Source organism: Mustelus asterias, chromosome 32 (assembly GCF_964213995.1).
Source record: "Mustelus asterias chromosome 32, sMusAst1.hap1.1, whole genome shotgun sequence".
NCBI classification, from domain to species: domain Eukaryota; kingdom Metazoa; phylum Chordata; class Chondrichthyes; order Carcharhiniformes; family Triakidae; genus Mustelus; species Mustelus asterias.
The window spans coordinates 143,456-208,034 of record NC_135832.1 but is presented as its reverse complement, the minus strand read 5'-3'; the positions used below and the strand labels follow the sequence as shown (position 1 = coordinate 208,034).

At 48.8% G+C, this 64,579-nt stretch overlaps 1 pseudogene across 1 annotated transcript; it reads left to right on the top strand.

Annotated features, from left to right (window-relative positions):
• The first annotated feature begins 6,527 nt into the window (after positions 1-6,527).
• LOC144481771 (perforin-1 pseudogene) lies at positions 6,528-38,295 on the top strand (annotated as a pseudogene). The gene is made up of 2 exons (XR_013495769.1): positions 6,528-6,574; positions 36,521-38,295. The product of XR_013495769.1 is annotated as a perforin-1 pseudogene (transcript).
• Positions 38,296-64,579: the final 26,284 nt, after the last annotated feature.

Here is a 64,579-nt window from a genome sequence, read left to right as displayed (position 1 = left end):
TGAGAGACACCAGTCAGTGTACAGATATCTCCCTGAGAGAGAGAGAGGGGACTGAGAGACACCAGTCAGTGTACAGATATCTCCCTGAGAGAGAGAGAGGAGACTGAGAGACACCAGTCAGTGTACAGATATCTCCCTGAGAGAGAGAGAGAGAGGACTGAGAGACACCAGTCAGTGTACAGATATCTCCCTGAGAGAGAGAGGGGGGACTGAGAGACACCAGTCAGTGTACAGATATCTCCCTGAGAGAGAGAGAGGGGACTGAGAGACACCAGTCAGTGTACAGATATCTCCCTGAGAGAGAGAGAGGGGACTGAGAGACACCAGTCAGTGTACAGATATCTCCCTGAGAGAGAGAGAGGGGACTGAGAGACACCAGTCAGTGTACAGATATCTCCCTGAGAGAGAGGGGACTGAGAGACACCAGTCAGTGTACAGATATCTCCCTGAGAGAGAGAGAGAGGGGACTGAGAGTCACCAGTCAGTGTACAGATATCTCCCTGAGAGAGAGAGAGGGGACTGAGAGACACCAGTCAGTGTACAGATATCTCCCTGAGAGAGAGAGAGAGAGGACTGAGAGACACCAGTCAGTGCACAGATATCTCCCTGAGAGAGAGAGAGGGGACTGAGAGACACCAGTCAGTGTACAGATATCTCCCTGAGAGAGAGAGAGAGAGAGAGGGGACTGAGAGACACCAGTCAGTGTACAGATATCTCCCTGAGAGAGAGAGAGGGGACTGAGAGACACCAGCCAGTGTACAGATATCTCCCTGAGAGAGAGAGAGGGGACTGAGAGACACCAGTCAGTGTACAGATATCTCCCTGAGATAGAGAGAGGGGACTGAGAGACACCAGTCAGTGTACAGATATCTCCCTGAGAGAGAGAGAGAGAGGGGACTGAGAGACACCAGTCAGTGTACAGATATCTCCCTGAGAGAGAGAGAGAGGACTGAGAGACACCAGTCAGTGTACAGATATCTCCCTGAGAGAGAGAGGGGACTGAGAGACACCAGTCAGTGTACAGATATCTCCCTCAGAGAGAGAGAGGGGACTGAGAGACACCAGTCAGTGTACAGATATCTCCCTGAGAGAGAGAGAGGACTGAGAGACACCAGTCAGTGTACAGATATCTCCCTGAGAGAGAGAGAGGGGACTGAGAGACACCAGTCAGTGCACAGATATCTCCCTGAGAGAGAGAGAGGGGACTGAGAGACACCAGTCAGTGTACAGATATCTCCCTGAGAGAGAGAGAGGGGACTGAGAGACACCAGTCAGTGTACAGATATCTCCCTGAGAGAGAGAGAGAGAGGGGACTGAGAGACACCAGTCAGTGTACAGATATCTCCCTGAGAGAGAGAGAGAGAGAGAGGACTGAGAGACACCAGTCAGTGTACAGATATCTCCCTGAGAGAGAGAGAGAGAGAGAGAGAGGACTGAGAGACACCAGTCAGTGTACAGATATCTCCCTGAGAGAGAGAGAGAGAGGGGACTGAGAGACACCAGTCAGTGTACAGATATCTCCCTGAGAGAGAGAGGGGACTGAGAGACACCAGTCAGTGTACAGATATCTCCCTGAGAGAGAGAGAGGGGACTGAGAGACACCAGTCAGTGCACAGATATCTCCCTGAGAGAGAGAGAGGGGACTGAGAGACACCAGTCAGTGTACAGATATCTCCCTGAGAGAGAGAGAGGGGACTGAGAGACACCAGTCAGTGTACAGATATCTCCCTGAGAGAGAGAGAGAGAGGGGACTGAGAGACACCAGTCAGTGTACAGATATCTCCCTGAGAGAGAGAGAGAGAGAGAGGACTGAGAGACACCAGTCAGTGTACAGATATCTCCCTGAGAGAGAGAGAGAGAGAGAGAGAGGACTGAGAGACACCAGTCAGTGTACAGATATCTCCCTGAGAGAGAGAGAGAGAGGGGACTGAGAGACACCAGTCAGTGTACAGATATCTCCCTGAGAGAGAGAGGGGACTGAGAGACACCAGTCAGTGTACAGATATCTCCCTGAGAGAGAGAGAGAGAGAGAGGACTGAGAGACACCAGTCAGTGTACAGATATCTCCCTGAGAGAGAGAGAGGGGACTGAGAGACACCAGTCAGTGTACAGATATCTCCCTGAGAGAGAGAGAGGAGACTGAGAGACACCAGTCAGTGTACAGATATCTCCCTGAGAGAGAGAGAGAGAGGACTGAGAGACACCAGTCAGTGTACAGATATCTCCCTGAGAGAGAGAGGGGGGACTGAGAGACACCAGTCAGTGTACAGATATCTCCCTGAGAGAGAGAGAGGGGACTGAGAGACACCAGTCAGTGTACAGATATCTCCCTGAGAGAGAGAGAGGGGACTGAGAGACACCAGTCAGTGTACAGATATCTCCCTGAGAGAGAGAGAGGGGACTGAGAGACACCAGTCAGTGTACAGATATCTCCCTGAGAGAGAGGGGACTGAGAGACACCAGTCAGTGTACAGATATCTCCCTGAGAGAGAGAGAGAGGGGACTGAGAGACACCAGTCAGTGTACAGATATCTCCCTGAGAGAGAGAGAGGGGACTGAGAGACACCACTCAGTGTACAGATATCTCCCTGAGAGAGAGAGAGAGAGGACTGAGAGACACCAGTCAGTGTGCAGATATCTCCCTGAGAGAGAGAGAGAGAGGGGACTGAGAGACACCAGTCAGTGTACAGATATCTCCCTGAGAGAGAGAGAGAGAGGACTGAGAGACACCAGTCAGTGTACAGATATCTCCCTGAGAGAGAGAGAGAGAGGGGACTGAGAGACACCAGTCAGTGTACAGATATCTCCCTGAGAGAGAGAGAGGGGACTGAGAGACACCAGCCAGTGTACAGATATCTCCCTGAGAGAGAGAGAGGGGACTGAGAGACACCAGTCAGTGTACAGATATCTCCCTGAGAGAGAGAGAGGGGACTGAGAGACACCAGTCAGTGTACAGATAGCTCCCTGAGAGAGAGAGAGAGAGGGGACTGAGAGACACCAGTCAGTGTACAGATATCTCCCTGAGAGAGAGAGAGAGGACTGAGAGACACCAGTCAGTGTACAGATATCTCCCTGAGAGAGAGAGAGAGGGGACTGAGAGACACCAGTCAGTGTACAGATATCTCCCTGAGAGAGAGAGAGGGGACTGAGAGACACCAGTCAGTGTACAGATATCTCCCTGAGAGAGAGAGAGGACTGAGAGACACCAGTCAGTGTACAGATATCTCCCTGAGAGAGAGAGAGGGGACTGAGAGACACCAGTCAGTGCACAGATATCTCCCTGAGAGAGAGAGAGGGGACTGAGAGACACCAGTCAGTGTACAGATATCTCCCTGAGAGAGAGAGAGGGGACTGAGAGACACCAGTCAGTGTACAGATATCTCCCTGAGAGAGAGAGAGGGGACTGAGAGACACCAGTCAGTGTACAGATATCTCCCTGAGAGAGAGAGAGAGGGGACTGAGAGACACCAGTCAGTGTACAGATATCTCCCTGAGAGAGAGAGAGGGGACTGAGAGACACCACTCAGTGTACAGATATCTCCCTGAGAGAGAGAGAGAGAGGACTGAGAGACACCAGTCAGTGTGCAGATATCTCCCTGAGAGAGAGAGAGAGAGGGGACTGAGAGACACCAGTCAGTGTACAGATATCTCCCTGAGAGAGAGAGAGAGAGGACTGAGAGACACCAGTCAGTGTACAGATATCTCCCTGAGAGAGAGAGAGAGAGGGGACTGAGAGACACCAGTCAGTGTACAGATATCTCCCTGAGAGAGAGAGAGGGGACTGAGAGACACCAGCCAGTGTACAGATATCTCCCTGAGAGAGAGAGAGGGGACTGAGAGACACCAGTCAGTGTACAGATATCTCCCTGAGAGAGAGAGAGGGGACTGAGAGACACCAGTCAGTGTACAGATAGCTCCCTGAGAGAGAGAGAGAGAGGGGACTGAGAGACACCAGTCAGTGTACAGATATCTCCCTGAGAGAGAGAGAGAGGACTGAGAGACACCAGTCAGTGTACAGATATCTCCCTGAGAGAGAGAGAGAGGGGACTGAGAGACACCAGTCAGTGTACAGATATCTCCCTGAGAGAGAGAGAGGGGACTGAGAGACACCAGTCAGTGTACAGATATCTCCCTGAGAGAGAGAGAGGACTGAGAGACACCAGTCAGTGTACAGATATCTCCCTGAGAGAGAGAGAGGGGACTGAGAGACACCAGTCAGTGCACAGATATCTCCCTGAGAGAGAGAGAGGGGACTGAGAGACACCAGTCAGTGTACAGATATCTCCCTGAGAGAGAGAGAGGGGACTGAGAGACACCAGTCAGTGTACAGATATCTCCCTGAGAGAGAGAGAGGGGACTGAGAGACACCAGTCAGTGTACAGATATCTCCCTGAGAGAGAGAGAGAGAGAGGACTGAGAGACACCAGTCAGTGTACAGATATCTCCCTGAGAGAGAGAGAGGGGACTGAGAGACACCAGTCAGTGCACAGATATCTCCCTGAGAGAGAGAGAGGGGACTGATAGACACCAGTCAGTGTACAGATATCTCCCTGAGAGAGAGAGAGAGAGGGGACTGAGAGACACCAGTCAGTGTACAGATATCTCCCTGAGAGAGAGAGAGGGGACTGAGAGACACCAGTCAGTGTACAGATATCTCCCTGAGAGAGAGAGAGAGGGGACTGAGAGACACCAGTCAGTGTACAGATCTCTCCCTGAGAGAGAGAGAGAGGGGACTGAGAGACACCAGTCAGTGTACAGATATCTCCCTGAGAGAGAGAGAGAGGGGACTGAGAGACACCAGTCAGTGTACAGATATCTCCCTGAGAGAGAGAGAGAGAGAGAGGGGACTGAGAGACACCAGTCAGTGTACAGATATCTCCCTGAGAGAGAGAGAGGGGACTGAGAGACACCAGTCAGTGTACAGATATCTCCCTGAGAGAGAGAGAGGGGACTGAGAGACACCAGTCAGTGTACAGATATCTCCCTGAGAGAGAGAGAGGGGACTGAGAGACACCAGTCAGTGTACAGATATCTCCGTGAGAGAGAGAGAGAGAGGACTGAGAGACACCAGTCAGTGTACAGATATCTCCCTGAGAGAGCGAGAGAGGACTGAGAGACACCAGTCAGTGTACAGATATCTCCCTGAGAGAGAGAGGGGACTGAGAGCCACCAGTCAGTGTACAGATATCTCCCTGAGAGAGAGAGAGGGGACTGAGAGACACCAGTCAGTGTACAGATATCTCCCTGAGAGAGAGAGAGAGGGGACTGAGAGACACCAGTCAGTGTACAGATATCTCCCTGAGAGAGAGAGAGAGAGGACTGAGAGACACCAGTCAGTGTACAGATATCTACCTGAGAGAGAGAGAGGGGGGACTGAGAGACACCAGTCAGTGTACAGATATCTCCCTGAGAGAGAGAGAGAGGACTGAGAGACACCAGTCAGTGTACAGATATCTCCCTGAGAGAGAGTGAGGGGACTGAGAGACACCAGTCAGTGTACAGATATCTCCCTGAGAGAGAGAGGGGACTGAGAGACACCAGTCAGTGTACAGATATCTCCCTGAGAGAGAGAGAGGGGGGACTGAGAGACACCAGTCAGTGTACAGATATCTCCCTGAGAGAGAGAGGGGACTGAGAGACACCAGTCAGTGTACAGATATCTCCCTGAGAGAGAGAGAAGGGATTGAGAGACACCAGTCAGTGTACAGATATCTCCCTGAGAGAGAGAGAGAGGGGACTGAGAGACACCAGTCAGTGTACAGATATCTCCCTGAGAGAGAGAGAGGACTGAGAGACACCAGTCAGTGTACAGATATCTCCCTGAGAGAGAGAGAGGGGACTGAGAGACACCAGTCAGTGTACAGATATCTCCCTGAGAGAGAGAGAAGGATTGAGAGACACCAGTCAGTGTACAGATATCTCCCTGAGAGAGAGAGAGAGGGGACTGAGAGACACCAGTCAGTGTACAGATATCTCCCTGAGAGAGAGAGAGAGGGGAGTGGTTTGGGGTCCATTGGGATTGTGTTCAGCGGGAGTGAATGGGAAGGGGATTGGGATTGTGTACAGTGCGTGCGAACGGGAAGGGGTTTGGGATTGTGTACAGTGGGAGTGAACAGGATGGGGTTTGTGTCTATTGGGATTGTGTCCAGTGGGAGTGAACGGGAAGGGGTTTCCTTGTTTAAATCCATGTGTCCAAGATTGTCCCAATCTCCAGGTCTCTCTACGCCCTCTTGCTGTGCAGAGAAAGATTCCAATGTATCACGTGGTGGTTTATTCACCCTTTGTGACAGGGGAATGGCCATCAAACATCCCTCAGTGTGAATCACACAAACAGTTTATCTCACAACTCTACACAACACTGATGGATAATTTTCGCCGCACAATTGGCTATTTTGGTTCCCACATCAAAAACGTGGCTGGCAATTCGAAAGGGCGGTCACTGCTGCATCCTGGGATACTCAGTGGTTATAACTCGCTCTCTATGAAATACATCCTTCGCAACACAAACTTTTAGCTTCTGAACATCGGAGACTGAGACGGCGGGGAGTCGGGGAGAGCTGAACTTTCCGTGGAGGTGAGTCGCGAGATATCTCCCGGTCCAAACAGCAAAAACATGGGAAGAACTGAGAGAGAGGTTTCACTCGAAGCAATTCTTACATCAACATTCCCCACGTTAGCAAACCCTCAAAACCAGAGTCAGAACAGAGAGATCAAAATAAATGATGAGTGACAGAACAGAATAACAGATACCTGGGAGTGAGTTACAGACTGGAATCTAATCGAGGGGTTCGGGGTGGTTTATATATAGAATAACAGATACCCGGGAGTGAGTTACAGACTGGAATCTAATCGAGGTGTTCGGGGTGGTTTATATATAGAATAACAGATACCCGGGAGTGAGTTACAGACTGGAATCTAATCGAGGGGTTCGGGGTGGTTTATATATAGAATAACAGATACCCGGGAGTGAGTTACAGACTGGAATCTAATCGAGGGGTTCGGGATGGTTTATATATAGAATAACAGATACCCGGGAGTGAGTTACAGACTGGAATCTAATCGAGGGGTTCGGGGTGGTTTATATATAGAATAACAGATACCCGGGAGTGAGTTACAGACTGGAATCTAATCGAGGGGTACGGGGTGGTTTATATATAGAATAACAGATACCCGGGAGAGAGGTACAGACTGGAATCTAATCGAGGGGTTCGGGGTGGTTTATATACAGAATAACAGATACCCGGGAATGAGTTACAGACTGGAATCTAATCGAGGGGTTCGGGGTGGTTTATATATAGAATAACAGATACCCGGGAGTGAGTTACAGACTGGAATCTAATTGAGGTGTTCGGGGTGGTTTATATATAGAATAACAGATACCCGGGAGTGAGTTACAGACTGGAATCTAATCGAGGGGTTCGGGGTGGTTTATATATAGAATAACAGATACCCGGGAGTGAGTTACAGACTGGAATCTAATCGAGGGGTTCGGGGTGGTTTATATATAGAATAACAGATACCCGGGGTGAGTTACAGACTGGAATCTAATCGAGGGGTTCGGGGTGGTTTATATATAGAATAACAGATACCCGGGAGTGAGTTACAGACCGGAATCTAATCGAGGGGTTCGGGGTGGTTTATATATAGAATAACAGATACCCGGGAGTGAGTTACAGACTGGAATCTAATTGAGGTGTTCGGGGTGGTTTATATACAGAATAACAGATACCCGGGAGTGAGTTACAGACTGGAATCTAATCGAGGGGTTCGGGGTGGTTTATATATAGAATAACAGATACCCGGGAGTGAGTTACAGACTGGAATCTAATCGAGGGGTTCGGGGTGGTTTATATATAGAATAACAGATACCCGGGAGTGAGTTACAGACTGGAATCTAATTGAGGTGTTCGGGGTGGTTTATATACAGAATAACAGATACCCGGGAGTGAGTTACAGACTGGAATCGAATCGAGGGGTTCAGGGTGGTTTATATATAGAATAACAGATACCCGGGAGTGAGTTACAGACTGGAATCTAATCGAGGGGTTCGGGGTGGTTTATATATAAAATAACAGATACCCGGGAGTGAGTTACAGACTGGAATCTAATCGAGGGGTTCGGGGTGGTTTATATATAGAATAACAGATACCCGGGAGTGAGTTACAGACTGGAATCTAATTGAGGTGTTCGGGGTGGATTATATACAGAATAACAGATACCCGGGAGTGAGTTACAGACTGGAATCGAATCGAGGGGTTCGGGGTGGTTTATATATAGAATAACAGATACCCGGGAGTGAGTTACAGACTGGAATCTAATCGAGGGGTTCAGGGTGGTTTATATATAGAATAACAGATACCCGGGAGTGAGTTACAGACTGGAATCTAATCGAGGGGTTCGGGGTGGTTTATATATAGAATAACTGATACACGGGAGTGAGTTACAGACTGGAATCTAATCGAGGGATTCGGGGTGGTTTATATATAGAATAACAGATACCCGGGAGTGAGTTACAGACTGGAATCTAATCGAGCGGTTCGGGGTGGTTTATATATAGAATAACAGATACCCGGGAGTGAGTTACAGACTGGAATCTAATCGAGGGGTTCAGGGTGGTTTATATATAGAATAACAGATACCCGGGAGTGAGTGACAGACTGGAATCTAATCGAGGGGTTCGGGGTGGTTTATATATAGAATAACAGATACCCGGGAGTGAGTTACAAACTGGAATCTAATCGAGGGGTTCGGGGTGGTTTATATATAGAATAACAGATACCCGGGAGTGAGTTACAGACTGGAATCTAATCGAGGGGTTCGGGGTGGTTTATATATAGAATAACAGATACCCGGGAGTGAGTTACAGACTGGAATCTAATCGAGGGGTTCGGGGTGGTTTATATATAGAATAACAGATACCCGGGAGTGAGTTACAGACTGGAATCTAATCGAGGGGTTCGGGGTGGTTTATATATAGAATAACAGATACCCGGGAGTGAGTTACAGACTGGAATCTAATCGAGGGGTTCGGGGTGGTTTATATATAGAATAACAGATACCCGGGAGTGAGTTGCAGACTGGAATCGATTCGACGGGTTCGGGGTGGTTTATATACAGAATAACAGATCCCCGGGAGTGAGTTACAGACTGGAATCTAATCGAGGGGTTCGTGGTGGTTTATATAGAGAATAACAGATACCCGGGAGTGAGTTACAGACTGGAATCTAATCGAGGGGTTCGGGGTGGTTTATATATAGAATAACAGATACCCGGGAGTGAGTTACAGACTGGAATCTAATCGAGGGGTCCGGGGTGGTTTATATATAGAATAACAGATCCCCGGGAGTGAGTTACAGACTGGAATCTAATCGACATATTCGGGGTGGTTTATATACAGAATAACAGATCCCCGGGAGTGAATAACAGACTGGAATCTAATCGAGCGGTCCGGGGTGGTTTATATATAGAATAACAGATCCCCGGGAGTGAGTTACAGACTGGAATCTAATCGAGGGGTTCGGGGTGGTTTATATACAGAATAACAGATCCCCGGGAGTGAGTTACAGACTGGAATCTAATCGAGGGGTCCGGGGTGGTTTATATATAGAATAACAGATACCCGGGAGTGAGTTACAGACTGGAATCTAATCGAGGGGTTCGGGGTGGTTTATATACAGAATAACAGGTACCTGGGAGTGGGTTACAGAATGGGTTCCAATCGAGGGGGTCGGAGTCGTTGATATATAGAATAACAGATACCCGGGAGTGCGTTACAGACTGCAATCTAATCGAGGGAGTTACGGTGGTTTGTATATAGAATAACAGATACCCGGGAGTGAGTTACAGACTGGAATCTAATCGAGGGGTTCAGGTAGGTTTATCTGCAGAACAACAGCGACCCGGGAGTGAGTTACAGACTGGAATCTAATCGAGGGAGTTAGGGTGGTTTATATATAGAATAACAGATACCCGGGGGTGAGTTACATTGAACATAGAACATAGAACATAGAACAGTACAGCACAGAACAGGCCCTTCGGCCCACGATGTTGTGCCGAGCTTTATCTGAAACCAAGATCAAGCTATCCCACTGCCTATCTTCCTGGTGTGCTCCATGTGCCGATCCAGTAACCGCTTAAAATTCCTAAAGTGTTTGACTCCACTATCATTGCAGGCAGTCCATTCCACACCCCAACCACTCCCTGCGGAAAGAACCTACCTCTGATATCCTTCCTAGATCTCCCACCACGAACCCTATCGTTACAGACTGGAATCTAATCGAGGGTTTCGGTGTGGTTTATATATAGACTAACAGATACACAGGAGTGAGTACCAGACTGGAATCTAATCGAGGGGTTTGGGGTGGTTTATATAAAGAATAACAGATACCCGGGAGTGAGTTACGGACTGGAATTCAATCGAGTTGTTCGGGGTGGTTTATATAAAGAATAACAGACACTCGGGAGTGAGTTACAGACTGGAATTCAATCGAGTTGTTCAGGGTGGTTTATATATAGAATATCAGATGCCCAGCTGTGAGTTCCAGACTGGAATCTAACTGAGGGATTCGGGGTGGTTTATGTATAGAATAACAGATACCCGGGGGTGAGTTACAGACTGGAATCTAATCGAGGGGTTCGCGATGGTTTATACAGAGAATAACAGATACCCGGGGGTGAGTTACAGACTGGGAACGAATCGAGTGGCTCGGTTGGTTTATATGCAGAGTAACAGATAGGCGGGAGTGAGTTACAGGCTGGAATCTAATCGAGGGGTTCGGGATTGTTTATATATAGAATAACACATAACCGGGAGTGAGTTGCAGACTGGAATCAAAGCGAGGGGTTCGGAGTGGTTTATATATAGAATAACAGATACCGGGAGTGAGTTACAGACTGGAATCTAATCGAGGGGTTTGGGGTGGTTTATATAGAACATAGAACAGTACAGCACAGAACAGGCCCTTCGGTCCTCGATGTTGTGCCGAGCTTTATCTGAAACCAAGATCAAGCTATCCCACTCCCTATCTTCCTGGTGTGCTCCATGTGCCTATCCAATAACCGCTTAAATGTTCCTAAAGTGTCTGACTCCACTATCACTGCAGGCAGTCCATTCCACACCCCAACCACTCTCTGCGTAAAGAATCTACCTCTGATATGCTTCCTATATCTCCCAGCATGAACCCTATAGTTATGCCCCCTTGTAATAGCTCCATCCACCAAAGGAAATAGTCTTTGAACGTTCACTCTATCTATCCCCTTCATCATTTTATAAACCTCTAATAAGTCTCCCCTCAGCCTCCTCCAATCCAGAGAGAACAGCCCCAGCTCCCTCAACCTTTCCTCATAAGACCTACCCTCCAAACCAGGCAGCATCCTGGTAAATCTCCTCTGCACTCCTTCCAGCGCTTCCACATCCTTCTTATAGTGAGGTGACCAGAACTGCACACAATATTCCAAATGTGGTCTCACCAAGGTCCTGTCCAGTTGCAGCATAACCCCACGGCTCTTAAACTCCAACCCCCTGTTAATAAAAGCTGACACACTATAGGCCTTCTTCACAGTTCTATCCACTTGAGTGGCAACCTTTAGAGATCTGTGCATATGGACCCCAAGATCTCTCTGTTCCTCCACAGTCTTCAGAACCTTACCTTTGACCCTGTAATCCACATTTAAATTAGTCCTACCAAAATGAATCACCTCACATTTATCAGGGTGAAACTCCATTTGCCATTTTTCAGCCCAGCTTTGCATCCTATCTATGTCTCTTTGAAGCCTACAACAGCCCTCCACCTCATCCACAACTCCACCAATCTTGGTTTCATCAGCAAATTTACTGATCCACCCTTCAGCCCCCTCCTCTAGGTCATTAATAAAAATCACAAAGAGCAGAGGACCAAGCACTGATCCCTGTGGCACTCCGCTAGCAACCTGCCTCCAGTCCGAACATTTTCCATCCACCACCACCCTCTGTCATCGATCAGATAGCCAGTTACCTATCCAATCGGCCAGCTTTCCCACACCTCCTCACTTTCATCATAATATATTATATATAGAATGACAGATACCCGGAGTGAGTTACAGACTGGAATCTAATCGAGGGGTTCGGGGTGGTTTAGATACAGAATAACAGATACGCAAGAGTGAGTTACAGACTGGAATCTAATCGAGGGGTTCGTGGTGGTTTATATATAGAATAACAGATACCCGGGAGTGAGTTACAGACTGGAATCTAATCGAGGGGTTCGGGGTGGTTTATATATAGAATAACAGATACCTGGGAGTGAGTTACAGACTGGAATCTAATCGAAGGGTCCGGGGTGGTTTATATATAGAATAACAGATCCCCGGGAGTGAGTTACAGACTGGAATCGAATCGACAGGTTCGGGGTGGTTTATATACAGAATAACAGATCCCCGGGAGTGAGTTACAGACTGGAATCTAATCGAGGGGTTCGGTGTGGTTTATATATAGAATAACAGATATCCGGGGGTGAGTTACAGACTGGAATCTAATCGAGGAGTTTGGGGTGGTTTATATATAGAATAACAGATATCCGGGGGTGAGTTACAGACTGGAATCTAATCGAGGTGTTCGGTGTGGTTTATATATAGAATAACAGATACCCGGGAGTGAGTTACAGACTGGAATCTAATCGAGGGGTTCGGGGTGGTTTATACATAGAATAACAGATACCCGGGAGTGAGTTACAGACTGGAATCTAATCGAGGGGTTCGGGGTGGTTTATATACAGAATAACAGGTACCTGGGAGTGGGTTACAGAATGGGTTCCAATCGAGGGGGTCGGAGTCGTTGATATATAGAATAACAGATACCTGGGAGTGCGTTACAGACTGCAATCTAATCGAGGGAGTTACGGTGGTTTGTATATAGAATAACAGATACCCGGGAGTGAGTTACAGACTGGAATCTAATCGAGGGGTTCAGGTTGGTTTATCTGCAGAACAACAGCGACCCGGGAGTGAGTTACAGACTGGAATCTAATCGAGGGAGTTAGGGTGGTTTATATATAGAATAACAGATACCCGGGGGTGAGTTACATTGAACATAGAACATAGAACATAGAACAGTATAGCACAGAACAGGCCCTTCGGCCCACGTTGTTGTGCCGAGCTTTATCTGAAATCAAGATCAAGCTATCCCACTCCCTATCTTCCTCGTATGCTCCATGTGCCTATCCAGTAACCGCTTAAAATTCCTAAAGTGTTTGACTCCACTATCACTGCAGGCAGTCCATTCCACACCCCAACGACTCCCTGCGGAAAGAACCTACCTCTGATATCCTTCCTAGATCTCCCACCACGAATCCTATCGTTACAGACTGGAATCTAATCGAGGATTTCGGTGTGGTTTATATATAGACTAACAGATACACAGGAGTGAGTACCAGACTGGAATCTAATCGAGGGGTTCGGGGTGGTTTATATAAAGAATAACAGACACCCAGGAGTGAGTTACAGACTGGAATCTAATCGAGGGGTTCGGGGTGGTTTATATATAGAATAACAGACACCCGGGAGTGAGTTACAGACTGGAATCTAATCGAGGGGTTCAGGGTGGTTTATATATAGAATAACAGAAACCTGGGAGTGAGTTACAGACTGGAATTCAATCGAGTTGTTCGGGGTGGTTTATATATAGAATATCAGATGCCCAGCTGTGAGTTCCAGACTGGAATCTAATCGAGGGGTTCGGGGTGGTTTATGTATAGAATAACAGATACCCGGGGGTGAGTTACAGACTGGAATCTAATCGAGGGGTTCGCGATGGTTTATACAGAGAATAACAGATACCCGGGGGTGAGTTACAGACTGGGAACGAATCGAGTAGCTCGGTTGGTTTATATGCAGAGTAACAGATAGGCGGGAGTGAGTTACAGGCTGGAATCTAATCGAGGGGTTCGGCATTGTTTATATATAGAATAACAGATACCCGGGAGTGAGTTTCAGACTGGAATCTATTCAAGGGGTTCGGGGTGGTTTATATATAGAATAACACATAACCGGGAGTGAGTTGCAGACTGGAATCTAAGCGAGGGGTTCGGAGTGGTTTATATATAGAATAACAGATACCCGGGAGTGAGTTACAGACTGGAATCTAATCGAGGTGTTCGGAGTTGTTTATATATAGAATAACAGATACCCGGGAGTGAGTTACAGACTGGAATCTAATCGAGGGGTTTGGGGTGGTTTATATAGAACATAGAACAGTACAGCACAGAACAGGCCCTTCGGTCCTCGATGTTGTGCCGAGCTTTATCTGAAACCAAGATCAAGCTATCCCACTCCCTATCTTCCTGGTGTGCTCCATGTGCCTATCCAATAACCGCTTAAATGTTCCTAAAGTGTCTGACTCCACTATCACTGCAGGCAGTCCATTCCACACCCCAACCACTCTCTGCGTAAAGAACCTACCTCTGATATCCTTCCTATATCTCCCAGCATGAACCCAAGAGTTATGCCCCCTTGTAATAGCTCCATCCACCACAGGAAATAGTCTTTGAACGTTCACTCTATCTATCCCCTTCATCATTTTATAAACCTCTAATAAGTCTCCCCTCAGCCTCCTCCGCTCCAGAGAGAACAGCCCCAGCTCCCTCAACCTTTCCTCATAAGAACTACCCTCCAAACCAGGCAGCATCCTGGTAAATCTCCTCTGCACTCTTTCCAGCGCTTCCACATCCTTCTTATTGTGAGGTGACCAGAACTGCACACAATATTCCAAATGTGGTCTCACCAAGGTCCTGTCCAGTTGCAGCATAACCCCACGGCTCTTAAACTCCAACCCCCTGTTAATAAAAGCTGACACACTATAGGCCTTCTTCACAGCTCTATCCACTTGAGTGGCAACCTTTAGAGCTCTGTGGATATGGACCCCAAGATCTCTCTGTTCCTCCACAGTCTTCAGAACCTTACCTTTGGCCCTGTAATCCACATTTAAATTAGTCCTACCAAAATGAATCACCTCACATTTATCAGGGTGAAACTCCATTTGCCATTTTTCAGCCCAGCTTTGCATCCTATCTATGTCTCTTTGAAGCCTACAACAGCCCTCCACCTCATCCACAACTCCACCAATCTTGGTTTCATCAGCAAATTTACTGATCCACCCTTCAGCCCCCTCTTCTCGGTCATTAATAAAAATCACAAAGAGCAGAGGACCAAGCACTGATCCCTGTGGCACTCCGCTAGCAACCTGCCTCCAGTCCGAACATTTTCCATCCACCACCACCCTCTGTCATCGATCAGATAGCCAGTTACCTATCTAATCGGCCAGCTTTCCCGCACCTCCTCACTTTCATCATAATATATTATATATAGAATAACAGACACCCGGGAGTGAGTTACAGACTGGAATCTAATCGAGGGGTTTGGTGTGGTTTATGTATAGAATAACAGACACCCGGGAGTGAGTTACAGACTGGAATCTAATCGAGGGGTTCGGGGTGGTTTATGTATAATATAACAGATACCCAGGAGTGAGTTACAGACTGGAATCTAATCGAGGTGTTTGTTGTGGTTTATATATAGAATAACAGATACCCGGGAGTTAATTACAGACTGGAATTTAATCGAGTGGTTCGAGGTGGTTTATATATGGAATAACAGATACCCGGGAGTGAGTTACAGACTGGAATCTAATCGAGGGGTTCGGGGTGGTTTATATACAGAATAACAGATACCCGGGAGTGAGTTACAGACTGGAATCTAATCGAGGGGTTCGTGGTGGTTTATATATAGAACAGATACCCGGGAGTGAGTTACAGACTGGAATCTAATCGAGGGGTCCGGGGTGGTTTATATATAGAATAACAGATACCCGGGAGTGAGTTTCAGACTGGAATCTAATCGAGGGGTTCGGGGTGGTTTATATACAGAATAACATATCCCCGGGAGTGAGTTACAGACTGGAATCTAGTCGAGGGGTTCGGTGTGGTTTATATATAGAATAACAGATATCCGGGGGTGAGTTACATACTGGAATCTAATCGAGGAGTTCGGGGTGGTTTATATATAGAATAACAGATATCCGGGGGTGAGTTACATACTGGAATCTAATCGAGGTGTTCGGTGTGGTTTATATATAGAATAACAGAAACCCGGGAGTGAGTTACAGACTGGAATCTAATCGAGGGAGTTCGGGGTGGTTTATAGATAGAATAACAGATACCCGGGGGTGAGTTACATTGAACATAGAACATAGAACAGTACAGCACAGAACAGGCCCTTCGGCCCACGATGTTGTGCCGAGCTTTATCTGAAACCAAGATCAAGCTATCCCACTCCCTACCTTCCTGGTATGCTCCATGTGCCTATCCAGTAACCACTTGAAATTCCTAAAGTGTTTGACTCCACTATCACTGCAGGCAGTCCATTCCACACCCCAACCACTCCCTGCGGAAAGAACCTACCTCTGATATCCTTCCTATATCTCCCACCACGAACCCTATCGTTACAGATTGGAATCTAATAGAGGGGTTCGGTGTGGTTTATATATAGAATAACAGATACCCGGGAGTGAGTTACAGACTGGAATCTAATCGAGGGTTTCGGTGTGGTTTATATATAGAATAACAGATACCCGGGAGTGAGTTACAGACTGGAATCTAATCGAGGGGTTCGGGGTGGTTTATATAAAGAATAACAGATACCCGGGAGTGAGTTACAGACTGGAATCTAATCAAAGGGTCCAGAACTGGAATCTAATCAAAGTGACCAGAACTGCACACAATATTCCAAATGTGGTCTCACCAAGGTCCTGTACAGTTGCAGCATAACCCCACGGCTCTTAAACTCCAACCCCCTGTTAATAAAAGCTAACACACTTTTGACCTTCTTCACAGCTCTATCCACTTGAGTGGCAACCTTTAGAGATCTGTGGATATGGACCCCAAGATCTCTCTGTTCCTCCACAGTCTTCAGAACCCTACCTTTGACCCTGTAATCCACATTTAAATTAGTCCTGCCAAAATGAATCACCGCACATTTATCAGGGTTAAACTCCATTTGCCATTTTTCAGCCTAGCTTTGCATCCTATCTATGTCTCTTTGCAGCCTACAACAGCCCTCCACCTCATCCACTACTCCACCAATCTTGGTGTCATCAGCAAATTTACTGATCCACCCTTCAGCCCCCTCCTCTAAGTCATGAATAAAAATCACAAAGAGCAGAGGACCAAGCACCGATCCCTGCGGCACTCCGCTAGCAACCTGCCTCCAGTCCGATAATTTTTCCATCCACCACAACCCTCTGTCTTCGATCAGATAGCCAGTTACCTATCCAATCGGCCAACTTTCCCGCCATCCTACACCTCCTTACTTTCATCATAATATATTATACATTATATGAATATATTATATATAGAATGACAGATACCCGGGAGTGAGTTACAGACTGGAATCTAATCGAGGGGTTCGTGGTGGTTTATATATAGAATAACAGATACCCGGGAGTGAGTTACAGACTGGAATCTAATCGAGGGGTTCGGGGTGGTTTATATATAGAATAACAGATACCCGGGAGTGAGTTACAGACTGGAATCTAATCGAGGGGTTCAGGGTGGTTTTTATATAGAATAACAGATACCCGGGAGTGAGTTACAGACTGGAATCTAATCGAGGGGTTCGGGGTTGCTTATATATAGAATAACAGATAGCCGGGAGTGAGTTACAGACTGGAATCTAATCGAGGGGTTCGGGGTGGTTTATATATAGAATAACAGATACCCGGGAGTGAGTTACAGACTGGAATCTAATCGAGGGGTTTGGGGAGATTTATGTATCGAATAACTGATACCTGGGAGTGAGTTACAGACTGGAATCTAATCGAGGGGGTCGGGGAGGTTCACATATAGAATAACAGATACCCGGGAGTGAGTTACAGACTGGAATCTAATCGAGGGGTTCGGGGTGGTTTATATATAGAATAACAGATACCCGGGAGTGAGTTACAGACTGGAATCTAATCGAGGGGTTCGGTGTGGTTTATGTATAGAATACCAGATACCCGGGAGTGAGTGACAGACTGGAATCTAATCGAGGGGTTCGGGGTGGTTATATATAGAATAACAGATTCCCGGGTGTGAGTGAACAGACTGGAATCTAATCGAGGTGTTCAGGGTGGTTTATATATAGAATAACAGATACCCGGGAGTGAGTTACAGACTGGAATCTAATCGAGGGGTTCGGGGTGGTTTATATACAGAATAACAGATACCCGGGAGTGAGTTACAGACTGGAATCTAATCGAGGTGTTCGGAGTTGTTTATATATAGAATAACAGATACCCGGGAGTGAGTTACAGACTGGAATCTAATCGAGGGGTTCGGGGTGGTTGATATACAGAATAACAGATACCTGGGAGTGAGTTACTGACTGGAATCTAATCGAGGGGTTCAGGGTGGTTTATGTATAGAATAACAGATACCCGGGAGTGAGTAACAGACTGGAATCTAATCGAGGGGTTCGGGGTGGTGTATACATAGAATAACAGATACCCGGGAGTGAGTTACAGACTGGAATCTAATCGAGGGGTTCGGGGTGGTTGATATACAGAATAACAGATACCTGGGAGTGAGTTACAGACTGGAATCTAATCGAGGGGTTCAGGGTGGTTTATGTATAGAATAACAGATACCCGGGAGTGAGTTACAGACTGGAATCTAATCGAGGGGTTCGGGGTGGTTTATATATAGAATAACAGATACCCAGGAGTGAGTTACAGACTGGAATCTAATCGAGGGGTTCGGGGTGGTTTATATATAGAATAACAGATACCCGGGAGTGAGTTACAGACTGGAATCTAATCGAGGGGTTCGGGGTGGTTTATATATAGAATAACAGATACCCGGGAGTGAGTTACAGACTGGAATCTAATCGGGCGGTTCGGGGTGGTTTATATATAGAATAACAGATACCCGGGAGTGAGTGACAGCCTGGAATCTAATCGAGAGGTTTGGGGTGGTTTATATATAGAATAACAGATACCCGGGAGTGAGTTACAGACTGGAATCTAATCGAGGGGTTCGGGGTGGCTTATATATAGAATAACAGATACCCGGGAGTGAGTTACAGACTGGAATCTAATCGAGGGGTTCGGGGTGGTTTATATATAGAATAACAGATACCCAGGAGTGAGTTACAGACTGGAATCTAATCGAGGGGTTCGGGGTGGTTTATATATAGAATAACAGATACCCGGGAGTGAGTTACAGACTGGAATCTAATCGAGGGGTTCGGGGTGGTTTATATATAGAATAACAGATACCCGGGAGTGAGTTACAGACTGGAATCTAATCGGGCGGTTCGGGGTGGTTTATATATAGAATAACAGATACCCGGGAGTGAGTGACAGCCTGGAATCTAATCGAGAGGTTTGGGGTGGTTTATATATAGAATAACAGATACCCGGGAGTGAGTTACAGACTGGAATCTAATCGAGGGGTTCGGGGTGGCTTATATATAGAATAACAGATACCCGGGAGTGAGTTACAGACTGGAATCTAATCGAGGGGGTCGGGGAGGTTCACATATAGAATAACAGATACCCGGGAGTGAGTTACAGACTGGAATCTAATCGAGGGGTTCGGGGTGGTTTATATATAGAATAACAGATACCCGGGAGTGAGTTACGGACTGGAATCTAATCGAGGTGTTCAGGGTGGTTTATATATAGAATAACAGATACCCGGGAGTGAGTTACAGACTGGAATCTAATCGAGGGGTTCGGGGTGGTTTATATACAGAATAACAGATACCCGGGAGTGAGTTACAGACTGGAATCTAATCGAGGTGTTCGGAGTTGTTTATATATAGAATAACAGATACCCGGGAGTGAGTTACAGACTGGAATCTAATCGAGGGGTTTGGGGTGGTTTATATAGAACATAGAACAGTACAGCACAGAACAGGCCCTTCGGTCCTCGATGTTGTGCCGAGCTTTATCTGAAACCAAGATCAAGCTATCCCACTCCCTATCTTCCTGGTGTGCTCCATGTGCCTATCCAATAACCGCTTAAATGTTCCTAAAGTGTCTGACTCCATTATCACTGCAGGCAGTCCATTCCACACCCCTCCCACTCTCTGCGTAAAGAACCTACCTCTGATATCCGTCCTTTATCTCCCACCTTGAACCCTATAGTTCTGCCCCCTTGTAATAGCTCCATCCACCCGAGGAAATAGTCTTTGAACGTTCACTCTATCTATCCCCTTCATCATTTTATAAACCTCTATTAAGTCTCCTCTCAGACTCCTCCACTCCAGAGAGAACAGCCCTAGCTCCCTCAACCTTTCCTCATAAGAACTACCCTCCAAACCAGGCAGAATCCTGGTAAACCTCCTCTGCACTCTTTCCAGCGCTTCCACATCCTTCTTATAGTGAGGTGACCAGAACTGCACACAATATTCCAAATGTGGTCTCACCAAGGTCCTGTACAGTTGCAGCATAACCCCACGGCTCTTAAACTCCAACCCCCTGTTAATAAAAGCTAACACACTTTTGACCTTCTTCACAGCTCTATCCACTTGAGTGGCAACCTTTAGAGATCTGTGGATATGGACCCCAAGATCTCTCTGTTCCTCCACAGTCTTCAGAACCCTACCTTTGACCCTGTAATCCACATTTAAATTAGTCCTGCCAAAATGAATCACCGCACATTTATCAGGGTTAAACTCCATTTGCCATTTTTCAGCCTAGCTTTGCATCCTATCTATGTCTCTTTGCAGCCTACAACAGCCCTCCACCTCATCCACTACTCCACCAATCTTGGTGTCATCAGCAAATTTACTGATCCACCCTTCAGCCCCCTCCTCTAAGTCATGAATAAAAATCACAAAGAGCAGAGGACCAAGCACCGATCCCTGCGGCACTCCGCTAGCAACCTGCCTCCAGTCCGATAATTTTTCCATCCACCACAACCCTCTGTCTTCGATCAGATAGCCAGTTACCTATCCAATCGGCCAACTTTCCCGCCATCCTACACCTCCTTACTTTCATCATAATATATTATACATTATATGAATATATTATATATAGAATGACAGATACCCGGGAGTGAGTTACAGACTGGAATCTAATCGAGGGGTTCGTGGTGGTTTATATATAGAATAACAGATACCCGGGAGTGAGTTACAGACTGGAATCTAATCGAGGGGTTCGGGGTGGTTTATATATAGAATAACAGATACCCGGGAGTGAGTTACAGACTGGAATCTAATCGAGGGGTTCAGGGTGGTTTTTATATAGAATAACAGATACCCGGGAGTGAGTTACAGACTGGAATCTAATCGAGGGGTTCGGGGTTGCTTATATATAGAATAACAGATAGCCGGGAGTGAGTTACAGACTGGAATCTAATCGAGGGGTTCGGGGTGGTTTATATATAGAATAACAGATACCCGGGAGTGAGTTACAGACTGGAATCTAATCGAGGGGTTTGGGGAGATTTATGTATCGAATAACTGATACCTGGGAGTGAGTTACAGACTGGAATCTAATCGAGGGGGTCGGGGAGGTTCACATATAGAATAACAGATACCCGGGAGTGAGTTACAGACTGGAATCTAATCGAGGGGTTCGGGGTGGTTTATAGATAGAATAACAGATACCCGGGAGTGAGTTACAGACTGGAATCTAATCGAGGGGTTCGGGGTGGTTTATATATAGAATAACAGATACCCGGGAGTGAGTTACAGACTGGAATCTAATCGAGGGGTTCGGTGTGGTTTATGTATAGAATACCAGATACCCGGGAGTGAGTGACAGACTGGAATCTAATCGAGGGGTTCGGGGTGGTTATATATAGAATAACAGATTCCCGGGTGTGAGTGAACAGACTGGAATCTAATCGAGGTGTTCAGGGTGGTTTATATATAGAATAACAGATACCCGGGAGTGAGTTACAGACTGGAATCTAATCGAGGGGTTCGGGGTGGTTTATATACAGAATAACAGATACCCGGGAGTGAGTTACAGACTGGAATCTAATCGAGGTGTTCGGAGTTGTTTATATATAGAATAACAGATACCCGGGAGTGAGTTACAGACTGGAATCTAATCGAGGGGTTCGGGGTGGTTGATATACAGAATAACAGATACCTGGGAGTGAGTTACTGACTGGAATCTAATCGAGGGGTTCAGGGTGGTTTATGTATAGAATAACAGATACCCGGGAGTGAGTAACAGACTGGAATCTAATCGAGGGGTTCGGGGTGGTGTATACATAGAATAACAGATACCCGGGAGTGAGTTACAGACTGGAATCTAATCGAGGGGTTCGGGGTGGTTGATATACAGAATAACAGATACCTGGGAGTGAGTTACAGACTGGAATCTAATCGAGCGGTTCAGGGTGGTTTATGTATAGAATAACAGATACCCGGGAGTGAGTTACAGACTGGAATCTAATCGAGGGGTTCGGGGTGGTTTATATATAGAATAACAGATACCCAGGAGTGAGTTACAGACTGGAATCTAATCGAGGGGTTCGGGGTGGTTTATATATAGAATAACAGATACCCGGGAGTGAGTTACAGACTGGAATCTAATCGAGGGGTTCGGGGTGGTTTATATATAGAATAACAGATACCCGGGAGTGAGTTACAGACTGGAATCTAATCGGGCGGTTCGGGGTGGTTTATATATAGAATAACAGATACCCGGGAGTGAGTGACAGCCTGGAATCTAATCGAGAGGTTTGGGGTGGTTTATATATAGAATAACAGATACCCGGGAGTGAGTTACAGACTGGAATCTAATCGAGGGGTTCGGGGTGGCTTATATATAGAATAACAGATACCCGGGAGTGAGTTACAGACTGGAATCTAATCGAGGGGTTCGGGGTGGTTTATATATAGAATAACAGATACCCAGGAGTGAGTTACAGACTGGAATCTAATCGAGGGGTTCGGGGTGGTTTATATATAGAATAACAGATACCCGGGAGTGAGTTACAGACTGGAATCTAATCGAGGGGTTCGGGGTGGTTTATATATAGAATAACAGATACCCGGGAGTGAGTTACAGACTGGAATCTAATCGGGCGGTTCGGGGTGGTTTATATATAGAATAACAGATACCCGGGAGTGAGTGACAGCCTGGAATCTAATCGAGAGGTTTGGGGTGGTTTATATATAGAATAACAGATACCCGGGAGTGAGTTACAGACTGGAATCTAATCGAGGGGTTCGGGGTGGCTTATATATAGAATAACAGATACCCGGGAGTGAGTTACAGACTGGAATCTAATCGAGGGGGTCGGGGAGGTTCACATATAGAATAACAGATACCCGGGAGTGAGTTACAGACTGGAATCTAATCGAGGGGTTCGGGGTGGTTTATATATAGAATAACAGATACCCGGGAGTGAGTTACGGACTGGAATCTAATCGAGGTGTTCAGGGTGGTTTATATATAGAATAACAGATACCCGGGAGTGAGTTACAGACTGGAATCTAATCGAGGGGTTCGGGGTGGTTTATATACAGAATAACAGATACCCGGGAGTGAGTTACAGACTGGAATCTAATCGAGGTGTTCGGAGTTGTTTATATATAGAATAACAGATACCCGGGAGTGAGTTACAGACTGGAATCTAATCGAGGGGTTTGGGGTGGTTTATATAGAACATAGAACAGTACAGCACAGAACAGGCCCTTCGGTCCTCGATGTTGTGCCGAGCTTTATCTGAAACCAAGATCAAGCTATCCCACTCCCTATCTTCCTGGTGTGCTCCATGTGCCTATCCAATAACCGCTTAAATGTTCCTAAAGTGTCTGACTCCATTATCACTGCAGGCAGTCCATTCCACACCCCTCCCACTCTCTGCGTAAAGAACCTACCTCTGATATCCGTCCTTTATCTCCCACCTTGAACCCTATAGTTCTGCCCCCTTGTAATAGCTCCATCCACCCGAGGAAATAGTCTTTGAACGTTCACTCTATCTATCCCCTTCATCATTTTATAAACCTCTATTAAGTCTCCTCTCAGACTCCTCCACTCCAGAGAGAACAGCCCTAGCTCCCTCAACCTTTCCTCATAAGAACTACCCTCCAAACCAGGCAGAATCCTGGTAAACCTCCTCTGCACTCTTTCCAGCGCTTCCACATCCTTCTTATAGTGAGGTGACCAGAACTGCACACAATATTCCAAATGTGGTCTCACCAAGGTCCTGTACAGTTGCAGCATAACCCCACGGCTCTTAAACTCCAACCCCCTGTTAATAAAAGCTAACACACTTTTGACCTTCTTCACAGCTCTATCCACTTGAGTGGCAACCTTTAGAGATCTGTGGATATGGACCCCAAGATCTCTCTGTTCCTCCACAGTCTTCAGAACCCTACCTTTGACCCTGTAATCCACATTTAAATTAGTCCTGCCAAAATGAATCACCGCACATTTATCAGGGTTAAACTCCATTTGCCATTTTTCAGCCTAGCTTTGCATCCTATCTATGTCTCTTTGCAGCCTACAACAGCCCTCCACCTCATCCACTACTCCACCAATCTTGGTGTCATCAGCAAATTTACTGATCCACCCTTCAGCCCCCTCCTCTAAGTCATGAATAAAAATCACAAAGAGCAGAGGACCAAGCACCGATCCCTGCGGCACTCCGCTAGCAACCTGCCTCCAGTCCGATAATTTTTCCATCCACCACAACCCTCTGTCTTCGATCAGATAGCCAGTTACCTATCCAATCGGCCAACTTTCCCGCCATCCTACACCTCCTTACTTTCATCATAATATATTATACATTATATGAATATATTATATATAGAATGACAGATACCCGGGAGTGAGTTACAGACTGGAATCTAATCGAGGGGTTCGTGGTGGTTTATATATAGAATAACAGATACCCGGGAGTGAGTTACAGACTGGAATCTAATCGAGGGGTTCGGGGTGGTTTATATATAGAATAACAGATACCCGGGAGTGAGTTACAGACTGGAATCTAATCGAGGGGTTCAGGGTGGTTTTTATATAGAATAACAGATACCCGGGAGTGAGTTACAGACTGGAATCTAATCGAGGGGTTCGGGGTTGCTTATATATAGAATAACAGATAGCCGGGAGTGAGTTACAGACTGGAATCTAATCGAGGGGTTCGGGGTGGTTTATATTTCAAGTGACAGATTCCCGGGAGTGAGTTACAGACTGGAATTTAATTGAGGGGTTCGGGGTGGTTTTTATATAGAATAACAGATACCCAGGAGTGAGTTACAGACTGGAATCTAATCGAGGGGTTTGGGGAGATTTATGTATCGAATAACTGATACCTGGGAGTGAGTTACAGACTGGAATCTAATCGAGGGGGTCGGGGAGGTTCACATATAGAATAACAGATACCCGGGAGTGAGTTACAGACTGGAATCTAATCGAGGGGTTCGGGGTGGTTTATATATAGAATAACAGATACCCGGGAGTGAGTTACAGACTGGAATCTAATCGAGGGGTTCGGTGTGGTTTATGTATAGAATACCAGATACCCGGGAGTGAGTGACAGACTGGAATCTAATCGAGGGGTTCGGGGTGGTTATATATAGAATAACAGATTCCCGGGTGTGAGTGAACAGACTGGAATCTAATCGAGCGGTTCGGGGTGGTTTATACTTCGAGTGACAGATTCCCGGGAGTGAGTTACAGACTGGAATCTAATCGAGGGGTTCGGGGTGGTTTATATGCAGAATAACAGAAACCCGGGAGTGAATTACAGACTGGAATCTAATTGAGGGGTTCGGGGTGGTTTATATATAGAATAACAGATACCCGGGAGTGAGTTACGGACTGGAATCTAATCGAGGTGTTCGGGGTGGTCGATATATAGAATAACAGATACCCGGGTGTGAGTTCCAGATTGGAATCTAATCGAGGGGTTCGGGGTGGTTTATATACAGAATAACAGATACCCAGGAGTGAGTTACAGACTGGAATCTAACCGAGGGGTTCGGGGTGGTTTATAAAGTGAATTACAGATACCCGGGAGTGAGTTACAGACTGGAATCTAATCGAGGGGTTCATGGTGGTTTATATATAGAATAACAGACACCCGGGAGTGAGTTACAGACTGGAATCGAATCGAGGGGTTCAGGGTGGTTTACATATAGAATAACAGATACCCGGGAGTGTGTTACAGACTGGAATCTAATCGAGGGGTTCGGGGTGGTTTATATATAGAATAACAGATATCCGGGCGTGAGTGACAGACTGGATTCTAATCGAGGGGCTCGCGTTGGTTTATATTTCGAATAACAGACTCCCGGGAGTGAGTTACAGACTGGAATCTAATCGAGGTGTTTGGGGTGGTTTATATATAGAATAACAGCTCCCCGGGGAGCGAGTTACAGACTGAAATCTAATCGAGGTATTTGGGGTGGTTTAGATCTCGAATACCAGATACCCGGGAGTGAGTTACAGACTGGAATCTAATCGAGGGGTTCGGGGTGGTTTATATATAGAATAACAGATTCCCGGGAGTGAGTTACAGACTGGAATCTAATCGAGGGGTTCGCGTTGGTTTATATTTCGAATAACAGACTCCCGGGAGTGAGTTACAGACTGGAATCTAATCGAGAGGTTCGGGGTGGTTTATATATAGAATCACAGATACCCGGGGGTGAGTTACAGACTGGAATCTAATCGAGGGGTTCGGGGTGGTTTTTATATAGAATAACAGATACCCGGGAGTGAGTTACAGACTGGAATCTAACCGAGGGGTTCGGGGTGGTTTATATATAGAATAACAGATTCCCGGGAGTGAGTTTCAGACTGGAATCGATTCGAGGGGTTCGGGGTGGTTTATACATAGAATAACAGATACCCGGGAGTGAGGTACAGACTGGAATCTAATCAAGGGGTTTGGGGTGGTTTATATATAGAATAACAGCTACCCGGGAGTGAGTTACAGACTGGAATTTAATCGAGGTGTTCGAGATGGTTTATATATAGAATAACAGATACCCGGGAGAGAGTTACAGACTGGAATCTAACCGAGGGGTTCGGGGTGGTTTATATATAGAATTACAGATACCCGGGAGTGAGTTTCAGACTGGCATCGAATCGAGGGGTTCAGGGTGTTTTATAAAGAGAATAACAGATACCCGGGAGTGAATTACAGACTGGAATCTAATCGAGGAGTTCGGGGTGGTTTATATAGAGAATAACAGATACCCAGGAGTAAGTTACAGACTGGAATCTAACCGAGGGGTTCGGGGTGGTTTATTTATACAATAACAGATACCCGGGAGTGAGTTACAGACTGGAATCTAATCGAGGTGTTCGGGGTGGTTTATATATAGAATATCAGATTCCCGGTCGTGAGTTACAGACACGAATCTAAACGAGGGGTTCGGGGTGGTTTATATATAGAATAACAGATACCCGGGAGTGAGTTACAGACTGGAATCTAATCGAGGGGATCTGGGTGGTTTATATATAGAATAACAGATTCCCGGGACTGAGTTACAGACTGGAATCTAATCGAGGGGTTCGGGGTGGTTTATATATGGAATAACAGATACCCGGGAGTGAGTTACAGACTGGAATCTAATCGAGTGGTTCGGGGTGGTTTATATACAGAATAACAGATACCCGGGAGTGAGTTACAGACTGGAATCTAATCGAGGGGTTCGGGGTGGTTTATATATAGAATAACAGAAACCCGGGAGTGAATTACAGACTGGAATCTATTTGAGGGGTTCGGGGTGGTTTATATATAGAATAACAGAGACCCGGGAGTGAGTTACAGACTGGAATCTAATCGAGGTGTTCGGGGTGGTTTATATATAGAATAACAGATACCCGGGAGTGAGTTACAGACTGGAATCTAATCGAGGGGTTCGGGGTGGTTTATATATGGAATAACAGATACCCGGGTGTGAGTTACAGACTGGAATCTAATCGAGGGGTTCGGGGTGGTTTATAAAGAGAATAACAGATACCCAGGAATGAGTTACAGACTGGAATCTAATCGAGGGGTTCAGGGTGGTTTATATATAGAATAACAGATTCCCGGGACTGAGTTACAGACTGGAATCTAATCGAGGGGTTCGGGGTGGTTTATATATGGAATAACAGATACCCGGGAGTGAGTTACAGACTGGAATCTAATCGAGTGGTTCGGGGTGGTTTATATACAGAATAACAGATACCCGGGAGTGAGTTACAGACTGGAATCTAATCGAGGGGTTCGGGGTCACTTATACATAGAATAACAGAAACCCGGGAGTGAATTACAGACTGGAATCTATTTGAGGGGTTCGGGGTGGTTTATATATAGAATAACAGAGACCCGGGAGTGAGTTACAGACTGGAATCTAATCGAGGTGTTCGGGGTGGTTTATATATAGAATAACAGATACCCGGGAGTGAGTTACAGACTGGAATCTAATCGAGGGGTTCGGGATGGTTTATATATAGAATAACAGATACCCGGGAGTGAGTTACAGACTGGAATCTAATCGAGGGGTTCGGGGTGGTTTATATATGGAATAACAGATACCCGGGTGTGAGTTACAGACTGGAATCTAATCGAGGGGTTCGGGGTGGTTTATAAAGAGAATAACAGATACCCAGGAATGAGTTACAGACTGGAATCTAATCGAGGGGTTCAGGGTGGTTTATATATAGAATAACAGATACCCGGGAGTGAGTTACAGACTGGAATCTAATCGAGTGTTTCGGGGTGGATTATATTTAGTAAAACAGATACCCGGGAGTGAGTTACAGACTGGAATCTAATCAAGGGGTTCGGGGTGGTTTATATATAGAATAACAGACACCCGGGAGTGAGTTAAAAACTGGAATCTAATCGAGGGGTTCGGGGTGGTTTATATATAGAATAACAGATACCCGGCAGTGAGTTACAGACTGGAATCTAATCGAGGGGTTCAGGGTGGTTTATATATAGAATAACAGATACCCGGGAGTGAGTTACAGACTGGAATCTCATCGAGTGTTTCGGGGTGGATTATATATAGAATAACAGATACCCGGGAGTGAGTTACAGACTGGAATCTAATCGAGGGGTTCGGGGTGGTTTATATATAGAATAACAGATACCCGGGAGTGAGTTACAGACTGGAATCTAATCGAGGGATTCGGGGTGGTTTATAAATGGAATAACACATACCCGGGAGTGAGTTACAGACTGGAATCAAATCAAGGGGTTCGGGGTGGTTTATATATGGAATAACAGATACCCGGGACTGAGTTACAGACTGGAATCTAATCGAGGGGTTCGGTGTGGTTTATATATAGAATAACAGATACCCAGGAGTGAGTTACAGACTGTAATCGAATTGATGGTTTCGGGGTGGTTTATATATAGAATACCAGATACCCGGGAGTGTGTTACAGACTGGAATCTAATCGAGGTGTTTGGGGAGATTTATATATAGAATAACAGATACCCGGGAGTGAGTTACAGACTGGAATCTAATCGAGGTGTTTGGGGAGATTTATATATAGAATAACAGATACCCGGGAGTGAGTTACAGACTGGAATCTAATCGTGGGGTCCGGGGTGGTTTATACATAGAATAACGGATACCCGGGAGTGAGTTTCAGACTGGAATCTAATCGAGGTGTTTGGGGTAGTTTATATATAGAATAACAGATACCCGGGAGTGAGTTTCAGACTGGAATCTATTCGAGGGGTTCGGGGTGGTTTATATATAGAATAACAGATTCCCGGGAGTGAGTTTCAGACTGGAATCTATTCGAGGGGTTCGGGGTGGTTTATATATAGAATAACAGATATTCGGGAGTGAGTTTCAGACTGGAATCTATTCGAGGGGTTCGGGGTGGTTTATATATAGAATAACAGATTCCCGGGAGTGAGTTTCAGACTGGAATCTATTCGAGGGGTTCGGGGTGGTTTATATATAGAATAACAGATATTCGGGAGTGAGTTACAGACTGGAATCTAATCGAGGGGTTCGGGGTGGTTTATATATAGAATAACAGATACCCGGGAGTGAGTTACAGACTGGAATCTAATTGAGGGGTTCGGGGTGGTTTATATATAGAATAACAGATACCCGGGAGTGAGTTCCAGACATGAATCTAATCGAGGGGTTCGGGGTGGTTTATATATAGAATAACAGATACCCGGGAGTGAGTTACAGACTGGAATCTAATCGAGGTGTTTGGGGTAGTTTATATATAGAATAACAGATACCCGGGAGTGAGTTACAGACTGGAATCTAATCGAGGGGTTCGGGGTGGTTTATATACAGAATAACAGATACCCGGGAGTGAGTGACAGACTGGAATCTAATCGAGGGGTTCGGGGTGGTTTATATATAGAATAACAGATACCCGGGGGTGAGTTACAGCCTGTAATCTAATCGAGGGGTTCGGGGTGGTTTATATATAGAATAACAGATACCTGGGAGTGAGTTAAAAACTGGAATCTGATCGAGGGATTCGGGGTGGTTTATATATGGAATAACACATACCCGGGAGTGAGTTACAGACTGGAATCTAATTGAGGGGTTCGGGGTGGGTTATAAGTAGAATAACAGACACCCGGGAGTGAGTTACAGACTGGAATCTAATTGAGGGGTTCAGGGTGGTTTATAAGTAGAATAACAGACACCCGGGAGTGAGTTACAGACATGGAATCGAATCGAGGGATTCGGTGTGGTTTATATCTAGAATAACAGCTACCCGGGAGTGAGTTACAGACTGGAATCTAATAGAGGGGTTTGGGGTGGTTTATATCGAACATAGAACAGTACAGCACAGAACAGGCCCTTCGGCCCACGATGTTGTGCCGAGCTTTATCTGAAACCAAGATCAAGCTACCCCACTCCCTATCATCCTGGTGTGCTCCATGTGCCTATCCAATAACCGCTTAAATGTTCCTAAAGTGTCTGACTCCACTATCACTGCAGGCAGTCCATTCCACACCCCAACCTCTCTCTGCGTAAAGAACCTACCTCTGATATCCGTCCTGTATCTCCCACCACGAACCCTATAGTGATGCCCCCTTGTAATAGCTCCATCCACCACAGGAAATAGTCTTTGAACGTTCACTCTATCTATCCCCTTCATCATTTTATAATCCTCTATTAAGTCTCCCCTCAGCCTCCTCCGCTCCAGAGAGAACAGCCCTAGCTCCCTCAACCTTTCCTCATAAGACCTACCCTCCAAACCAGGCAGCATCCTGGTAAATCTCCTCTGCACTCTTTCCAGCGCTTCCACATCCTTCTTATAGTGAGGTGACCAGAACTGCACACAATATTCCAAATGTGGTCTCAACAAGGTCCTGTACAGTTGCAGCATAACCCCACGGCTCTTAAACTCCAACCCCCTGTTAATAAAAGCTAACACACTATAGGCCTTCTTCACAGCTCTATCCACTTGAGTGGCAACCTTTAGAGATCTGTGGATATGGACCCCAAGATCTCTCTGTTCCTCCACAGTCTTCAGAACCCCACCTTTGACCCTATCATCCACATTTAAATTAGTCCTACCAAAATGAATCACCTCACATTTATCAGGGTTAAACTCCATTTGCCATTTTGGGATACTGAATTGGATACTGTTGTGGGAGATGCTTTACCTGGGACAAGTTGTGACAGCCGGAACTCTGATACTGAGTCTGGTTCTCCAGCACCAAAGGGTGGGATGAAGAAGAGGAGAGCAGTAGTGATTGGGGACTCGATGGTCAGAGGTACGGACAGGAGGTTCTGTGGTCGGGACAGAGACTCCCGCATGGTTTGTTGCCTCCCAGGTGCCAAGGACAGCGATGTCTCTGATCGCGTGCACAGCGTTCTAAAGTGGGAAGGTGATCAGCCAGATGTCGTGGTACACATCGGTACAAATGACGTGGGAAGGAAGAGTGAGGAGGTCCTAAAGAGTGAGGACAAAGAGCTTGGAAGGAAGTTAAAAAGCAGGACCCCGAGGGTAGTAATCTCAGGATTGCTACCTGAGCCACATGCCAGTGAGGGCAGGAGTAGGATGCTTGGGCGGATGAACACGTGGCTGAGGAACTGGTGTAGGGGGCAGGGTTTCCAATTCTTGGATCATTGGGACCTCTTCTGGGGCAGGTGGGACCTGTACAAGAGAGACGGGTTACACCTAAACTACAAGGGGACCAATATACTTGCAGGGAGATTTGCTAGTGTTATTGGGGAGCGTTTAAACTAGATTTGCAGGGGGATGGGAACCAGAATGCCAGAGCAGATAGTGGAGCAGGGGTCAAAAGACAGGTTAGTTCAAGCAAAATCACAAATGGAAGGGTAGAGTGTGGTGGAAATAATCTTTTGAGGTGTGTCTATTTCAATGCCAGGAGTATTGTGGGGAAGGCAGATGAGCTGAAGGCGTGGATAGACACATGGAAATATGACATTATAGCCATGAGTGAAACTTGGCTACAGGAGGGGCAGGACTGGCAGCTCAATGTTCCAGGGTTCCAATGTTTCAGGCGGGATAGAGGCAGAGGGATAAAAGGTGGGGGGGTGGCATTGTTGGTCAGGGAAAATGTTACAGCGGTACTCAGGCAGGATAGATTAGGGAGCTTGTCTACAGAGGCCCTATGGGTGGAGCTGAGAAACAGGAAAGGTATGACCACATTAATGGGGTTGTATTATAGACCACCCAATAGTCAGCGAGAATTGGAGGAGCAAATCAGCGGAGAGATAGCTGACAACTGCAAGAAACACAAAGTTGTGATCGTAGGGGATTTTAATTTTCCACATATAGATTGGGACTCGCATACTGTTAAAGGTTTAGACGGGGTAGTGTTTGTAAAATGTGTTCAGGAGAATTTTCTCCATCAGTATATAGAGGTGCCAACCAGAGAGGATGCGATATTGGATCTCCTATTGGGAAATGAGTTAGGGCAGGTGATGGATGTGAGTGTGAGGGAACACTTTGGATCCAGTGATCATAATGCCATTAGTTTCAACCTGATCGTGGATAAGGATAGATCTGGTCCTCGGGTTGAAGTTCTGAACTGGGAAAAAGGCCACATTGATGAAATGAGAAAAGATCTGGGAAGTGTGGATTGGCACAGGCTGTTCTCTGGTAAGGATGTAAATGGAAAGTGGGAGGCCTTCAAAGGAGGAATTTTGAGAGTGCAGAGTTTGTATGTCCCTGTCAGGATTAAAGGCAAAGTAAATAGGAATAAGAAACCTTGGTTCTCGAGGGAGATTGTAACACTGATTAAGAGGAAGAGAGAGTTGTATGAAATGGACAGGCAGCAAGGAACAGATCAGATGCTCGAGGAGTATAAAAAGTGCAAGAAGCTACTTAAGAGGGAAATCAGGAGGGCTAAAAGAAGACATGAGGTTGCTTTGGCAGACAGAGTGAAGGAAAATCCAAAGAGCTTCTATAGGTATGTTAGGAACAAAAGGATAGTGAGGGATAAAATTGGTCCTCTTGAAGACCAGAGTGGTAGACTGTGTATGGAACCAAAAGAGATGGGGGAGATACTAAATGGTTCTTTTTGCATCCGTATTGACTGAGGAAACGGGCATGGAGTCTACGGAAATAGGGCAAACAGGTAGGGAGGTCATGGAACCTTTACAGATTAAAGGGGAGGAGGTGCTCGCTGTCTTGAGGCAAATCAGAGTGGATAAATCCCCAGGACCGGACAAGGTATTCCCACGGACCTTGAGGGAAGCTAGTGTTGAACTTGCAGGGGCCCTGACAGACATATTTAAAATGTCAGCATTCACGGGGGAGGTGCCGGATGATTGGAGGGTGGCTCATGTTGTTCCGTTGTTTAAAAAAGGTTCCAAAAGAAATCCGGGAAATTATCGGCCAGTACGTTTGACGTCGGTGGTGGGCAAGTTATTGGAAGGTGTGATAAGGGATAGGATCTACAAATATTTGGATAGACAGGGACTTATTAGGGAGAGTCAACATGGCTTTGTGCGTGGTAGGTCATGTTTGACCAATCTATGAGAGTTTTTCGAGGAGGTTACCAGGAAAGTGGATGAAGGGAAGGTGGTGGATGTTGTCTACCTGGATTTCAGCAAGGCCTTTGACAAGGTCCCTCATGGGAGGTTAGTTAGGAAGGTTCAGTCGCTAGGTATACATGGGGAGGTAGTAAATTGGATAAGACACTGGCTCAATGGAAGAAGCCAGAGAGTGGTTGTGGAGGATTGCTTCTCTGAGTGGAGGCCTGTGACTAGTGGTGTGCCGCAGGGATCGGTGTTGGGTCCATTGTTGTTTGTCATCTATATCAATGATCTGGATGATAATGTGGTCAATTGGATCAGCAAATTTGCTGATGATACAAAGATTGGAGGTGTAGTGGACAGTGAGGAAGGTTTTCAAAGCTGCAGAGGGATTTGGACCAACGAGAAAAATGGCAAATGGAATTTAACGCAGACAAGTGTGAGATATTGCACATTGGAAGGACAAACCAAAGTAGAACGTACAGGGTAAATGGTAGGACTCTGAAGAGTGCAGTTGAACAGAGGGATCTGGGAATACAGGTACAGAATTCCCTAAAAGTGACGTCACAGGTGGATAGGGTTGTAAAGAGTGCCTTTGGTACATTGGCCTTTATAAATCGGAGTTTCGAGTATAAAAGTTGGAGTGCTATGGTAAGGTTATATAAGGCATTGGTGAGGCTGAATTTAGAGTATTGTGTACAGTTTTGGTCACCTAGTTACAGGAAGGATGTAAATAAGGTTGAAAGAGTGCAGAGAAGGTTCACAAGGATGTTGCCGGGACTTGAGAAGCTGAGTTACAGAGAGAGATTGAATAGATTGGGACTTTATTCCCTGGAGCATAGAAGAATGAGGGGAGATTTGATAGAGGTGTATAAGATTTTGATGGGTATCGATAGAGTGAATGCAAGCAGGCTTTTTCCGCTGAGGCTAGGGGAGAAAAAAACCAGAGGGCATGGGTTAAGGGTGAGGGGGGAAAAGTTTAAAGGGAATATTAGGGGGGGCTTCTTCACGCAGAGAGTGGTGGGAGTGTGGAATGAGCTGCCGGATAAAGTGGTAAATGCGGGGTCACTTTTAACATTTAAGAAAAACTTGGACGTGTTGATGGATGAGAGGGGTGTGGAGGGATATGGTCCAAGTGCAGGTCAGTGGGACGAGGCAAAAAATGGTTCGGCACAGACAAGAAGGGCCAAAAGGCCTGTTTCTGAGCTGTAATTTTCTATGGTTCTATGGTGAGAGGGGAGAGATACAAAAGGGTCCAGAGGGGCAATTTTTTCACACAGAGGGTGGTGAGTGTCTGGAACGAGCTGCCAGAGGCAGTAGTAGAGGCGGGTACAATTTTGTCTTTTAAAAAGCATTTAGACAGTTACATGGGTACGATGGGTAGAGAGGGATATGGGCCAAACGCGGGCAATTGGGACTCGCTTGGGGGTTTCAGAAAAAATGGCGGCATGGACAAGTTGGGCCGAAGGGCCTGTTTCCATGCTGTAAACCTCTATCACTCAGTCTACACTTCCCGCTGCCTTGGGGAAAAGCAGCCGGCACAATCAAGGACCCCCCCACACACAGCCCGGACATTCTCTCTTCCACCTTCTCCCGTCGGGAAAAAGATACAAAAGTCTGAGGTCACGGACCGACCGACTCGAGAACAGCTTCTTCCCTGCTGCTGTCAGACTTTCGAATGGAACGACCTTATATTAAGTTGATCTTTCTCTACACCCTAGCTGTGACTGTAACACTACATTCTGCACTCTCTCCTTTCCTTCTCTATGAACGGTATGCTTTGTCTGTAGAGTGCGCAGGAAACAATACTTTTCACTGTATCCCAATACACGTGACAATAAAGAATCAAATCAGAATCAAAGATTCCACCGTCACCATCCCCCCACCCACCTCCGACACATACATCATTCACCCCGCCACAGCCCCTTACTGCCCTGTTACTGCCCTTACATTACAGGTCCCCGGACAACCCATCCTTCAACCTCATGGTCCCTCTACAGCCTCAACCCACCTCATAGATTCCATACAGCCCGGTTGTTCCTGAAACCCCAATAGCCAATCTCCCCTGCCTGGCTCCTGGAGAGAGACCTCTACACAACCGCCCTCACAACCCATTACCCATTGTTCAGTCTGCTGGACTACCCCTACCATACCTACCCCATAACCACCCCCCCTAAACTCAAACCACTCTCTCGCTTTTGACCCCTCACTCCCAATGTCCCCCCCATCACTCCCCATTGCTCTGTCACTCCCCTACACCATCTCATACTCATTAGCACCCTATCACCTACCCATTGACAAGCGTGTCCTGAGCACCCGAGTCCGACAATAACATTGGGATGCTCATAAATCTGTCAAAATAAACAAAGAGGATCTCATACTCTACACCCATTGGCAAAAACACAATTATCTTAACAGCCCATTATCAAACCAAAATGAAGTTCAGATTCCCTTTAACAGCTGTGGCAACAACCCCTGCTGAGCAGAATGTTTTGGACAAATTAGCAGCTCAGCCAAGCATTCAAAGATTCCTTCTTCAAAAGGCACCAATGAAGGCGAGACTCGCTCTAACAATCTTCTCTCCATTTCTCAGGTTTTTCTGCAGCTGTGCCCTCGATGCCATGGTGCCAGTCACAAGGCTCTGGGTCACCCGCTTTCTCCTCCTCTGCCTCCTGGCGGGAAAAGTCTCCGGCGGCTGCAAAATAGCCAGTGTTAAGGAGTGCTGCAATGCCCGCAACGTGCCGGGGGCCAGCCTGGCGGGCGTCGGCTATGACGTGGTGACCCTGCAGAGCAAGACGGCCTCCGTGATCGACGTCAACACCTGGAGGTACCCGAATGGCAGCTGCACCCTCTGCCACAACCAGCTGCTCTCTGGCGCGCGCCAGCGGCTGCCCCTCTCGCTGGTGGGCTGGAGGGTCCAGCGGCAGTGCCGGCATGCCATATCCAGTCGCCTCTACCGCTCGGCAGCAGAGCTGCTGAAGTCCGCCACCTCGATGATCACCAATGGCTGGAAGATGGACCTCAAGGTGAGCCCCAAGCCCGGCAACGCCGTCAACTGGATGGTTGGCGGTTCCAGATCCCGGTTGACCAGGTTTAGCACCAGATGGGCCAAGTCGGACCGTTACAGCTTCACCAGCCAGGAGTTCCTGTGCCGTAAATATCAGTATCGGGTGAAGACCAAGCCACGCCTGAGTCCTGAGTTTGCCCAAGCCCTGGCCGCCCTGCCGAAAACCTGGAATGGCCACAACAATGCCAGGTACAGGAGGCTGGTGCAAACCTATGGCACCCACTTTATCCAGGACGTTACCCTGGGTGGGCGTATCAGGGCGGTGACGGCCATTCAAACCTGCAAGGCGGTATCCTCCGGCACCACAGCCGAGGAGGTAAAGGACTGCCTCACGACTGAAGCCGGTGTCCAGGTGGGATTCATAGGAGTGTCGGTGGGCTATCAGCGCTGCAAGGCATTGGCCACTTCGATGGCGCATCGAGAGAGCATGAGCCAAGTGTTCACTGACCGGGAGACTGAAGTGTTCGGGGGCTCCATCAAGTCGGTTGACATGTTCTCCCCGAGAGCTGGGGTGGCCTTCACCCATTGGTTGGACACTCTGAAGACGCAGCCGGACGTGGTGAGTTACGACCTGAAGCCCCTCCACCACCTCCTACCCGCCAATGACGCCCGCTACCCCATCCTGCGTGACTACATCAGCAAGTACATCAATGCCAACACCCTGGCACAGACCTGCGCGGTCGCACGCTGCCCCGCTGGCTCGTTCCGGCGGGACCGGAGGCGCTGCTCCTGCGATTGCGCGGGGGACACGCGAGTGGATAGGCAGTGCTGCCCCAAGGAGAAGGGCATCGGGAGGCTCTCGGTGACGGTCAAGAAGGGTCGCGACCTCTGGGGTGACATCATAGGTGGCACGGACGGCTACGTCATTGTCAAGTACGGCCGGGCCAAAGCCCAGACCTCGGTCATCTCCAACAACAACAACCCCAACTGGAACACCCGACTGGACTTGGGGGAGGTCAAGGGAGGAATTGGACTCAGATTAACCATCCAGGTCTGGGATAGCGACTCCATCACCAGGGACGACCTGCTGGGCACGTGCACAGCGACCCTCCTCTCCGGGACCCACCAGAAGACCTGTTACCTCAAGTACGGCAAGGTGACCTACTCCCACACCTTCACCTGCGGCCCCCACCTCGGGGGTCCCAGCTGCCAGGAGTACATGCCCCGGCCTGACGGCCCCGCCTTCACCCCCAACCTGGGACCCGCCAATTTCACCCTGCTCCCGATCTTCCCCACTCCACCTCCAGCGGAAGAGGCCCCCCCCTCGGTCCTGCTGGCCTGAGATCCGGGGTTTTGCCCCTGTCCCCGTTTGTGCCTCACCCCACCCCCCCCCGTCCTCTCCTCCCCACCCCTCTCTCCCTGTCCCCCCCCTCCCCACAGAAGATGCCCGTCCCTGCTCTCCTCTGCTCCGTCCCGACCCTGCCTCCAGGAGAATCCCACTCCTCGCTTACCAGAAACGCCAGCCTGCCCGACGGACCAGCCCCTCAATTTGATGGGAGGGGCTCGAGGGTTCCTGAGTCGCCCCAACTCCCTCAACCGGCATTCCAGTCGTGGCATCCGATCACAGCAGTGACGGCAAAAGCTTTGCGCTAAAGAGATGCTTTGAATCATTTCCAATAAGGCAAGGGGTTCCTCACACCAGGTGGAGCAGCGACAAACATGTAAGGCATGCTGAATTACGCTTGCATCTGTATAATCTTATAATTTCCAATAAATGCCATTGAGCACCATTTAGCCTGTGACGTGTGATTAGTCTGTGTGGGGTGCTCGGGGGACACATTGAGGCTCAGTTGGAGAGGTCGGTGGGTGCACAAAGCTTTTTTCACTCACTTATGATTGGAGGAAGGGAACAGCGAAAGCGGGGACATAAATCAGACAAACTCTAAATCTGGGACCATTCCATGTGGAACACAACTCCCCCAAATGAAAGGGTCACGTAACATCAGCACTGACCCTCCCACAGTGCGGCACCCCCTCAGCACCGACCCTCCCACAGTGCAGCGCTCCCTCAGCACTGACCCTCCCACAGTGCGGCACCCCCTCAGCACTGACCCTCCCACAGTGCGGCGCTCCCTCAGCACCGACCCTCCCACAGTGCGGCGCTCCCTCAGCACTGACCCTCCCACAGTGCGGCACTCCCTCAGCACTGACCCTCCCACAGTGCGGCGCTCCCTCAGCACTGACCCTCCCACAGTGCGGCGCTCCCTCAGCACTGACCCTCCCACAGTGCGGCGCTCCCTCAGCACTGACCCCCCCACAGTGCAGCGCTCCCTCAGCACTGACCCTCCCACAGTGCGGCGCTCCCTCAGCACTGACCCTCCCACAGTGCAGCGCTCCCTCAGCACTGACCCTCCCACAGTGCGGCACACCCTCAGCACTGACTCTCCCACAGTGCGGCGCTCCCTCAGCACTGACCCTCCCACAGTGCGGCACTCCCTCAGCACTGACCCTCCCACAGTGCGGTGTTCTCTCAGCACTGACCCTCCCACAGTGCGGCGCTCCCTCAGCACTGACCCTCCCACAGTGCGGCACTCCCTCAGCACTGACCCTCCCACAGTGCGGCGCTCCTTCAGCACTGACCCTCCCACAGTGCGGCACTCCCTCAGCACTGACCCTCCCACAGTGCGGCGTTCCCTCAGCACTGACCCTCCCACAGTGCGGCGCTCCCTCAGCACTGACCCTCCCACAGTGCAGCGCTCCCTTAGCACTGAGCCACCCACAGTCTGGTGGGAGTAACTGGAAGGGTTCTGGGACTATTGGGGGTGGGGAGGGCAGTGAGATTCCATTGGGACTGGGGCAGCCAGTGTGAATTCAGCAAATCAAATGTGAATCCGGCATTTGGATACCAAGAACCTAATAGATTTAAATCCAATGTTGTTGGCAACATCGGGCCAAAGCAATCGGTACGTCATCACAGGTATAAGAGAAGGGGCTCAGTGTGATTTGCGGGGGGGGGGGTCGGTGTGATTCGGGGGAGGGGTTGTTGTGAATCTGGGGGGTGGGTGTGACTCGGTGGGGGGGTAAGTGCGATTCGGGGGGGTGTTGGTGTGAATAAGCGTGGTGGGTGTGATTCGGGCGGGATGGTGGGATTCGGGGGGGTTCGGTGTGATTCAGAGGGAGTCGGTGTGATTCGGGGGTGGGTGTGATTTGGGGGGGTCGGTGTGATTTGGGGGGGTCGGTGTGATTCGGGGGTGCCGGGGTGGATTGGCCATGCTAAATTGTCCCTCAGTGTCCAAAGATGTGCAGGTTAGATGGATTGGCCATGCTAAATTGTCCCTCAGTGTCCAAAGATGTACAGGTGAGGTGGATTGGCCATGCTAAATTGTCCCTTAGTGTCCAAAGGTGAGTAGGTTAGGTGGATTGGCCATGCAAAATTGTCCATTAGTGTCCAAAGGTGAGTAGGTTAGGTGGATTTGCCATGCTAATATGCTCCTTAGTGTCCCAGGATACACAGGCTAGTTGGACTGGCCATGCTAAATGGCCCCTTAGTGTCCAAAGAAGTGCCGGTTAGGTGGATTGGCCATGCTAAATTGTCCCTTAGTGTCCAAAGATGTGCAGGTTAGGTGGATTGGCCATGCTAAATTGTCCCTTAGTGTCCAAAGATGTGCCGGTTAGGTGGATTGGCCATGCTAAATTGCCCCTTAGTGTCCAAAGATGTGCAGGTTAGGTGGATTGGCCATTCTAAATTGTCCCTTGGTTCCCAAAGATGTGCAAGTTAAATGGATTGGCCATGCTAAATTGTCCCTTAGTGTCCAAAGATGTGCGGGTTAGGTGGATTGGCCATGCTAAATTGCCCTTTGGTGTCCAAATCTGTGCAGGTTGGGTAGATTGGCCATGCTAAATTGCCCCTTAGTGTCCAAAGATGTGCAGGTTAGGTGGATTGGCCATGCCATATTGCCCCTTAGTGTCCAAAGATGTGTGGGTTAGTTGGATTGGCCATGCTAGATTGTCCCTTAGTGTCCAAGGATGTGTGGGTTAGGTGGATTGGCCATGCTAAATTGCCCCTTCGTGTCCAAAGATGTGTGGGTTAGGTGGATTGGCCATGCTAAATTGTCCCTTAGTGTCCAAAGATGTGCAGATTAGGTGGATTGGCCATGCTAAATTGTCCCTCAGTGTCCAAAGATGTGTGGGTTACGGGGATTGGCCATGCTAAATTAACCCTTAGTGCCCAAAGATGTGCAGGTTAGGTGGATTTGCCATACTAAATTGCCCTCAGTGTCCAAAGATGTGCAGGTTAGGGGGATTAGCCATGCTAAATTGCCCCTTAGTGTCCAAAGATGCGCAGATTAGGTGAATTGGCCATGCTAAATTGTCCCTTAGTGTCCAAAGATGTGAGGGTTAGGTGGATTGGCCATGTTAAATTGCCCCTTCGTTTCCAAAGATGTGTGGGTTCGGTGGATTGGCAATGCTAAATTGCCCCTTAGTGTCCAAAGATGTGAGGGTTCGGTGTATTGGCCACGCTAAATTGCCCCTTAGTGTCCAAAGATGTGAGGGTTAGGTGGATTGGCCATGCTAAATTGTCCCTTAGTGTCCAAAGATGTGAGGGTTAGGTGGATTGGCCATGCTAAATTGTCCCTTAGTGTCCAAAGATGTGTGGGTTAGGTGGATTGGCCATGCTAAATTGCCCCTTAGTGTCCAAAGATGTGCAGATTAGGTGGATTGGCCATGCTAAATTGTCCCTCAGTGTCCAAAGATGTGTGGGTTACGGGGATTGGCCATGCTAAATTAACCCTTAGTGCCCAAAGATGTGCAGGTTAGGTGGATTTGCCATACTAAATTGCCCTCAGTGTCCAAAGATGTGCAGGTTAGGGGGATTAGCCATGCTAAATTGCCCCTTAGTGTCCAAAGATGCGCAGATTAGGTGAATTGGCCATGCTAAATTGTCCCTTAGTGTCCAAAGATGTGAGGGTTAGGTGGATTGGCCATGTTAAATTGCCCCTTCGTTTCCAAAGATGTGTGGGTTCGGTGTATTGGCAATGCTAAATTGCCCCTTAGTGTCCAAAGATGTGAGGGTTAGGTGGATTGGCCATGCTAAATTGTCCCTTAGTGTCCAAAGATGTGCAGGTTAGGTGGATTGGCAATGCTAAATTGTCCCTCAGTGTCCAAAGATGTGTGGGTTACGGGGATTGGCCATGCTAAATTAACCCTTAGTGCCCAAAGATGTGCAGGTTAGGTGGATTTGCCATGCTAAATTGTCCCTTAGTGTCCAAAGATGTGAGGGTTAGGTGGATTGGCCGTGCTAAATTGTCCCTTAGTGTCCAAAGATGTGAGGGTTAGGTGGATTGGCCATGCTAAATTGCCCCTTAGTGTCCAAAGACAAAGAACAAAGAACAAAGAACAATACAGCACAGGAACAGGCCCTTCGGCCCTCCAAGCCTGCGCCGATCATGTGCCCAACTAGACCATCCGTTTGTATCCCTCTATTCCCAGTCTGTTCATGTGGCTATCGAGATAAGTCTTAAACGATCCCAGTGTGTCCGCCTCAATCACCTTGCCCGGCAGCACATTCCAGGCCCCCACCACCCTCTGTGTAAAATACATCCCCCTGAAATCTGTGTTGAACCTCACCCCCCTCACCTTGAACCCGTGACCCCTTGTGTTTGTCATTTCAGACCTGGGAAAAAGCTTCCCACTGTTCACCCTATCTATGCCCTTCATAATTTTATACACCTTAATTAGGTCGCCCCTCATCCTCCGTCTTTCCAGGGAGAACAACCCCAGTTTACTCAATCTCTCCTCAAAGCTAAGACCCTCCATCCCAGGCAACATCCCGGTAAACCTCCTCTGCACTCTCTCTAAAGCCTCCACGTCCTTCTGGTAGTGTGGCGACCAGAACTGGACGCAGTATTCCAAATGTGGCCTAACCAACGTTCTATACAGCTGCATCATCAGACTCCATCTTTTATACTCTATGCCCCGTCCAATAAAGGCAAGCATGCCATATGCCTTCTTCACCACCTTCTCCACCTGTGCTGCCACCCTTAAGGATCTGTGGACTTGTACACCCAGGTCCCTCTGTGTGTCTATACTCCTGATGGTTCTGCCATTTATTGTATAGCTCCCCCTTACATTAGATCTACCGAAATGCATCACTTCGCATTTATCTGGATTAAATTCCATCTGCCATTTCTCCGCCCAATGTTCCAGCCTATCTATATCCTGCTGCATTCTCTGACAATGTTCATCGCTATCCGCAACTCCAGCAATCTTCATGTCGTCCGTGCAGGTTAGTGGGATTGGCCATCCTGAATTATCCCTCAGAGTCCAACGATAGGACGTTAGGTGGTTTGGCCATGCTAAATTGCCCCTTCGTGTCCAAAGATGTGCGGGTTCGGTGGATTGGCCGCGCAAAATTGCCCCTTCGTGTCCAAAGATGTGTAGGTTAGGTGGATTGGCCATGCTAAATTGCCTCTTAGTGTCCAAAGATGTGTCGGTTTGGTGAATTGGCCGTGCTAAATTGCCTCTTAGTGTCCAAAGATGTGTAGGTAAGGTGGATTGGCCATGTTAAATTGCCCCTTAGTGTCCAAAGATCTGTAGGTTAGGTGGATTGGCCATGCTAAATTGCCTCTTAGTGTCCAAAGATGTGTAGGTTAGGTGGATTGGCCATGCTAAATTGCCTCGTAGTGTCCAAAGATGTGTAGGTTAGGTGGATTGGCCATGCTAAATTGCCCCTTAGTGTCCAAAGATGTGTAGGTTAGGTGGATTGGCCATGCTAAATTGTCCCTTAGTGTCCAAAGATGTGTAGGTTAGGTGGATTGGCCATGCTAAATTGCCTCTTGGTGTCCAAAGATGTGTAGGTTCGGTGGATTGGCCATGCTAAATTGCCCCTCAGTGTCCAAAGATGTACGGGTGAGGTGGATTGGCCATGCTAAATTGCCCCTTAGTGTCCAAAGATTTGCTGCTTGGGTGGATTGGCCAAGCTAAATTGCTCCTTAGTGTCCAAAGATGTGCAGGTTAGTGGGATTGGCCATGCTAAATTGCCCCTTAGTGTCCCAGGATATGTAGGTTAGGTGGATTGGCTGTGCTAAATTGCCCCTTAGTGTTCAAAGATGTGCGGGTTAGGTGGATTGGCCATGTTAAATTTCCCCTTAGAGTCCAAAGATGTGTAGGTTAGGTGGATTGGCCATGCTAAATTGCCCCTTAATGTCCAAAGATGTGCAGGTTAGGTGGATTGGCCATGCTAAATTGCCCCTTAGTGCCCCAAGATGTGCGAGTTAGGTGGATTGGCCATGCTAAATTGCCCCTTAGTGTCCAAAGATGTGTAGGTTAGGTGGATTGGCCATGCTAAATTGCCTCTTAGTGTCCAAAGATGTGTCGGTTTGGTGAATTGGCCGTGCTAAATTGCCTCTTAGTGTCCAAAGATGTGTAGGTTAGGTGGATTGGCCATGTTAAATTGCCCCTTAGTGTCCAAAGATGTGTAGGTTAGGTGGATTGGCCATGCTAAATTGCCCCTTAGTGTCCAACGATGTGCGGGTTAGGTGGATTGGCCATGCTAACCTGCCCCGTAGTGTCCAAAGATGTATTGGTTAGGTGGATTGGCCATGCTAAATTGCCTCTTGGTGTCCAAAGATGTGTAGGTTAGGTGGATTGGCCATGCTAAATTGCCCCTCAGTGTCCAAAGATGTGCGGGTTAGGTGGATTGGCCATGCTAAATTGCCCCTTAGTGTCCAAAGATGTGCGGGTTAGGTGGATTGGCCATACTAAATTGCCCTTAGTGTCCAAAGATGTGTAGGTTAGGTGGATTGGGCATGCTAAATTGTCCCTTAGTGTCCAAAGATGTGCAGGTTAGGTGGATTGGCCATACTCAATTGCCCCTTAGTGTCCAAAGATGTGCGGGTTAGGTGGATTGGCCGTGCTAAATTGCCCCTTAGTGTCCAAAGATGCGCAGATTAGGTGAATTGGCCATGCTAAATTGTCCCTTAGTGTCCAAAGATGTGAGGGTTAGGTGGATTGGCCATGTTAAATTGCCCCTTAGTGTCCAAAGATGTGAGGGTTAGGTGGATTGGCCATGCTAAATTGTCCCTTAGTGTCCAAAGATGTGAGGGTTCGGTGTATTGGCCACGCTAAATTGCCCCTTAGTGTCCAAAGATGTGAGGGTTAGGTGGATTGGCCATGCTAAATTGCCCCTTAGTGTCCAAAGATGTGTAGGTTAGGTGGATTGGCCATGCTAAATTGCCTCTTAGTGTCCAAAGATGTGTAGGTTAGGTGGATTGGCCATGCTAAATTGCCCCTTAGTGTCCAAAGATGTGCGGGTTAGGTGGATTGGCCATGCTAACCTGCCCCGTAGTGTCCAAAGATGTATTGGTTAGGTGGATTGGCCATGCTAAATTGCCTCTTGGTGTCCAAAGATGTGTAGGTTAGGTGGATTGGCCATGCTAAATTGCCCCTTAGTGTCCAAAGATGTGCGGGTTAGGTGGATTGGCCATGCTAAATTGCCCTTAGTGTCCAAAGATGTGTAGGTTAGGTGGATTGGGCATGCTAAATTGTCCCTTAGTGTCCAAAGATGTGTAGGTTAGGTGGATTGGCCATGCTCAATTGCCTCTTCGTGTCCAAAGATTTGCTGGTTGGGTGGATTGGCCAAGCTAAATTGCTCCTTAGTGTCCAAAGATGTGCAGGTTAGGTGGATTGTCCATGCTAAATTGCCCCTTAGTGTCCCAGGATGTGTAGGTTAGGTGGATTGTCCATGCTAAATTGCCCCTTAGTGTCCCAGGATGTGCTGGTTAGGTGGATTGGCCGTGCTGAATTGTCCCTTAGTGTCCAAAGATGTGCGGGTTAGGTGGATTGGCCATGCTAAATTGCCCCTTAGTGTCCAAAGATGTGCGGGTTAGGTGGATTGGCCATGCTAAATTGCCCCTTAGTGTCCAAAGATGTGCGGGTTAGGTGGATTGGCCATGCTAAATTGCCCCTTAGTGTCCAAAGATGTGCGGGTTAGGTGGATTGGCCATGCTAAATTGTCCCTTAGTGTCCAAAGATGTGTAGGTTAGGTGGATTGGCCATGCTCAATTGCCTCTTCGTGTCCAAAGATTTGCTGGTTGGGTGGATTGGCCAAGCTAAATTGCTCCTTAGTGTCCAAAGATGTGCAGGTTAGGTGGATTGTCCATGCTAAATTGCCCCTGAGTGTCCCAGGATGTGTAGGTTAGGTGGATTGTCCATGCTAAATTGCCCCTTAGTGTCCCAGGATGTGCTGGTTAGGTGGATTGGCCATGCTAAATTGCCCCTTCGTGTCCAAAGATGTGCGGGTTAGGTGGATTGGCCATGCTAAATTGCCCCTTCGTGTCCAAAGATGTGCGGGTTAGGTGGATTGGCCATGCTAAATTGCCCCTTCGTGTCCAAAGATGTGCGGGTTAGGTGGATTGGCCATGCTAAATTGCCCCTTCGTGTCCAAAGATGTGCGGGTTAGGTGGATTGGCCATGCTAAATTGCCCCTTAGTGTCCAAAGATGTGCGGGTTAGGTGGATTGGCCGTGCTAAATTGCCCCTTAGTGTCCAAAGATGTGCGGGTTAGGTGGATTGGCCATGCTAAATTGCCCCTTAGTGTCCAAAGATGTGCGGGTTAGGTGGATTGGCCATGCTAAATTGCCCCTTAGTGTCCAAAGATGTGCGGGTTAGGTGGATTGGCCATGCTAAATTGTCCCTTAGTGTCCAAAGATGTGTAGGTTAGGTGGATTGGCCATGCTCAATTGCCTCTTCGTGTCCAAAGATTTGCTGGTTGGGTGGATTGGCCAAGCTAAATTGCTCCTTAGTGTCCAAAGATGTGCAGGTTAGGTGGATTGTCCATGCTAAATTGCCCCTTCGTGTCCCAGGATGTGTAGGTTAGGTGGATTGTCCATGCTAAATTGCCCCTTAGTGTCCCAGGATGTGCTGGTTAGGTGGATTGGCCATGCTAAATTGCCCCTTCGTGTCCAAAGATGTGCGGGTTAGGTGGATTGGCCATGCTAAATTGCCCCTTCGTGTCCAAAGATGTGCTGGTTAGGTGGATTGGCCATGCTAAATTGCCCCTTCGTGTCCAAAGATGTGCGGGTTAGGTGGATTGGCCATGCTAAATTGCCCCTTCGTGTCCAAAGATGTGCGGGTTAGGTGGATTGGCCATGCTAAATTGCCCCTTCGTGTCCAAAGATGTGCGGGTTAGGTGGATTGGCCATGCGAAATTGCCCCTTCGTGTCCAAAGATGTGCGGGTTAGGTGGATTGGCCATGCTAAATTGCCCCTTAGTGTCCAAAGATGTGCGGGTTAGGTGGATTGGCCGTGCTAAATTGCCCCTTAGTGTCCAAAGATGTGCGGGTTAGGTGGATTGGCCATGCTAAATTGCCCCTTAGTGTCCAAAGATGTGCGGGTTAGGTGGATTGGCCATGCTAAATTGCCCCTTAGTGTCCAAAGATGTGCGGGTTAGGTGGATTGGCCATGCTAAATTGCCCCTTAGTGTCCAAAGATGTGCAGGTTAGGTGGATTGGCCATGCTAAATTGCCCCTTAGTGTCCAAAGATGTGCGGGTTAGGTGGATTGCCCGTGCTAAATTGCCCCTTAGTGTCCAAAGATGTGCGGGTTAGGTGGATTGGCCATGCTAAATTGCCCCTTAGTGTCCAAAGATGTGCGGGTTAGGTGGATTGGCCATGCTAAATTGCCCCTTAGTGTCCAAAGATGTGCGGGTTAGGTGGATTGGCCATGCTAAATTGCCCCTTAGTGTCCAAAGATGTGCGGGTTAGGTGGATTGGCCATGCTAAATTGTCCCTTAGTGTCCAAAGATGTGTAGGTTAGGTGGATTGGCCATGCTCAATTGCCTCTTCGTGTCCAAAGATTTGCTGGTTGGGTGGATTGGCCAAGCTAAATTGCTCCTTAGTGTCCAAAGATGTGCAGGTTAGGTGGATTGTCCATGCTAAATTGCCCCTTAGTGTCCCAGGATGTGTAGGTTAGGTGGATTGTCCATGCTAAATTGCCCCTTAGTGTCCCAGGATGTGCTGGTTAGGTGGATTGGCCATGCTAAATTGCCCCTTCGTGTCCAAAGATGTGCGGGTTAGGTGGATTGGCCATGCTAAATTGCCCCTTCGTGTCCAAAGATGTGCGGGTTAGGTGGATTGGCCATGCTAAATTGCCCCTTCGTGTCCAAAGATGTGCGGGTTAGGTGGATTGGCCATGCTAAATTGCCCCTTAGTGTCCAAAGATGTGCGGGTTAGGTGGATTGGCCATGCTAAATTGCCCCTTAGTGTCCAAAGATGTGCGGGTTAGGTGGATTGACCATGCTAAATTGCCCCTTAGTGTCCAAAGATGTGCGGGTTAGGTGGATTGGCCATGCTAAATTGCCCCTTAGTGTCCAAAGATGTGCGGGTAAGGTGGATTGGCCATGCTAAATTGTCCCTTAGTGTCCAAAGATGTGTAGGTTAGGTGGATTGGCCATGCTCAATTGCCTCTTCGTGTCCAAAGATTTGCTGGTTGGGTGGATTGGCCAAGCTAAATTGCTCCTTAGTGTCCAAAGATGTGCAGGTGAGGTGGATTGTCCATGCTAAATTGCCCCTTAGTGTCCCAGGATGTGCTGGTTAGGTGGATTGGCCATGCTAAATTGCCCCTTCGTGTCCAAAGATGTGCGGGTTAGGTGGATTGGCCATGCTAAATTGCCCCTTCGTGTCCAAAGATGTGCGGGTTAGGTGGATTGGCCATGCTAAATTGCCCCTTCGTGTCCAAAGATGTGCGGGTTAGGTGGATTGGCCATGCTAAATTGCCCCTTCGTGTCCAAAGATGTGCGGGTTAGGTGGATTGGCCATGCTAAATTGCCCCTTAGTGTCCAAAGATGTGCGGGTTAGGTGGATTGGCCGTGCTAAATTGCCCCTTAGTGTCCAAAGATGTGCGGGTTAGGTGGATTGGCCATGCTAAATTGCCCCTTAGTGTCCAAAGATGTGCGGGTTAGGTGGATTGGCCATGCTAAATTGCCCCTTAGTGTCCAAAGATGTGCGGGTTAGGTGGATTGGCCATGCTAAATTGCCCCTTAGTGTCCAAAGATGTGCGGGTTAGGTGGATTGGCCATGCTAAATTGCCCCTTAGTGTCCAAAGATGTGCGGGTTAGGTGGATTGGCCATGCTAAATTGTCCCTTAGTGTCCAAAGATGTGCAGGTTAGGTGGATTGGCCATGCTAAATTGCCCCTTAGTGTCCAAAGATGTGCGGGTTAGGTGGATTGGCCGTGCTAAATTGCCCCTTAGTGTCCAAAGATGTGCGGGTTAGGTGGATTGGCCATGCTAAATTGCCCCTTAGTGTCCAAAGATGTGCGGGTTAGGTGGATTGGCCATGCTAAATTGCCCCTTAGTGTCCAAAGATGTGCGGGTTAGGTGGATTGGCCATGCTAAATTGTCCCTTAGTGTCCAAAGATGTGTAGGTTAGGTGGATTGGCCATGCTCAATTGCCTCTTCGTGTCCAAAGATTTGCTGGTTGGGTGGATTGGCCAAGCTAAATTGCTCCTTAGTGTCCAAAGATGTGCAGGTTAGGTGGATTGTCCATGCTAAATTGCCCCTTAGTGTCCCAGGATGTGTAGGTTAGGTGGATTGTCCATGCTAAATTGCCCCTTAGTGTCCCAGGATGTGCTGGTTAGGTGGATTGGCCATGCTAAATTGCCCCTTCGTGTCCAAAGATGTGCGGGTTAGGTGGATTGGCCATGCTAAATTGCCCCTTAGTGTCCAAAGATGTGTAGGTTAGGTGGATTGGCCATGCTAAATTGCCCCTTAGTGTCCAAAGATGTGCGGGTTAGGTGGATTGGCCATGCTAAATTGCCCCTTAGTGTCCAAAGATGTGCGGGTTAGGTGGATTGGCCGTGCTAAATTGTCCCTTAGTGTCCAAAGATGTGCAGGTTAGGTGGATTGGCCGTGCTAAATTGTCCCTTAGTGTCCAAAGATGTACAGGTTAGGTGGATTGGCCATACTAATGTAACCCCCTACTGACCACTATATGCGGGCGACTATTTAAATATTCAATCAACAGGATCCCGAATTCCTAGCGGTTGATGTTGATTTGGCTAATTCCCTGTTTACCCATAAATGTCAGTACTGTAAGTGGGAATATCAAAAATGAATTTAATAACACATATCATTAACAGACATGAAACAGTGAGCTCTGCCTCTCTCTCTCTCTCTGCCTGGAAAAAGCTCTCTCTCTCTGCACTCTACCTCTCCAGCTCTGCCTCTCTCTTCAGCTCTCTTCCTCTCCAGCTCTCTGCCTCTCCAGCTCTGCCTCTCCCTCTCTCTGCACTCTTCCTCTCCAGCTCTCTTCCTCTCCAGCTCAGCCTCTCTCTCCAGCTCTCTGCCTCTCCAGCTCTCTGCCTCTCCAGCTCTGCCTCTCCCTCTCTCTGCACTCTTCCTCTCCAGCTCTGCCTCTCTCTCCAGCTCTCTGCCTCTCCAGCTCTCTGCCTCTCCAACTCTGCCTCTCCCTCCAGCTCTCTTCCTCTCCAGCTCTGCCTCTCCCTCTCTCTGCACTCTTCCTCTCCAGCTCTGCCTCTCCCTCCAGCTCTCTGCCTCTCCAGCTCTGCCTCTCCCTCCAGCTCTCTTCCTCTCCAGCTCTGCCTCTCCCTCCAGCTCTCTTCCTCTCCAGCTCTGCCTCTCCCTCTCTCTGCACTCTTCCTCTCCAGCTCTGCCTCTCCCTCCAGCTCTCTGCCTCTCCAGCTCTGCCTCTCCCTCCAGCTCTCTGCCTCTCCAGCTCTGCCTCTCTCTCTGCACTCTTCCTCTCCAGCTCTGCCTCTCCCTCTCTCTGCACTCTTCCTCTCCAGCTCTGCCTCTCCCTCTCTCCAGCTCTCTTCCTCTCCAGCTCTGCCTCTCCCTCCAGCTCTCTTCCTCTCCAGCTCTGCCTCTCTCTCCAGCTCTCTTCCTCTCCAGCTCTGCCTCTCCCTCCAGCTCTCTTCCTCTCCAGCTCTGCCTCTCCCTCCAGCTCTCTGCCTCTCCAGCTCTGCCTCTCTCTCCAGCTCTCTTCCTCTCCAGCTCTGCCTCTCCCTCCAGCTCTCTTCCTCTCCAGCTCTGCCTCTCCCTCCAGCTCTCTTCCTCTCCAGCTCTGCCTCTCCCTCCAGCTCTCTTCCTCTCCAGCTCTGCCTCTCTCTCCAGCTCTCTTCCTCTCCAGCTCTGCCTCTCCCTCCAGCTCTCTTCCTCTCCAGCTCTGCCTCTCCCTCCAGCTCTCTTCCTCTCCAGCTCTGCCTCTCTCTCCAGCTCTCTTCCTCTCCAGCTCTGCCTCTCCCTCCAGCTCTCTTCCTCTCCAGCTCTGCCTCTCTCTCCAGCTCTCTTCCTCTCCAGCTCTGCCTCTCCCTCCAGCTCTCTTCCTCTCCAGCTCTGCCTCCCTCTCCAGCTCTCTTCCTCTCCAGCTCTGCCTCTCCCTCCAGCTCTCTGCCTCTCCAGCTCTGCCTCTCCCTCCAGCTCTCTTCCTCTCCAGCTCTGCCTCTCCCTCCAGCTCTCTTCCTCTCCAGCTCTGCCTCTCCCTCTCTCTGCACTCTTCCTCTCCAGCTCTGCCTCTCCCTCCAGCTCTCTGCCTCTCCAGCTCTGCCTCTCCCTCCAGCTCTCTGCCTCTCCAGCTCTGCCTCTCTCTCTGCACTCTTCCTCTCCAGCTCTGCCTCTCCCTCTCTCTGCACTCTTCCTCTCCAGCTCTGCCTCTCCCTCTCTCCAGCTCTCTTCCTCTCCAGCTCTGCCTCTCCCTCCAGCTCTCTTCCTCTCCAGCTCTGCCTCTCTCTCCAGCTCTCTTCCTCTCCAGCTCTGCCTCTCCCTCCAGCTCTCTTCCTCTCCAGCTCTGCCTCTCCCTCCAGCTCTCTGCCTCTCCAGCTCTGCCTCTCTCTCCAGCTCTCTTCCTCTCCAGCTCTGCCTCTCCCTCCAGCTCTCTTCCACTCCAGCTCTGCCTCTCCCTCCAGCTCTCTTCCTCTCCAGCTCTGCCTCTCTCTCCAGCTCTCTGCCTCTCCAGCTCTGCCTCTCTCTCCAGCTCTCTGCCTCTCCAGCTCTCCCTCTCTCTCCAGCTCTCTGCCTCTCCAGCTCTGCCTCTCTCTCCAGCTCTCTGCCTCTCCAGCTCTGCCTCTCTCTCCAGCTCTCTTCCTCTCCAGCTCTGCCTCTCCCTCCAGCTCTCTGCCTCTCCAGCTCTCCCTCTCTCTCCAGCTCTCTTCCTCTCCAGCTCTGCCTCTCCCTCTCTCTGCACTCTTCCTCTCCAGCTCTGCCTCTCCCTCTCTCTGCACTCTTCCTCTCCAGCTCTGCCTCTCTCTCCAGCTCTCTGCCTCTCCAGCTCTGCCTCTCTCTCCAGCTCTCTTCCTCTCCAGCTCTGCCTCTCCCTCCAGCTCTCTGCCTCTCCAGCTCTCCCTCTCTCTCCAGCTCTCTGCCTCTCCAGCTCTGCCTCTCCCTCCAGCTCTCTTCCTCTCCAGCTCTGCCTCTCCCTCTCTCTGCACTCTTCCTCTCCAGCTCTGCCTCTCTCTTCAGCTCTCTGCCTCTCCCTCTCTCTGCACTCTTCCTCTCCAGCTCTGCCTCTCCCTCCAGCTCTCTTCCTCTCCAGCTCTGCCTCTCCCTCCAGCTCTCTTCCTCTCCAGCTCTGCCTCTCCACTCCTTGGCGCCTTTATTTTTTCCCGCCACCAGAGCAATCCCATTGGCCCAGCCCACATCACTCAACCAACAGCATCCTATTCACAGCACCCACCCTGCAAACAGGACACTGAAGCCCACCAGGGATAAAGAACACTGGTAACTGTCTTCCCCACAAATTTTCCTCAGTCCCTTACATTCTCCCCCCACCAAAAATACAGCATGCCCCCATGCTGAAGTACATGACATAGGACCCAGATAACCAATTACACCATGTTCCTTATAGTGTGATGACTGGTATAATGGTGGGTGAAAAGAGTGGTACCTTATTTATACATGACGAGCACTGAGCAAAGGAGTTACACCACCGTGTATGACAATTATTGCAGTGTTCAGGAAAATGCCTAGTGGGTGGCGTAGCTGAGTGAACACTTGTATGTCCGACTACTACAGACTTTGCCCACGGCTCTCCCAGCTTTGTATAATGGAAACGCTCTGCCGGCTTTCTGGAGCTAGGCCCATCGGTCGACACTTGGTTGCACTTGTCCACCAGTTTGCCAACAGCAGTCACTAAATCCATGTTCACATCCACTTTGGGAGCTTGACTTTCTGATACTATGGCCTGAAAATCCTCCATCGACTTGCCTTCCTGTTGTAGTAGTAACAACAGCTTTGGATGGAAAGCGTCCTCTTCAGGAACAGCATCCTGTGTGACAAGGCTTTCTAGCGTATGCACAGCCCATGGCCCAGCTTCTCCTTCAATACCTACATCTGGAGGTGCAGTGTCAGGGGCTAAATCACTGCTAGCCTCCACTAGTATGAACAACTGTGTGCCAGTAGAATCCCCACGGCGACCACAAATCTTGGTGCGACCAAAGACTTTCACTGTGTTTAAGACCCCAGCAATGGTCTCCTCACTAGTATCTATTGGCACATTGCTCAGTAATACGCCACGGGAAAGACTGATATTCTTTTGGCGGCTCCAGTCAGCGGCCTGAGAAAAATCCATTGTCTTAAGTGAGCTGCTAACACTGTCAAACTTTTCCTGTTGTAATTACTGGGTGAACTGTTACTGACTGACAGAAAAAAAATTATATTTGACCTTATGGGTAAACAGGGATGATCTCAGCGGTGCCTCCAAAAATGTAACCCCCTGCTCACCACTATATGGGGGCTACTATTTAAATATTCAATCAACAGGATCCCGAATTCCTAGCGGTTGATGTTGATTTGGCTAATTCCCTGTTTACCCATAAATGTCAGTACTGTAAGTGGGATATCAAAAATAAATTTAATAACACATATCATTAACAGACATGAAACAGTGAGCTCTGCCTCTCTCTCTCTCTGCCTGGAAAAAGCTCTCTCTCTCTGCACTCTACCTCTCCAGCTCTGCCTCTCTCTCCAGCTCTCTTCCTCTCCAGCTCTGCCTCTCCCTCTCTCTGCACTCTTCCTCTCCAGCTCTGCCTCTCCCTCTCTCTGCACTCTTCCTCTCCAGCTCTGCCTCTCCCTCTCTCTGCACTCTTCCTCTCCAGCTCTGCCTCTCTCTCCAGCTCTCTTCCTCTCCAGCTCTGCCTCTCCAGCTCTCTTCCTCTCCAGCTCTGCCTCTCCAGCTCTGCCTCTCTCTCCAGCTCTGCCTCTCTCTCCAGCACTCTTCCTCTCCAGCTCTGCCTCTCTCTCCAGCTCTCTGCCTCTCCAGCTCTGCCTCTCTCTCCAGCTCTCTTCCTCTCCAGCTCTCTTCCTCTCCCTCCAGCTCTCTTCCTCTCCAGCTCTGCCTCTCTCTCCAGCTCTCTGCCTCTCCAGCTCTGCCTCTCCCTCCAGCTCTCTTCCTCTCCAGCTCTGCCTCTCTCTCCAGCTCTCTTCCTCTCCAGCTCTGCCTCTCCCTCCAGCTCTCTTCCTCTCCAGCTCTGCCTCTCTCTCCAGCTCTCTGCCTCTCCAGCTCTGCCTCTCTCTCCAGCTCTCTTCCTCTCCAGCTCTGCCTCTCCCTCCAGCTCTCTTCCTCTCCAGCTCTGCCTCTCTCTCCAGCTCTCTGCCTCTCCAGCTCTGCCTCTCCCTCCAGCTCTCTTCCTCTCCAGCTCTGCCTCTCTCTCCAGCTCTCTGCCTCTCCAGCTCTGCCTCTCCAGCTCTGCCTCTCCCTCTCTCTGCACTCTTCCTCTCCAGCTCTGCCTCTCTCTCCAGCTCTCTTCCTCTCCAGCTCTGCCTCTCTCTCCAGCTCTCTTCCTCTCCAGCTCTGCCTCTCTCTCCAGCTCTCTGCCTCTCCAGCTCTCTTCCTCTCCAGCTCTGCCTCTCCCTCTCTCTCCAGCTCTCTTCCTCTCCAGCTCTGCCTCTCTCTCCAGCTCTCTGCCTCTCCAGCTCTCTTCCTCTCCAGCTCTGCCTCTCTCTCCAGCTCTCTTCCTCTCCAGCTCTGCCTCTCCCTCCAGCTCTCTTCCTCTCCAGCTCTGCCTCTCTCTCCAGCTCTCTTCCTCTCCAGCTCTGCCTCTCCCTCCAGCTCTCTTCCTCTCCAGCTCTGCCTCTCCCTCCAGCTCTCTTCCTCTCCAGCTCTGCCTCTCTCTCCAGCTCTCTTCCTCTCCGGCTCTGCCTCTCCCTCTCTCTGCACTCTTCCTCTCCAGCTCTGCCTCTCCCTCCAGCTCTCTTCCTCTCCAGCTCTGCCTCTCTCTCCAGCTCTCTTCCTCTCCAGCTCTGCCTCTCCCTCTCCAGCTCTCTGCCTCTCCAGCTCTGCCTCTCCCTCCAGCTCTCTTCCTCTCCAGCTCTGCCTCTCCCTCCAGCTCTCTTCCTCTCCAGCTCTGCCTCTCCCTCCAGCTCTCTTCCTCTCCAGCTCTGCCTCTCCCTCCAGCTCTCTTCCTCTCCAGCTCTGCCTCTCCCTCCAGCTCTCTTCCTCTCCAGCTCTGCCTCTCCACTCCCTGGCGCCTTTATTTTTTCCCGCCACCAGAGCAATCCCATTGGCCCAGCCCACATCACTCAACCAACAGCATCCTGTTCACAGCACCCACCCTGCAAACAGGACACTGAAGCCCACCAGGGATAAAGAACACTGGTAACTGTCCTCCCCACAAATTTTCCTCAGTCCCTTACACTAAATTGCTCCTTAGTGTCCAAAGATGTGTCGGTTCGGTGGATTGGCCATGCTAAATTGTCCCTTAGTCTCCAAAGATGTGTAGGTTAGGTGGATTTGCCGTGCCAAATTGCCCCTTAGTGTCCAAAGATGTGCGGGTTAGGTGGATTGGCCATGCTCAATTGCCTTAGTGTCCAAAGATGTGTAGGTTAGGTGGATTGGCCATGCTAAATTGTCCCTTAGTGTCCAAAGATGTGTAGGTTAGGTGGATTGGCCATGCTAAGTTGTCCCTTAGTGTCCAAAGATGTGTAGGTTAGGCGGATTGGCCATGCTCAATTGCCCCTTCGTGTCCAAAGATTTGCTGGTTGGGTGGATTGGCCATGCTAAATTGTCCCTTAGTGTCCAAAGATGTGTAGGTTAGGTGGATTGGCCATGTTAAATTTCCCCTTAGTGTCCAAAGATGTGCAGTTTAGGTGGATTGGCCATGTTAAATTTCCCCTTAGTGTCCAAAGATGTGTAGGTTAGGTGGATTGGCCATGCTAAATTGCCCCTTAGTGTCCCAAGATGTGCGAGTTCGGTGGATTGGCCATGCTAAATTGCCCCTTAGTGTCCAAAGATGTGTAGGTTAGGTGGATTGGCCATGCTAAATTGCCTCTTCGTGTCCAAAGATGTGTAGGTTAGGTGGATTGGCCATGCTAAATTGCCTCTTAGTGTCCAAAGATGCATTGTTTAGGTGGATTGGCCATGGTAAATTGCCTCTTGGTGTCCAAAGATGTGTAGGTTAGGTGGATTGGCCATGCTAAATTGCCCCTCAGTGTCCAAAGATGTACGGGTTAGGTGGATTGGCCATGCTAAATTGCCCCTGAGTGTCCAAAGATGTGTGGGTTAGGTGGATTGGCCATACTAAATTGCTCCTTAGTGTCCAAAGATGTGTCGGTTCGGTGGATTGGCCATGCTAAATTGTCCCTTAGTCTCCAAAGATGTGTAGGTTAGGTGGATTTGCAATGCTCAATTGCCTTAGTGTCCAAAGATGTGTAGGTTAGGTGGATTGGCCATGCTAAATTGCCTCTTAGTGTCCAAAGATGTGTAGGTTAGGTGGATTGGCCATGCTAAATTGTCCCTTAGTGTCCAAAGATGTGTCGGTTCGGTGGATTGGCCATGCTAAATTGTCCCTTAGTCTCCAAAGATGTGTAGGTTAGGTGGATTTGCCATGCTCAATTGCCTTAGTGTCCAAAGATGTGTAGGTTAGGTGGATTGGCCATGCTAAATTGCCTCATAGTTTCCAAAGATGTGTAGGTTAGGTGGATTGGCCATGCTAAATTGTCCCTTAGTGTCCAAAGATGTGTAGGTTAGGTGGATTGGCCATGCTCAATTGCCTCTTAGTGTCCAAAGATGTGCAGGTTAGGTGGATTGTCCATGCTAAATTGCCCCTTAGTGTCCCAGGATGTGTAGGTTAGGTGGATTGGCCATGCTAAATTGCCCCTTCGTGTCCAAAGATGTGCGGGTTAGGTGGATTGGCCATGCTAAATTGTCCCTTAGTGTCCAAAGATGTGCGGGTTAGGTGGATTGGCCATGCTAAATTGTCCCTTAGTGTCCAAAGATGTGCGGGTTAGGTGGATTGGCCATGCTAAATTGTCCCTTAGTGTCCAAAGATGTGCGTGTTAGGTGGATTGGCCATGCTAAATTGCCCCTTAGTGTCCAAAGATGTGCGGGTTCGGTGGATTGGCCATACTAAATTGCCCTTAGTGTCCAAAGATGTGCGGGTTAGGTGGATTGGGCATGCTAAATTGTCCCTTAGTGTCCAAAGATGTGTAGGTTAGGTGGATTGGCCATGCTCAATTGCCTCTTCGTGTCCAAAGATTTGCTGGTTGGGTGGATTGGCCTAGCTAAATTGCTCCTTAGTGTCCAAAGATGTGCAGGTTAGGTGGATTGTCCATGCTAAATTGCCCCTTAGTGTCCCAGGATGTGCGGGTTAGGTGGATTGGCCATGCTAAATTGCCCCTTCGTGTCCAAAGATGTGCGGGTTAGGTGGATTGGCCGTGCTAAATTGTCCCTTAGTGTCCAAAGATGTGCGGGTTAGGGGGATTGGCCATGCTAAATTGCCCCTTAGTGTCCAAAGATGTGCGGGTTAGGTGGATTGGCCATGCTAAATTGTCCCTCAGTGTCCAAAGATGTACAGGTTAGGTGGATTGGCCATACTAATGTAACCCCCTACTGACCACTATATGGGGGCTACTATTTAAATATTCAATCAACAGGATCCCGAATTCCTAGCGGTTGATGTTGATTTGGCTAATTCCCTGTTTACCCATAAATGTCAGTACTGTAAGTGGGAATATCAAAAATAAATTTAATAACACATATCATTAACAGACATGAAACAGTGAGCTCTGCCTCTCTCTCTCTCTCTGCCTGGAAAAAGCTCTCTCTCTCTCTGCACTCTACCTCTCCAGCTCTGCCTCTCTCTTCAGCTCTCTGCCTCTCCCTCTCTCTGCACTCTTCCTCTCTCTGCACTCTTCCTCTCCAGCTCTGCCTCTCCCTCTCTCTGCACTCTTCCTCCAGCTCTGCCTCTCCCTCTCTCTGCACTCTTCCTCTCCAGCTCTGCCTCTCCCTCTCTCTGCACTCTTCCTCTCCAGCTCTGCCTCTCTCTCCAGCTCTCTTCCTCTCCAGCTCTGCCTCTCTGTCCAGCTCTCTGCCTTTCCAGCTCGGCCTCTCCCTCCAGCTCTCTTCCTCTCCAGCTCTGCCTCTCCTGCTCTCTTCCTCTCCAGCTCTGCCTCTCCCTCTCTCTGCACTCTTCCTCTCCAGCTCTGCCTCTCCCTCCAGCTCTCTTCCTCTCCAGCTCTGCCTCTCTCTCCAGCTCTCTGCCTCTCCAGCTCTGCCTCTCCCTCCAGCTCTCTTCCTCTCCAGCTCTGCCTCTTTCTCCAGCTCTCTTCCTCTCCAGCTCTGCCTCTCCCTCTCTCTCCAGCTCTCTTCCTCTCCAGCTCTGCCTCTCCCTCCAGCTCTCTGCCTCTCCAGCTCTGCCTCTCCCTCCAGCTCTCTTCCTCTCCAGCTCTGCCTCTCTCTCCAGCTCTCTGCCTCTCCAGCTCTGCCTCTCTCTCCAGCTCTCTGCCTCTCCAGCTCTCCCTCTCTCTCCAGCTCTCTGCCTCTCCAGCTCTGCCTCTCTCTCCAGCTCTCTGCCTCTCCAGCTCTGCCTCTCTCTCCAGCTCTCTTCCTCTCCAGCTCTGCCTCTCCCTCCAGCTCTCTGCCTCTCCAGCTCTCCCTCTCTCTCCAGCTCTCTGCCTCTCCAGCTCTGCCTCTCCCTCCAGCTCTCTTCCTCTCCAGCTCTGCCTCTCCCTCTCTCTGCACTCTTCCTCTCCAGCTCTGCCTCTCTCTTCAGCTCTCTGCCTCTCCCTCTCTCTGCACTCTTCCTCTCCAGCTCTGCCTCTCCCTCCAGCTCTCTTCCTCTCCAGCTCTGCCTCTCCCTCCAGCTCTCTTCCTCTCCAGCTCTGCCTCTCCACTCCTTGGCGCCTTTATGTTTTCCCGCCACCAGTACAATCCCATTGGCCCAGCCCACATCACTCAACCAACAGCATCCTATTCACAGCACCCACCCTGCAAACAGGACACTGAAGCCCACCAGGGATAAAGAACACCGGTAACTGTCTCCCCCACAAATTTTCCTCAGTCCCTTACATTCTCCCCCCACCAAAAATACAGCATGCCCTCATGCTGAAGTACATGACATAGGACCCAGATAACCAATTACACCATGTTCCTTATAGTGTGATGACTGGTATAATGGTGGGTGAAAAGAGTGGTACCTTATTTATACATGACGAGCACTGAGCAAAGGAGTTACACCACCGTGTATGACAATTATTGCAGTGTTCAGGAAAATGCCTAGTGGGTGGCGTAGCTGAGTGAACACTTGTATGTCCGACTACTACAGACTTTGCCCACGGCTCTCCCAGCTTTGTATAATGGAAACGCTCTGCTGGCTTTCTGTCGCTAGGCCCATCGGTAGACACTTGGTTGCACTTGTCCACCAGTTTGCCAACAGCAGTCACTAAATCCATGTTCACATCCACTTTGGGAGCTTGACTTTCTGATACTATGGCCTGAAAATCCTCCATCGACTTGCCTTCCTGTTGTAGTAGTAACAACAGCTTTGGATGGAAAGCGTCCTCTTCAGGAACAGCATCCTGTGTGACAAGGCTTTCTAGCGTATGCACAGCCCATGGCCCAGCTTCTCCTTCAATACCTACATCTGGAGGTGCAGTGTCAGGGGCTAAATCAATGCTAGCCTCCACTAGTATGAACAACTGTGTGCCAGTAGAATCCCCACGGCGACCACAAATCTTGGTGCGACCAAAGACTTTCACTGTGTTTAAGACCCCAGCAATGGTCTCCTCACTAGTATCTATTGGCACATTGCTCAGTAATACGCCACGGGAAAGACTGATATTCTTTTGGCGGCTCCAGTCAGCGGCCTGAGAAAAATCCATTGTCTTAAGTGAGCTGCTAACACTGTCAAACTTTTCCTGTTGTAATTACTGGGTGAACTGTTACTGACTGACAGAAAAAAAATTATATTTGACCTTATGGGTAAACAGGGATGATCTCAGCGGTGCCTCCAAAAATGTAACCCCCTGCTCACCACTATATGGGGGCTACTATTTAAATATTCAATCAACAGGATCCCGAATTCCTAGCGGTTGATGTTGATTTGGCTAATTCCCTGTTTACCCATAAATGTCAGTACTGTAAGTGGGAATATCAAAAATAAATTTAATAACACATATCATTAACAGACATGAAACAGTGAGCTCTGCCTCTCTCTCTCTCTGCCTGGAAAAAGCTCTCTCTCTCTCTGCACTCTACCTCTCCAGCTCTGCCTCTCTCTTCAGCTCTCTGCCTCTCCCTCTCTCTGCACTCTTCCTCTCCAGCTCTGCCTCTCCCTCCAGCTCTCTTCCTCTCCAGCTCTGCCTCTCCCTCTCTCCAGCTCTCTTCCTCTCCAGCTCTGCCTCTCCCTCTCTCTGCACTCTTCCTCTCCAGCTCTGCCTCTCCCTCTCTCTGCACTCTTCCTCTCCAGCTCTGCCTCTCCCTCTCTCTGCACTCTTCCTCTCCAGCTCTGCCTCTCCCTCCAGCTCTCTTCCTCTCCAGCTCTCTGCCTCTCCAGCTCTGCCTCTCCCTCCAGCTCTCTTCCTCTCCAGCTCTGCCTCTCTCTCCAGCTCTCTTCCTCTCCGGCTCTGCCTCTCCCTCTCTCTGCACTCTTCCTCTCCAGCTCTGCCTCTCCCTCCAGCTCTCTTCCTCTCCAGCTCTGCCTCTCTCTCCAGCTCTCTTCCTCTCCGGCTCTGCCTCTCCCTCTCTCTGCACTCTTCCTCTCCAGCTCTGCCTCTCCCTCCAGCTCTCTTCCTCTCCAGCTCTGCCTCTCTCTCCAGCTCTCTGCCTCTCCAGCTCTGCCTCTCTCTCTGCACTCTTCCTCTCCAGATCTGCCTCTCTCTCCAGCTCTCTGCCTCTCCAGCTCTGCCTCTCTCTCCAGCTCTCTTCCTCTCCAGCTCTGCCTCTCTCTCCAGCTCTCTTCCTCTCCGGCTCTGCCTCTCCCTCTCTCTGCACTCTTCCTCTCCAGCTCTGCCTCTCTCTCTGCACTCTTCCTCTCCAGATCTGCCTCTCTCTCCAGCTCTCTGCCTCTCCAGCTCTGCCTCTCTCTCCAGCTCTCTTCCTCTCCAGCTCTGCCTCTCTCTCCAGCTCTCTTCCTCTCCAGCTCTGCCTCTCCCTCTCTCTCCAGCTCTCTTCCTCTCCAGCTCTGCCTCTCCACTCCTTGGCGCCTTTATTTTTTCCCGCCACCAGTACAATCCCATTGGCCCAGCCCACATCACTCAACCAACAGCATCCTGTTCACAGCACCCACCCTGCAAACAGGACACTGAAGCCCACCAGGGATAAAGAACACTGGTAACTGTCTTCCCCACAAATTTTCCTCAGTCCCTTACACTAAATTGCCCCTGAGTGTCCAAAGATGTGTCGGTTCGGTGGATTGGCCATGCTAAATTGTCCCTTAGTCTCCAAAGATGTGCAGGTTAGGTGGATTTGCCATGCTAAATTGTCCCTTAGTCTCCAAAGATATGCGGGTTAGGTGGATTGGCCATGCTCAATTGCCTTAGTGTCCAAAGATGTGTAGGTTAGGTGGATTGGCCATGCTAAATTGTCCCTTAGTGTCCAAAGATGTGTAGGTTAGGTGGATTGGCCATGCTAAATTGTCCCTTAGTGTCCAAAGATGTGTAGGTTAGGTGGATTGGCCATGCTCAATTGCCCCTTCGTGTCCAAAGATTTGCTGGTTGGGTGGATTGGCCAAGCTAAATTGCTCCTTAGTGTCCAAAGATGTGCAGTTTAGGTGGATTGGCCATGTTAAATTTCCCGTTAGTGTCCAAAGATGTGTAGGTTAGGTGGATTGGACATGCTAAATTGCCCCTTAGTGTCCAAAGATGTGCAGGTTAGGTGGATTGGCCATGCTAAATTGCCCCTTAGTGTCCCAAGATGTGCGAGTTCGGTGGATTGGCCATGCTAAATTGCCCCTTAGTGTCCAAAGATGTGTAGGTTAGGTGGATTGGCCATGCTAAATTGCCTCTTCGTGTCCAAAGATGTGTAGGTTAGGTGGTTTGGCCATGCTAAATTGCCTCTTAGTGTCCAAAGATGTACGGGTTAGGTGGATTGGCCATGCTAAATTGCCCCTGAGTGTCCAAAGATGTGTGGGTTAGGTGGATTGGCCATACTAAATTGCTCCTTAGTGTCCAAAGATGTGTCGGTTCGGTGGATTGGCCATGCTAAATTGTCCCTTAGTCTCCAAAGATGTGTAGGTTAGGTGGATTTGCAATGCTCAATTGCCATAGTGTCCAAAGATGTGTAGGTTAGGTGGATTGGCCATGCTAAATTGCCTCTTAGTGTCCAAAGATGTGTAGGTTAGGTGGATTGGCCATGCTAAATTGTCCCTTAGTGTCCAAAGATGTGTCGGTTCGGTGGATTGGCCATGCTAAATTGTCCCTTAGTCTCCAAAGATGTGTAGGTTAGGTGGATTTGCCATGCTCAATTGCCTTAGTGTCCAAAGATGTGTAGGTTAGGTGGATTGGCCATGCTAAATTGCCTCATAGTTTCCAAAGATGTGTAGGTTAGGTGGATTGGCCATGCTAAATTGTCCCTTAGTGTCCAAAGATGTGTAGGTTAGGTGGATTGGCCATGCTCAATTGCCTCTTAGTGTCCAAAGATGTGTAGGTTAGGTGGATTGGCCATGCTAAATTGCCCCTTAGTGTCCAAAGATGTGTAGGTTAGGTGGATTGGCCATGCTCAATTGCCTCTTAGTGTCCAAAGATGTGTAGGTTAGGTGGATTGGCCATGCTCAATTGCCCCTTCGTGTCCAAAGATTTGCTGGTTGGGTGGATTGGCCAAGCTAAATTGCTCCTTAGTGTCCAAAGATGTGCAGGTTAGGTGGATTGTCTATGCTAAATTGCCCCTTAGTGTCCCAGGATGTGTAGGTTAGGTGGATTGGCCATGCTAAATTGCCCCTTCGTGTCCAAAGATTTGCTGGTTGGGTGGATTGGCCAAGCTAAATTGCCCCTTAGTGTCCAAAGATGTGCGGGTTAGGTGGATTGGCCATACTAAATTGCTCCTTAGTGTCCAAAGATGTGTCAGTTCGGTGGATTGGCCATGCTAAATTGTCCCTTAGTCTCCAAAGATGTGTAGGTTAGGTGGATTTGCCATGCTAAATTGTCCCTTAGTCTCCAAAGATGTGCAGGTTAGGTGGATTTGCCATGCTAAATTGTCCCTTAGTCTCCAAAGATGTGCGGGTTAGGTGGATTGGCCATGCTCAATTGGCTTAGTGTCCAAAGATGTGTAGGTTAGGTGGATTGGCCATGCTAAATTGTCCCTTAGTGTCCAAAGATGTGTAGGTTAGGTGGATTGGCCATGCTAAATTGTCCCTTAGTGTCCAAAGATGTGTAGGTTAGGTGGATTGGCCATGCTCAATTGCCCCTTCGTGTCCAAAGATTTGCTGGTTGGGTGGATTGGCCAAGCTAAATTGCTCCTTAGTGTCCAAAGATGTGCAGTTTAGGTGGATTGGCCATGTTAAATTTCCCCTTAGTGTCCAAAGATGTGTAGGTTAGGTGGATTGGACATGCTAAATTGCCCCTTAGTGTCCAAAGATGTGCAGGTTAGGTGGATTGGCCATGCTAAATTGCCCCTTAGTGCCCCAAGATGTGCGAGTTCGGTGGATTGGCCATGCTAAATTGCCCCTTAGTGTCCAAAGATGTGTAGGTTAGGTGGATTGGCCATGCTAAATTGCCTCTTCGTGTCCAAAGATGTGTAGGTTAGGTGGATTGGCCATGCTAAATTGCCTCTTAGTGTCCAAAGATGTGTAGGTTAGGTGGATTGGCCATGCTAAATTGTCCCTTAGTGTCCAAAGATGTACGGGTTAGGTGGATTGGCCATGCTAAATTGCCCCTGAGTGTCCAAAGATGTGTGGGTTAGGTGGATTGGCCATACTAAATTGCTCCTTAGTGTCCAAAGATGTGTCGGTTCGGTGGATTGGCCATGCTAAATTGTCCCTTAGTCTCCAAAGATGTGTAGGTTAGGTGGATTTGCAATGCTCAATTGCCTTAGTGTCCAAAGATGTGTAGGTTAGGTGGATTGGCCATGCTAAATTGCCTCTTAGTGTCCAAAGATGTGTAGGTTAGGTGGATTGGCCATGCTAAACTGTCCCTTAGTGTCCAAAGATGTGTCGGTTCGGTGGATTGGCCATGCTAAATTGTCCCTTAGTCTCCAAAGATGTGTAGGTTAGGTGGATTTGCCATGCTCAATTGCCTTAGTGTCCAAAGATGTGTAGGTTAGGTGGATTGGCCATGCTAAATTGCCTCATAGTTTCCAAAGATGTGTAGGTTAGGTGGATTGGCCATGCTAAATTGTCCCTTAGTGTCCAAAGATGTGTAGGTTAGGTGGATTCGCCATGCTCAATTGCCTCTTAGTGTCCAAAGATGTGTAGGTTAGGTGGATTG